At 31.6% G+C, this 60,948-nt stretch overlaps 2 protein-coding genes, 1 long non-coding RNA gene and 2 pseudogenes across 5 annotated transcripts; 2 read left to right on the forward strand and 3 right to left on the reverse strand.

The window, feature by feature from the left end:
• Positions 1 to 1,549: 1,549 nt before the first annotated feature.
• On the reverse strand, positions 1,550 to 8,516 carry LOC143243907 (techylectin-5A-like; annotated as a pseudogene). The gene is made up of 6 exons (XR_013024807.1): positions 8,221 to 8,516; positions 5,787 to 5,970; positions 5,371 to 5,534; positions 4,492 to 4,598; positions 4,043 to 4,207; positions 1,550 to 2,142 (listed from the first exon to the last, which is right to left on the reverse strand). The product of XR_013024807.1 is annotated as a techylectin-5A-like (transcript).
• LOC143243911 (uncharacterized) lies at positions 2,026 to 6,132 on the forward strand. Its single transcript, XR_013024811.1, has 2 exons — positions 2,026 to 2,162; positions 5,378 to 6,132. It is a non-coding gene; the product is annotated as an uncharacterized LOC143243911 (long non-coding RNA).
• Positions 8,517 to 16,801: 8,285 nt separating the features above from the next.
• LOC143243915 (techylectin-5A-like) lies at positions 16,802 to 21,809 on the reverse strand. Its single transcript, XM_076487702.1, has 6 exons — positions 21,652 to 21,809; positions 20,693 to 20,874; positions 19,328 to 19,518; positions 19,115 to 19,220; positions 18,321 to 18,485; positions 16,802 to 17,304 (listed from the first exon to the last, which is right to left on the reverse strand). Exons 2-6 carry the CDS (start codon positions 20,847 to 20,849, stop codon positions 17,054 to 17,056), a joined length of 870 nt encoding a protein of 289 aa, XP_076343817.1. The 5' UTR covers positions 20,850 to 20,874; positions 21,652 to 21,809; the 3' UTR covers positions 16,802 to 17,053.
• A 12,507-nt stretch (positions 21,810 to 34,316) lies between these two features.
• LOC143243919 (techylectin-5A-like) lies at positions 34,317 to 38,915 on the reverse strand. The gene is made up of 6 exons (XM_076487716.1): positions 38,776 to 38,915; positions 37,816 to 37,997; positions 36,839 to 37,029; positions 36,626 to 36,731; positions 35,834 to 35,998; positions 34,317 to 34,817 (listed from the first exon to the last, which is right to left on the reverse strand). The coding sequence occupies exons 2-6, from the start codon at positions 37,970 to 37,972 to the stop codon at positions 34,567 to 34,569; spliced, it is 870 nt and encodes a 289-aa protein (XP_076343831.1). The 5' UTR covers positions 37,973 to 37,997; positions 38,776 to 38,915; the 3' UTR covers positions 34,317 to 34,566.
• Positions 38,916 to 48,417: 9,502 nt separating this feature from the next.
• On the forward strand, positions 48,418 to 60,224 carry LOC143243926 (techylectin-5A-like; annotated as a pseudogene). Its single transcript, XR_013024815.1, has 9 exons — positions 48,418 to 48,482; positions 49,015 to 49,300; positions 53,399 to 53,534; positions 54,355 to 54,422; positions 55,201 to 55,382; positions 56,565 to 56,755; positions 56,863 to 56,969; positions 57,481 to 57,645; positions 59,898 to 60,224. The product of XR_013024815.1 is annotated as a techylectin-5A-like (transcript).
• The last annotated feature ends 724 nt before the right edge of the window (positions 60,225 to 60,948 follow it).

Consider the following 60,948-nt stretch of genomic DNA (forward strand, 5'->3'; position numbering starts at 1 on the left):
GAGATTTACGGTGTCACTTTTAAATTTAGCTAATCTTTAAGACATAAGACTTATTGTGTCGCTTTCAAATTAACCCAGCTCTTAAGATACACCATACTTATTGTACCATTGTCAAATTAGGCTGATCCTTAAGATATATAAGTCTTATTGTATCACTTTTAAAGTAAGATTACCCTTGTAAAATGTAAATTATTGTGTCTCTTTGAAATTAACCTAATCTTTAAAACATATGACTTATCATGTTCCTTTCAACTTGAACTAATATTTAATATATATGTCATATTTTGTCTTTTCTAAATTAAGGTAATCGTTAAGAAATAAGATTTATTACGTCATATTTAAATTAAGATATTTCTTACAAAATATGAATTATGGCATTTTTTTTTAAATTAACAAAATCATTAAAACAAATAAACTTAAATGTTTCACTTACAAATTAAACTAATCTTTGCAAAATATAAGAATTCTTGGGTAACTTTGATGTTAAGCTAATTCTTATAACCTTAAATCATTAATATGTTTTGCGTCACTTTCAAATGTATCTAATCTTTATAAAATATTAGAGTTGTCTTGCGTATTTTAAGTTAAGCTAATGCTTAAGATATACAAAACTTATAGTGCCACTTTCAAATAAAAGTATTGCTCAGAATCTCTAAGATTTATTATGCTCATTTCGAACTAAGTTGATACTTAAAACATATGTAAAAATTACCATATAGTACTATTTTCAAATTAAGTTCATTCTTAATACATATAAGACTTACTAAGTCAGTTTTAAATTAAACTAATCATAGTGAAATTTATATAAAAGGTCGTACCACAAAAATCATCTATAAAAATTACTATTGATTATAAGGAGCTCTAGTGATGAGCCACACATAAACCACAAACATACTTTTATGTCCACTCTGCTTAAGGTCATCAGTTGGGTATCCTGGCAATATTTTCGGTCATTATCCCAAAAATACCTGACACAGTTGAATCTGCTTAGTTAATATAATTTTGGCATATGCCATGTTTATCACTTTGGTTAATGTAGTTATTTATATTTAATAAATTTATTCTTATGTATTAAAGGTAATACTGTAGGGAACTGAAATATACATTGAATTAATTAAATTTAGTACTGTAGATTACATAAACATCTACAAGCTTATGTCTACTTTATCACATGGCAAGTTTTGGCCAGATGTCCAGAGAACAATAGTACATCCTTTATAATTATCGATTGTTTCTTTTCTTCCACAATATTTACCTCAGGGTACTTTAATGCACTCATGATAGTTACGTATTAAAACTGATAATACTTATAGTGGTCTTCTTTGGCTTCAGCTGCGAAAGTGTATTTACAGGTTGACTCGTGGATTTTATGAATCCATAATAACTTGAGAATTCAACTATTATATAGGCCGGGCATGGCCAGGTGGTTAAGGTACTCGACTCGTAATTTATTAGCGACTGTTTTGCCGCTATAAATCAATTGAACATCATGTCGCTTTTACTACGTTTTCACGTGACTTTCCGTTATTCATATAAGTAAGGTCACATCAAAAACATAAAATCTTTATTTGAAACAATGTTAATATTTTAGTATATTTCCATACAGATTAAGTCACTTTTAAACTAGGTCAATTCTTATGACGGCTTTTAATTAAGGAGGACAACAAAACTGTGAACATCAAACCTTTTTTGTTCTATCGAGCTACTGTTCTTCAATACTTAACTGAAATCCGTTCTTTATTTTATCAACATCAGAACTCCCAAGGCTTTAAAGGATTGTCAACACATCTCTTATGACTTAAAGTAAAATTTTCAAGTAAAAGAACTACGGTTGAAAACATAACATAATTGTAGCTTACGTAGGAATGTTACTGTTATTCAAAGGAAACTTAAAGTTCAGAGGTCGAACTTTTATTGACACTGTGTACAGAGAGTAATGATAACCTTTCCATGTCTTCCAGTTCACACCATCGGCGTAGCTTTCGTGTTGTCCGTTCAGGTAAAGTCCATTTAAGTTAGAGAGATGACATTTTCCATACCACCATCCTCCTTTGTGGTTCTCAGCGCAATTACCAGAATAAGTGTCGTGGTCACTGTCCTTGGTGGAGAAGTTTAACCCGTTGTGATTTGTCATACTGTCCCCTGAAGTATCGAGATAAAAAGTTAAGTATGGTTTATCATCAACATAATACATATAACAAATTATGTGTAACATTCCATAAAGAGTTACTATTGGTTACAGGACAATAATCAATTAATACGTTTCCAATAGCTTTTAATGGAACCTCTGAAATATAATTTTCCAAAGAAAAAATACAACTTCAATAATACGTTGTTTGATAGGAACTTTTAGGTAAAGGAGACAAGTAGGTTTGAGGATTTTAACTGACTGAAACTTCCTGTTGACCTAAGTTGTACTGATTTTGTTGACAGTATTTGATGTGGTGATAACATAATAAATAATGAATTATGTGTTACATTGTATAAACAATCACTGTTGGTTACAGGACGATAATTAAATAAAACTTTATCTAAATCTTTTCAATTTGTCTCCGTTTTTAAGTTTTAATAATAATAGTTTGGTATAACGAGTTTAGTATGTTTAGGACAGATTACTTACTGGTAGTTTTTGTTAGTTTTTCTGTTTAATTATTCATTTTATTGTTTATTATAAAACACATATCTTTATCTAACACACGAAAGCATTAATACAATACGAAGTTAGCCACTAGGTGATTTTTATAACTTCCAGTAAATAATTCTATAATCCAGGTACAGTCTAGTTCTTTAAGCAATTCCAGAAACTAGGATCTTGAACTTCTATGGAAAAAGCAGAATATTCCTGACTTGTTGATATAATAAAGATATCACACAAAAATGGCCCCACCTGAAGGCTAAAAATGGAAAGGTTTATTTAAAATTGTAAATGTTCGTTATTTGTTACATTTGTCATGTGATAAAAAAGTAAATTTATAATGAACAAACTGCCATCTATAACCAATTAATGATTAAAGTTTACTCTATTGATGAATAAAGTCCAAGCTGTTTTACCTTTCAGTGATTTACCACACAGACTCCCATCTTAATAATGGTAAGTAATTCACTCCACTGGCTTACCATAGAGACTCCCATCGTAGAATTATAAGTAATTAACTCCACTCACTTACCATAGAGACTCCTGTGTTAGAATGGTAAGTAATTCACTCCACTGCCTTACCATAGAGACTCCCATCGTAGAATGATAAGTAATTCACTCCACTGACTTACCATAGAGTTTTCTGTGTTAGAATGTAAAATAATTCACTCCGCTGACTTACCACAGGGACTCCTGTGTTAGAATGGTAAGTAATTCACTTAATTTATTTATATTAACTGGGGAAAGGTACTTAGGTCTATCATGTAAATAGTACCCGTGAAGTTTGCTTACTAGTTCGTTTTTTTCTCCAATTTGAATGTGGATGAAAGATTTTCGGTTTCGTTTCGAATTTTGCGAGAATATACAGGAGGGTTATCTGCGCTAGCCATCCCTAATATAGCAGTGTAAGACTAGAGAAAAGACAGTTAGTCATCGCCACCCACCCCGAAATCTTGGGCTACTCTGTTACCAACAAATAGTGGAAATGGCCATGACATTATAACATTCCCACGGTTGAAGAGTCGAGCATGTTTTGGTGCGACGGGGAACTGAACCCGCGACTCTCAGACTAGGAGTCGAGTGCCTTAACCACCTTAACCATGATGAAAGTTTAGAAACATCTCTTGTTTGTAGTTTAAGGCAAAGTTATTGATGCTGTTGAGTTAAAATACAGTTTAACTAAATTTATTATTAGTTAACAATATGATATTCTGTATCCGTTTTATGTCTGTACGTAGTTTATAAGACAATAACTTATTCAACGTTTACAAGTCTATATTAACGCTGAAATATGTTATGAGTAGGTGTATGTTGTTAAATAATACAAACAATATATGCCATTCTAAGAATATAATAGTAATAATATATATAAACAATATAATTGATCAGTACTATTATAAACCTCACCTGCATCCCCTGTGTAACCTTTAATATGCAGACGATAGTGCAAGTCTTCATTGTCTATCTTAAACTCCCGATAGAGGGCAAATCGTTTTTCACCTTCTTTATCTCTGAGATCAAACCTGATTGAATAAGTTCCTTGGTTCGTTAAAGAAAAAATCCAGTAATTTCCTAAAAAAACAGGATAATTTCATTAATTTTGCTTGTGGAATGATCATTGGAATAAATAAGTTTGTTAATTAATAAGCATCAACAATAATAACTCTCATAATTATATTCAAAATTAAAATTTGGTGATTCAAATTAACAATATTAATAAAGAATTTCGGGAAAAAGTGAAAATTAATATTTCACTATTTATTTGTGTCATATTATACACAAGTCTTACATCATTAACTTCTATTTAGTTACACACAAGTGGCATCAGTAATTCTTTATAGTACTAACGATCATACCCAGCCAGAAATCTTTCTCGATGTTTCCAAACCCCATTTTATATTCTTGCCATGACTTGTAAAAAATAATCTGTCGGGTTTCCATAATCTCCCCGTTTCTGGATCACCTACGAAGTCAGCAAAAATTATTTATATAAAACTAAATTTAGTGATTTAAAAATAAGGAAAACTTTAAAAATGAAATTTGAACTCTGTTGTAGTTGACTTCTGTTATTAATAATAGAACGACCAGTAGAATCAAAACTTATACCCATTGAACAGTTTAAACTAACAAACGCCAGCAATAATACTTTCAAAGAATATCACGGAACAATAAAGATCATGTAATATTTTTAGTTCCATTTACTGGGTAATTTTGACCAGTAAAGAGAGACTTAACATTTTCTAGATGTTTCTCTGTTTCTAGCTCTACATCTGGACGTTGTAGCACCATACATATACTGTATTAAATAATAATTCGTGTATGCACCTCTACATTCTTTAAATTGGCTAATGAGAGATGGCGCCACATCTGAGAACTCATTTTTTTAAAATACAATCTTCCCTCAAGCTACTAGAAATTCAGGATAACTGTGACAACATAATTTATTTGTCTTCCTTGATATTTCTTTAATTTTTTATTTCCTCCAAAAGATAATGCAGTGGTTTAACTCACAAAAACCTTACATATTTCTTTATTTGGTTTACTAAAGATAAACCTAGCTTTAAAAAAATAAACTGTTCCGACATCACCGTAGGATTATAAATAAAAAAAACAGAAGTTTAAATATCATTTATTAAATAAGGTATAAGTTAAAACCAAATGATATAAACAGTTTAATTTATGATAGTAATATATCTCTAAGATATTCCAACTGTTTATAAAGCTATTCTACTTACTGTCCAGCCTCCTCCATCAGTGTCCATATCACAGAAAACATCGAAGCTTCCTGCAAGCATCCATGACTTAGGCCAGATACGGTACACTCCACTGGTACGGTGTCCATTAAGAAAAATATCTGCACAGTCTGTTGGTCCAGGAGAATTACGAGAACATTCCAGGTCTTTTGAATATCAGCCATACAAAATGAAGTTTGCATAAGTTTACAAAGAATTAATACCACAAAACTATGTGTATAAAATAATTCTAGACACCTACCAACGTAAGAAGAAAGATTTGGTAATTCAAGTATATTTCTGTTATCAAAACGTTGATAGAAATTTTGGATTGTAAAACACTGTAACACAAAGTGTTAATGTCCCAGTATTTACCGGTTTTAAATATTAACAGATAGGTAATGAAAACGCTATCTTACCATCGTTGTGTATTTTCTGTTTAGCTTGTGTAATCAGTAGACTGACTGAATCCAGTACAGTTGATACTGATGTCAGTTGACATCGCTCGAAGTTCGTCTCGATCTGACAACTCTGATGAACCAGAAGAAGAATCATCACTGGTTGGATACTGATCATCATTTGGTTAATTTCAAGTCTCAGCATCTGGGAAATCATGTTATTTACATAATGAAATCAGTTGAAATTTGTCATTTATGAACTCATTTTGTAACAATACTAATAGGTTTGACATACTGATTGTAAATTATTTTTGCAGCGCTATCTGGTGAACAAGTTCACACAATAAAACATGTTTTAAATGATGAATTGTTACCTATAATAATTTTTTTTGGACGAGTTTCCGATTTATTATGTTACGTACTATTATTTCAAATAACCGGCCGTTTTAATTTTAATTTAGAAGTTAATAACTAAAATACTTATATGTATTAAATTTATATTTGCTAACTAGAATGAAACATACAATTTTCTTTCTCAATGAAAATATATATTATTATACAAACAACGACACAATTTATAATAGCGGCTATTACAAATAATGATTTATATACAACAGTTTTACAAATTTATTGTGTCTTATATTCGGCAGAACTGAATATTTTATCGACGATCCTGGTCCACGATAAGCAAACCAACTCTAAGTTGATACTGTCACAGCTCACTTACACTATCTAGCTCGGCTGGTCTCACACCGCTTACAAGCTCGCTTTTTGTCGACGACGATATTCAATGTCTTCGTAAAAGTACTAACGCCCGAAGTTAATTCAATGAAGTTGAACGGTTTGTAATGTTAGAAATCTATAAACGTTCCTGGTCCAATTCTCTACTTTCCAGATTAACAGGCCTTAATCATAATTAAAGCTCCCGAGGCTTATGGCACACTGACTGTAGTTGACTAACCATGATAATTGTCTCCAGGTGCATCGATTTTATACAACATCCAAGCGAGATTCTCGAAGTTTCAACAATGTTCGAACACACGCTAGTGTTTCCGTAAAACAATTATTGTCGATTCCTATTCTCAAGAAGCTTATACAGATTTATAGAACAGGTCAAACTTGCGTAATACACAGCCAACAATATACATCTCATGCAAAAGCGAAAACAAACATGGGTATTGCTATGAAAGTATAACAATAAATCCGTAACAGAATTTATTTGTCTTTAAATTCAAAGAATAAGCTGAAATAGATAAAACAAGTATTATGATTATAATTAGCTGTACCCTTGATACACGCAGGTAAAAAATTATTCAGATACTAGAGAATTGTTTTATTTTAATGATACATTTAAAACAGTTAAGATGTTTGGCTATTGTGTGAATCTACGTCTAATTAACAAATTTACAATGTTATAAGTTCTAGTTTATTCCAAAATCATTCACGAAGATTACATATTAATCTTACACTTCAACTCATTCCAGGAAGGGTTTATTCTAAGCATTTCTACTTCTTTAATAAATGTTGTTCTTGAATTTTATTTTAGAATAAGAACAAATTTATAGCAGAACTTTCAAGCACATATTTATTAACGTCTGATTTACCGCTAATAATCAATTGAACAATCTGTAGATTTAATAAAAACAGCATCCTGGCCCGGCATAACCAGGTGGATTAAGGCACTCGACTCATAATCCGAGAACCTGTCGCAATAAACATGCTCGCCCTTTCAGCTGTGGGGACGTTATAATGCCACGGTCAGTCCCACTATTCGTTGATAAAAGAATAGCCCAAGTTGGCAGTGAGTGTTGAGGGCTGCCTTCCCTCTAGTCTTACACTGCTAACTTAGGGACGGCTAGCACAGATAGCCCTCGAGTAGCTTTGCGCGAAATTCTAAACCAAACCAAACAGCATCCTAACGTTTACTGAGACTAACTAGGAAGAAAATAGAATTTACTTGATATAACATTAATGATACTAGATAAAACGTTTTAAAAATTTACAATGTTTTCGTTTTGATTATTTATTCTTGTTAAACTGAGCTGTTGCTGTACTTTCTTAGTCATAAAACCTGAAAGTTTAAAACTTACTGTTCATCACAGCACTCAGAAGATAAATAACATGGATTAACTCTACAGAAAATTCTGAATAGCAGAATACTAATATTAGTTATCACACTGACAATAGAGATTTAGAGCTAAATAATTTGTGACTAGTTCTATCTTTCAAATACTATATTTGCGATTTTTATCTGAGTTAAGTAAGTATTTCTAATAATACATAAAACAAATTTAAAATACACATTATAAAACCGCTCATGTATGATAAAAGTCGAGTTTGATATGTTACAAAATAAAGGATTTTAGTTAATTTGTTTACAGTTTTTACTTAGGCCTAACTTAAAGCTTTTTGTTAAACTATAACAATCAATATTTTAATTAGTATTTACACTTACCTTTAATAAACACTGTACTAAACAGTAAAGGAAGAACTGACACAACACTGGTGTTTAACTGTAGTTCAATGTTTACATTTAATGTTAACCAACGCCACTTAGAGAATTATGTTTATATTGCGTACAAATACCAGATGACCAGAAGTTTAGTTTAGCTGGAAGTAACTTAAAGCTACGTGTTAGAATATTGTCCTCTATAGCTACTCGTCTTTTTAATAAAAATTCCAGCACTCTTGAATACGAGGTTACGACGTGTATGTCGAACACGTGCGTCCAAGTGTTGAACTGAACTTCAGACAAGATAAACTATGTGGCGCGTCCCAAGGACTAGACTGCCAACGTTCAAGGTCGGACATCTTATGTTTCTCTGGAAGTTTTTACCTAGTCCGGACATGAGTAATAGCTATATGTACTTTTAGTATCAGCAAGTATGGGGAAAATATATAAAAACAGTACGTTATATACTCGTTGAGTTAAAGATATCTACATATTATATGATAACACACTTCTTTAAGTATTTTAGTCATATGTACTTAAATAACTAATGGAAAACAAACAGTTGAACCTTATCAAAAAACAATACACATGTGTAATCAGTATACCAAAAGTCTTACCAGAAGACTACACACATGTGAAATCAGTGTAACAAAAGTGTTATCAGAAGACAGCACACATGTGAAATCAGTATAACAAAAGTGTTATTAGAAGACGACACACATGTGAAATCAGTATAACAAAAGTGTTATCAGAAGACAACACACATTTAAATAAATTGAAACAGTTCATGTACGTATAGAACAAGATGTAAGGTTATATCAATGTTAGTCTTGCTGTTGTTTAACACAACCGTTGTGTTATTTCTGTATATTTAAATAACTTACCTGGTATTTATACATCAAATTAATCTAACCCTAATTAGGTCCTTAATAATAAACAGTTTCATCGTTTTATAAAACATTCCTTACCAACTCCAGGTACATACAAGAAAATTAAAAATCAAAACTAGATGTTAATTGTATCCACTTCATGTCAGAGCTACGTTCAGTAAAACTTTTACATATTGTAGTTGGTTTATATTACTTACCACAAAGATTCTGTTTTGTTTTTTTTTCATAATACTACCATTTTATTAACTGTATATTTCGTATACCTTTCTGTAGTTTGTCTGTTAGAATCATTTACATAATGTTCTTTATTTTACAATAACAAAAAAATAATCTTTAAAAGTTATTACATTCTTCTTCGTTTGGTTTGTTTACTTGGTTAATCCACGTTTTGAATCAGATACCGTCCAGAAACATTGTGAAGTCAATAACCGGAATAGTTGCATCCATCCACTTTCTAGTTTCTTTGGTCAAAGAAATCCTAAAACCCAGAGATAAAGGTTTTCAGAAAGGTTATCTAGAGGTGTTACTGCTTTTTATTATTGACTGTTGTTAGAGTTATTTAAATTAAAGAATCTTATATATTACTTGTGTATTACAAATCTGTCCTAAAATCATCTAGTCCAGAGGATTTCTGTCAGTATTATCATTGGTAACATAATAAAAAGTTATTAAAATAATACAATGTTATTATTGTTACTTGTTGAATGATGGTTCTGTTACATATGAAGAATGTTCAATTGTACAAAATGAGTATTATTGTTCAATAATAGTATTGTTTAATATACGAAATGTATGTTCATGAAAGCTTTTATAGTTCATTATTTAAAGTTCTTTGATGAACATAAAACTAACTAAACTTTCTTTCTTTCCTGTCGCTATGAGGCAAGCGAGATTCATGTTGGTAGTTATACAGGCGTTTGATATTAAATGCAAAGCAACACCAAAGGCAAACTTGGCAAGATAATAAAAAATGATTAGAAGAAACAATACAACGTTATTATGTGAAACTTATGATCATAAACGTTTTTACAGTTTATTTTTTACGTTCTTCGATAAATAGTTTTCACAAAGTATATCTAGAGGTGTTAATACTTTTTTATTATTCACTGTTAACATAACGTAAAGTTTTATAACAACATCTCGGTTCTTCCATCTGGCAAAATAAATTAAAACTATTAATAAATTGATTGCAAAAAAAAAAAAACATTCTTAAAGGTTGTCCTAATCATTAATATACTTAGCAAGACTTTTTTAAAACCCATTTATATCTGCTGCCTCTACAACATCCAACGACAACCCATTACAAAAGCCAACCAACCCGTTAGAAAAATAAAAATGTCTCAGCTGAATGTGACTCCTACCTTGCTAAAATCTATATTTGTGTCCGTTAGTCCTACTGTTCTCACTGTTATGCATTCAAGATGAGGATGAATCAACAGTACCAACACAATCTTAAACATTCCAATTAAATTATTTCTAGTTCTTCTTTTTTCAAGACAAAAACATTTTAAGATGTTTCATCCACTCCTCGAATGACAATCCTTCCTTTCCAGGTACCATTCTAGTAAACATTCTATGAGCCCTTTCCAGCAATCTGATGTCTTTCGTAAAGTAAGGTGACCAAGACTGAACACAGTATTCAAAAAATAACCAAACCAGTGACCTATACAATGAAATTATAATTTCTTTAGACTTTTATTTTTGCAGATGCAGTTTAAAATCCTATCACTTGCAACAGAACAATGCTTGGATTTATTCAGAAACTCATAGTTACTTCTCCTATTGTTTCATTTATGTGTTTCTTTATTTGTCTAACTACATTAGCAATGGATGGAAGTAATCAACATAACTGAAGGAAGTTTAATCCTGGTTGTACAAGATAACAAACAATTTCTAAATTATTCACTGAGATAGAAACTTCTAATAGAACTTTGCTGATTTTTACTTAACAGAACCAGGACTAACTGTCTTCTTGGTAATATATGGTAACCTTGTGCTCAGAGTGTCTGTGTCTGACGGGTTTGAGTAACTAGAGATTGGATAAAAACAATACTGACGATAAACATAATGTTCCTTTTAATAGAATTAGGATTCTGAGGATCTGGTCATACGCTGTGTAAACAAAATTCCCTGTTGGCCAATGTTAAATATAAAGGTTAGACTACAGTGAAATAACATCAACATGGGATCGGTTCTTCCTGTATTATTTAGTACAGTTTAATGAAGGTTGGTGTAAGAAATGTTAAAACATTGAACGTTATAGTTAGAAAATAAAATTTAAAGACAGACTTAAGCAATTACAAAAGAATGGTCCAGATCCTTGAAACTTATTTAATAATTTATTGATACTCATTTAGTATGATAGTGTTTGTATTATTAAAAATATTTACTCAACCGAGAGAAGGAATATAAATATGGTATTTGAAATATAAGATTAGAAACAAATCATTTAAATATTCATTACACAGTTAACTGAAACTTGGTAGAATGATAAAATGCATTAGCAGTGTTCAGATAAAGCCTTTAGTCGAGTGATAACTAATGTTACTAGTGTTAGGATAAACGTGAATATAATTGACAACTATAATCGATATATCAATAAATAAACAAGTATGATTGTACTATATGGTAACGTGTAAGTATTGTTTCAACTACATTTATAACAAAACTTGAGGCCTGCTTGAGGCCACCATACCCCACCAACGAAATTTTAAGCCTAGGTTTAAAGATATTCGTTGAAGTCTCGATATAAGTGAATTTGTTTGTGTATTCTATTATAATTTTATTTTGCTATGTATTAATTTCAAGTCACATTGTATATATTACAATAAAGCCTTCAGAACGGTGTGCATTATATAACATAAATCAAAAGGTGCTGGTTAACAGTTTATTACTTTCATAAACATTTTTATCCATACATAATGATCATATTTCAACACTGTACGTATTGCAACAATTAAACGTTATTGGTAACACAATATAAAATATTGTCACATTGTGGTTACAATATATATTAGAGACATAATTACTGTACTTGTACATTACTGTTATTAACAGAAACGCCACTGCACGGCCGGCTGATTGTGTAATAATTACGTCGTAGTGTTGAAACGTCATTGTAAAAACTGCAAGAATGTGAGCACTATTTTAAAAGATGTTTTCTCATAACAACAACACGGATAAAGTGTTTAGATTGTTCTTTAGTCATACACGGGTAAAGTGTTCAGAATGTGCTTTTTAGTCACACACGGGTAAAGTGTTCAGATTGTACTCTTTAGTCATACACGGGTAAAGTGTTCAGTTTGTGTTCTTTAGTCATACATGGGTAAAGTGTTTAGTTTGTCTTCTTTAGTCATACGTGGGTAAAGTGTTCAGTTTGTGTTCTTTAGTCATAAACGGGTAAAGTATTCAGATTGTGCTCTTTAGTCATACGTGGGTAAAGTGTTCAGTTTGTGTTCGTTAGTCATACACGGGTAAAGTGTTCAGTTTGTGTTCTTTAGTCATACACGAGTAAAGTGTTCAGTTTGTGTTCTTTAGTCATACACGGGTAAAGTGTTCAGTTTGTGTTCTTTAGTCATACATGGGTAAAGTGTTCAGGTTGTGTTCTTTAGTCATACACGGGTAAAGTGTTCAGTTTGTGTTCTTCAGTCATACACGAGTAAAGTGTATGAACAACGTTGTTCGCTTTTCTACATAGAGTTTTCTCTATCCATACCAACCGTTTTTACATATATATATTTTTCTGCAAGTGGGTTTTCTCGTCATCACGGACAAACATTATTATTTCAAAGGATTGCATGGGAAAAATGAAATCTACAAAATGTTAGTTTCTGAAACGAAATAAAATTAAAAGAAATGTAACTTTTTATTTTCATTATTTATATTTTTATTGTCATACACATTTATTTGAAAACCTGAACTTTCTTTCACTTGAGCAGCATCTGACCGTGAATGTATCAGTGAAAAATAAATTAAACATTTTCTTACTGACGTTGATGTACTAGATTTATCATTGGTTATGTCTACAGTTCCAATTTTGAACATAATATCTTGTTATGCTGATCAAACAAGCAGTGATAACAATAGATTATCAGATCTGGAGGATCACAGCCTGTTTTAACAATTCTGAGTTTTCTCAGTGGTGTCTCTGTAGATACACTTAATCCTATCAAGCATGTAGAATGTTGTTATGTAGGAACGTGTTTGAATAACTGAAGGGATGAGTGACTAGAATCAGTGGTTTAATAAGGTTGTTATTGTGTCACTGCCTCTCCCGATGTGCTGAATCTTCAAAATTTTAAAACATATCTTCACTGTTTACTTCAGGAACATCTTCACTGTCAACACCCCATGTTTTTCTCACATCTTCTTTTCGGTTGACTCTGAATGTCTCTTGGAATTCCAGCAACCTCTTTGTCACTTCCACTGCATACAAACCATAGTACTGACATGCTCTATTTTATCTTCCCTATTTATGGTTCACCATCATGACTCTTCATTATTCTGAGCTTCTTGATAGGAATATCTGCACGAGTATCATGAAAGGTTATAAACTGTTTTTTATCCTTTATAATAGTGTGCCATGCATTGTCAACATCTTTGTGTATTTTACTGAACATAAGTTTCCAATCTTTCAGTAGATGTGTTGAAACATTTAGAGTTATTGTAACTGATTGCAAAACTCGAGAGGCTGGTTCTATTACTTCAGAGACTCCAAGGAGTTCATCACGTTTAGAAAATTTGAAAACACTGCCTCCATTGATGTCTGTTCCTACGTTTCTGTATTGCTTGTGTTATTTTTCTTCTAGTCTTTGATAAAACATTGTTTTGCTTATGGCTACTCATGAAGACTAAATGTATTTTGGATATCTGAACAAACGCTGACTAGAATGCTAGGCACAAGATTGAATTTTTTGATTTGACACAACACAATCGTTGCTTGAATAAGTTTGGCCAGGTCCTTAAATTTGCTTCACGTGTTTCAGCCTTTGTAATAGCATTATTCTACAGGGTGTTTGGGAATATATATTGTACACGGATTCAATCTCCTTTCCTATCAAGCCAGAAGCACCACTTTCATTACTGATGATTCATTGGTTTGATTTGGTTTTTGAATTTCGTACAAAGCTACACGAGGGCTATCAGCGCTCGCCGTCCCTAATTTAGCAATGTAAGACTAGAGAGGGAAGGCAGCTAGTCATCATCACCCACCGCCAACTCTTAGGCTACTCTTTTACCATGAATAGTGGGATTAACCATCACATTATAACGTCCCCACGGTTGAAAGGGCGAGCATGTTTGGCGTGACGGGGATGCGAACCCGCGACCCTCAGATTACGGAGCGCACGCCTTAACGCGGTAGGCCATGCCGGGCCCTTGTTTGAAATAACTATTCACCGCTTGCTTAATTTGAAGTTAAAGCAAGATAATTCCAGTCCCTCCCCTGTGGATGGACCTGGGTATCATTACTTAAACCATATAACTATTAGAGAAATTCCTGTCATGAATGGAAGTGATTATACAACTTAGTTTGAAGTAATACATTATTTAAACAAGTGTATTTAAAATTAGGTTTCTTATTATCCTGTGGTGATGGCAGAACAATTCTGGTTTTGACTCCTGGCTTACTTTTGTTGAAACGTTTAAAGTAATACATAACATTTTTGTAAATTATAACACAATTTTTTTCTGTGAAAAATAAAAACATAACAAAATCCAAGAAGGACAAAAAAAGTTATATTATAAGAGTTATACTGAATTTCTCTCCATTTTGTTTTTGTATGAAGACAAACACAGAGCTGTATAATGAGATGTGGGTGCAACACAAAGCTGTATAATGAGATGTGGGTGCAACACAAAGCTGTATAATGAGATGTGGGTGCAACACAAAGCTGTATAATGAGATGTGGGTGCAACTCAAAGCTGTATAATGAGATGTGGGTGCTCTACCCACCAGGGGTATCGAAACTTGATTGTGAACAGTGGGAGTTTGCAGACATACCGCCGAGACATTAGGGACAGAATTTCTAGAACCATAAGGGAAGGTTTTAATAAAAGGAACATTTAAAGAATATTATTTTTATATTTATTGGTTTAAGTTACAAAATAAAGGAAATAAACAGTATTACGTTTCTCTTCGTTAACTATTATTAACCAATAAAAAAAATTCGGAACATAATTTTATTGTTATTGTTCAACGGGATAACAACAAAAATTTGTTTACTAATTTATGTTGTTCAGTAGAACGTATGATATTAATTCTTATTCTATTTATTATTCCATTCTACATTAAAACGTTAAAAATACAAGAAAGTTCAAATCTAATTTTTAAAATGTCTTCTATTTTTAATTAACATCATTTATAGGTTTATAACAAGTTTGTCTACTTTATCTTTTATTTTAACTAATGCTATAATTTAGCTACCCTCTTTGGCTGTCATTGTGATCCATATAGCCAAATGAAACAGTCTTATGGATACTGCTAACTTATCTCCCATATGTATGTTCTCCTGATTTCTGAACTTTTCCTGTTCTAGCAAATTGGAAAATAGATATTTTGTTATTAATTGTAATCAGTGATATAGAATTCAGCTTTCAGGATGGATTTTGTATCTAAGTCTTCTCACTTCACTTCAGTATTGTTTTGTTCAATCCACAAGTTTTATGTATTCTTACACATACTTCAACTTCTTGTTCAGAGACTCATTCTGTGTATGTCTACACTACATAAATATGATATTTATATTCCTGTATACTTCATCTACTCTACACTACAGGGTCTTTGTCTATGTTGATTTTGATAAGTTTCTGTAAGTCTTATTTTTAACCTGTTTGACGCCTTCTGTGTTTAGCTTCTCCAGTTTATTTCGTTTTTATAAAAGCCACATCCTGACCTTGGAGAAATTTTAAGTATTGTAATAATTTCTGGAATGTTCCTTAGCTATCTGAAATAACCTCATAATTATTTACTATATTCTAGTAATATCCAAGTTTATAAACGTCTAGAGTGATGCTTCAACCACGTATTATTTACAGTATTTACATTGACTCATCAGCTCTCTACTGACCCTAGAATCTCTTTACGTTAACCCTCACCCTGTTATCATTGATATTAAACAAAGATTAGGACATTTTTCTTTATCTTCCATTAATATCCAGTTTGTCATGTCGGTATTTACAGGAACAAACTCAATGATACCGCAGTTAACTCCATCTACTTTGGCACCATCATAACCGTACCTTTTCCAAATATAATCCACAGTCCTGTAATTCAAGGCTCAACTTTGTGCCAGTAGGCAGACGACTTGAAATGATCAGCGTGATAAGATGATTTTCTAAATTAAACCTTCTGTTTCTCGTTAACCATTTTATTTCCATAAGAACCATAAGAAAGAAGTTTTCCTGTCTAGGCTACGCATTGGTTACAGTTTTTAATTCATCATTTTCTTTAATTTGGGAATCATCAATCAATGTGTAGCCTTTGTGAACTTCAAGTCACAATAGCCAACATTTTACTGTCATGCCATCGTTCGGACCGTGAGCGACTGTCTTTTCTAAGAGTTTACCCCTGAAGCTGGACCGCGTCATTGGCAATGGTGACAATGCCCAACTTACTTATTTTTTAACTTTTTATGAACAGTTGGTCGTCTTAATTTTGTTTGATATTAAACTACAACCTAGATACCCTACATTCATCTGGTTTATATAAACGATTTTATTTGCTATATATAAATATACAGTTTTCATTGTTCAAACTTTAATTGTTATCTGTGTTATCTCTTAACGGACACAAGTTCAAAACGTCACCTTTCTTTAAGTAGCAATATAACAAGCTTGGCGATTGTTCAACCTTTACCTTTACATCTAAAGAAACAGCTCAACCACGTATTTATTGTTTAAAATGAGAAAATACAATTGGTTATTGTTACTAATATTTTACAGAGGAATTAGTACAGGGGTCGTATCTTCATCTCCACGTCTGGAAGTGAGTATTTCTGTCCTTTCCATGTACTCCATTCCACACCATCAGCATAACTCTCATGTTCACCGTTCAGGTAGAGACCATTGAGGTTGGAACCGTGACAATTATTGTACCACCAAGCTCCTTTAAAGGATTGGGCACAATTCGAATCATCAATATCGTTGTCTTTGTCCTTCGTGGTAAACCTGAACTGGTTGTGGCCACCAAACGAGTCCCCTGAGAATATAAATAATACATCCAGTCTTCTGTGAAATGTACCATGACAATAAATAAACGTATGGTGCGTCCTCCCTGCATTCATACTCTAATCCACATTGTATAAATCACCTTTGTCGACCATACATGCACCCGGTATCTTTACTTTTCATACGGTAACGAAAAATAAAGATTCCAGTGATGTGACATCAATAATATTAATAAAACCAAGACAACAATGTAATTGTACACACAATATATACATTGTATAGAGTTAAGTAACGAAATATGTTACAGTTAACATTACTAAAACAATCTATCTTCAATGCTTCTGTGATAACGATTAAACAATCATTAGATATTTACTCTCAAAATAAACTAAATAATAACACTTTACAGACTTATATTAATCAATAGATTAGTGTTATACTGACTTAGGAGTAATAAACAAGGTATAAAAGTTTGTGACAGTAATACTTAATGTAAAGGAACTTAGAACAACGATATATAACGTACAAAACATATATCAATACATAAGGTGCCAGGCAGTTTAGAACAATGATACATAACAATTAATTAAGATGTTGCTTTATCAATAGCAAAGTTACTTATCAGTCGTTATGATCCATATCTGATACGGACATGATTAATTTGTATAGTTATATCATTAAAAACCTGGTAACGTATATATCTAAATAGTTTTATTTATTTTCATACATTCAACACCAGAGAATTCACCACAAAGATCCCTCCTCTGTCAGTTTTGCTCGATCAGGGAGCGACCTCTAGCTTCACTGTGTAGTTTTTATATCTGAACTTTTGTTTTTATCAAATTAGCGTTCTTTCTCTATCATCACTCAATATACACCAACAAGAAGAACTGGTGGTAATATAATAAATCTTACGGAAAGTTTAATATTAAACATTTTAAACAGTTTGGATAATAAAAATATTTTAACTAATTATTCGTGAAATAATAATTTTAAAGATAATATTAATAAAATAATAAATTAGATTAAAAATTACAAGTTGACTACCTGCATCACCAGAGTAATTACTGACATGTAATCTATACAAGTTGTCTTCGTTTTCTATCCAAAACTCCCGATAGACGGCAAACCTCTTGTTTCCTTCTTTATCCTTTAAATCAAACCTGATTGAGTAATTTCCTTGATTTGTTAGAGCATAGATCCGATCATTTCCTATAAATAAATAATGAAACATTTCTTCTGTACACAAATCATGGACAACATTTCAATCATGTAGGATTACATTAAAATAAACATTAAGCTAACTGCGTTCAAGATAAAACTTTCCCAATTGCAAAAAAAAAAACGTTCACGTCAGACAAACCAAAGCAGCAAGTATTAAAACGATACAATACAAATAAAAAAGTACATTGTTGGAACAGAAAGGTATTGTTACCATCTTTATATAGTGTGTTCAAATTTGATGACACAAACCAGCTTTTATAAACTAAATTTCAGTAGTTTGAATTGATAATAAAAGAAACTTTATTAAAAGTAACAAACGAACAATGTGTAGACAAGTTGTTGTCAATAGATAAGAGTACTTGTATAATGAGAACCTAACCTACCCTGAAGTCCTTCTGTATCTTTAACACTATCTGTTTAAAATCTGTGAACAGAACCTACATATACAGATCATCTGTATCTTAACATCATCTGTTTAAAAAACTGTAAACAAAAAATATCTGTACATATCTTATATTTCTTAAACACTCTTTGTATAAAATCTGTAAACAGAACCCACCTATGCAGACTTTCTGTATCTTCAACATAATCTGTTTAAAACTAACAACAGAACATACCTAACCAGAATTCCTTCTGGATGTCTCCAAATCCAACTTTGTAATTTGTCCAAGGTTTGAAAAAGTAGTCCTTTGGATTTCCATGGTTTCCCCTTCTTTGGATTACCTTAGAAACAGAAAATGTAAAAGTTATAGTTTATTATAATAATTAAACTTACTACATATGTTTTTACATATAACAGTTTTCTGTTATCTGTAACAAATGTTACTTACTGTCCAACCTCCTCCATCAGTATCCATGTCACAGTAAACACGGAAACTTCCAGTAGTCATCCATGATTTTGGCCAAATACGGTATGATCCACTGGTACGGTGCCCATTAAGTAGAACATCAGAACAGTCTCTTGGTCCAGGAGAAGAAGGAGGACATATATGGTCCATTTCTTGATGAATTACATGTTTATCTACAATAGAAATATATAAGCTTTACATTATTAAACTGAGTTTCAACATATATAAATATGTGAACTGAGAATTTGTTAGTTGATTTATTATCAAGAGATAGTAATAAACATGGATTTGGTATTTGTCAAAACTTCAAAGGATAGTGTGATGTCGTGTGTAGTTCTTTTATTTGTTTATTAAAATATTCTTACAGTTGATTTGTATATCATTATGTATAGTTTAATAGGAAATTTATGTTGTTTTTATAAATTTGTGTTTAAATGTACACAACACGGTTAATATAGTTGGTATTGTACGGTTGGTACAATAGATATATATTACAAACATAATGGAAAACAGTTTAATTGTTGTATATTTCAAAGTTAAATGTCATATAGAATTTTCTTCTAAAATAACTAATTGTATAGACACCTCTGTTTCTCCCTGTATATATTTAAACACACAAAATAAAATTAAAATATATATATCTATCTGTCTATACTTTATCTTTTAATAGTTTTAAACCAGTTTATTTCATTTTAGCCAATAAATGCAAATTAATCTAAGTAAAATTTTCATAAATTTAAAATAATAACATTTCATTTGAAACAGCAAATAAGAATTTTGTTTGTCTGATAAGACGGGCCCCCCAGAAGCACAGATATAAACCTTGTTTCGATAACTCTGGTGGGTAGAGCACATAAATGCTCATTGTGCAACTGTGTGCTTAATTACAAGCGAAGCAACTAATAAAGCAAGAAGAAGAACAAAAAACATTTAGTCTTATCCTAACTAAAGCCATCATCACACACACGAACTCAGGATATGCTGAACACAGTTTCGATATTCGTTGTGAGTACAAGACAGAGAGACACTTTTGTAGCTTTGGGCTTAACTACAAAGAAAGATGCAAGTTAACTAAGTACTTTATAAATAAACCATATTATTCATTGTAATACACAATACAATTGTTCAATAGTTAAAGTGAAAAGCAATACAAACTTTTAACAATATAACATTTTTCATATTTGACTATACCATCACACAACAACACCAATAATAACGTTAATGATTTGGACAAGATAATTCCTGTAAAGAAATTGTTCTACACAAGATGATAAAAACTGAATTGTTAGGCTGAATCCTAAATTAATTAATAAAAATGGTTTACATTAACTTTCTCATAACTTTTACCTCTATTTTTAAGGTTTTCTTTTGCCAGAGAAACCAAGACGTCAAGGGACTCAACTATTCCGGTTATTGACGTATCTTCACATTCTTTCTGGATGGTCTCTGATCCCAAACTTGGACCAACCCAGAAAACAAACCAAATAAAGGCGAATATCATCATTTCCTAAGACTTATTTTTCTCCTTACTGCAATATAAATAACATTGTAATAATTTGTTTCTGTCGAATAAAAATATTTTATGAAATATAAAAGAGAATTTGTGAACGAACCGACTGAAAAATAAAAACAACATAACTCTTATTATGATGTGATAAAAAGCTTCAGTATATAAAAGTTTTTTTAAGAGTAACTCGGATATGAAGTAGATACAAACAACCTTTAATTATATTTTTAATATTTCTTTCTGAAATTATTTTTTGTGTAGGAAAGTTTAATAACAATATAACAATATTTATTATTAAGAGTCTAGTTAAGAATAGTTCCGGTAAGTTAATGTATAAAAATAAACAACATTTGTTAAAGTATGGAGAACTGAAACAACCTTACTTTTGTATTTATACTGAAACAATAACAGGATTAACATTAACACCAACCAGGAACTTCTTGTTTTACAGATACGAACAACACCAGTTTTTATTTACCCTAATCAATAGAGTTATATAATGTAGAAGTGTCTCATTCATTGTTTCTATGGAACATTACTTAAACATGTAATCTTAACTCTGACCTTTACTTAAACCACAGGTCTTCTAATAAAATACTTTGTTTCTAACACTAAATGTTCCAGTTTTCAAACATCAACATAATTTGATTTAGTTACAATGTGAAACTGATTCAAGAAAGTCAACATTTAATTATTTATAGTTTTATTCACACAACAAAATAAATTAAAAAATAAGATAACCAAGCGATATACACTAATAAGTATTATTAATGAATAGTTACAAAAAAATGTAACTTACCTTTCAAAACGTTTTTCTCTTGGTCTTCACACTGTTAATAATGCGTCTGTTTCGTTTCAGTCTATGATCTAACAGAGTAACTTGTTATATAACCAAGGTCGTATGAATGTTGGTTATTTACTTTTGGTTTTATATTCCCAAGCTAATCACGTGATTATATTTCTATATAATAAGAAGAGCAGAGTCACGTGATCGTACTCCACATCTGTTAATAATATTATCCAGACAAGAAAATAAATCATAAAGACCTGAACTTTAAAATAATAATGTTCAGAGACAAACAGATGTACTTTGTGAGCACCAAGTTGTACAACCTTATTTAAAGAACTTATGTTTCGTGTTTTGTAACCTTATTTATTCTCTGTTAGATTTTTTAGGCAGAGCATTCATGATGAAACTTTGTAGAATGGACGGCAAGAAGACGAAAGACGGAAGACTTTCGGAAACGTCGTCCTCTATACTTGTGTCTCCACAACAAGCAGTTGCCGTCCATTCTATAAAGTTTTAAGGTTACGTAACTTTGTTTAAAACATAAAATTCAAATCAACCACAAATAAAATAAATATTTTGAAACATTTTGGAATTAATTTATTTCATCAAACCCTTTAACCACGTCTCTTCCAACTAGATTCTACATAACTTCTTAAGATTACAATTATTCAAAACAACCCATATAGTTGAGTTCCAAAATGGGTAATTGTTTCCTTTCTATAGCGTCCTTTCAGTGTTTAAATGTTTTACATACTTGAGTTTTGAGATGTATATTCAGTTTCATGTCAGTTTTGTACTTGTATGTTTTTTTTTTAAATAATTATTCTAAAATCGTAAAATAATATAATTATTAAACTTATAAGGCTGGTCAATATCTTATAATGTGAATAAAATGATGAATATTAATAGCATAAAGAAGAAATAAGTAAAGTTAACATGTTTGTGAACAGGATGTGAATGATTGTAATGATCGTCACTGTGGCTAATTTCGCCATCCTAGTTTTTTAATCAGTTTCAGGAGAATGGTAATATATAGTTTTGTAATCAGTTTCAGGAGAATGGTAATATATAGTTTTTAATCAGTTTCAGGAGAATGGTAATATATAGTTTTTTAATCAGTTTCAGGAGAATGGTAATATATAGTTTTTAATCAGTTTCAGGAGAATGGTAATATATAGTTTTTTAATCAGTTTCAGGAGAATGGTAATATATAGTTTTTTAATCAGTTTCAGGAGAATGGTAATATATAGTTTATAAAACAAAGTACTTTATTAGAATAATTGTGCCTTAAAAATGTTCGAGTTGATTTGTTGGATTTTTTCTTTCTATTCTAGTAAAACTGTACGTAATACACTTCTACATCATATAACTCTGCTAAACAATGTAACTAAATCTTGTAGTCCACGTAGTGTACAACAAGAAGATCCAAGTATATATCAATGTTAATCCTGTTATTGTTTCCTCCTATATAAGTCAGGCAGCTTGTGTTATTTCTGTATATTTAAATGACTTACATTTGTTTTTTAGATCAAATTAATCTAACCCTAATTAGGTCCTTAATAAGAAACAGTTTCATCGTTTTATAAAACATTCCTTACCAACTCCAGGTACATAAAAGAAAATTAAAAATCAAAACTAGATGTTAATTGTATCCACTTCATGTCAGAGCTACGTTCAGTAAAACTTTTACATATTGTAGTTGGTTTATATTACTTACCACAAAGATTCTGTTTTGTTTTTTTCATAATACTACCATTTTATTAACTGTATATTTCGTATACTTTTCTGTAGTTTGTCTGTTAGAATCATTTACATAATGTTCTTTATTCTACAATAACAAAAAATAAGCTTTAAAAGTTATTACATTCATCTTTATTTGGTTTGTTTACTTGGTTAATCCACGTTTTGGATCAGAGACCGTCCAGAAATACTGTGAAGAGACGTCAATAACCGGAATAGTTGCATCCATCGACTTTCTAGTTTCTCTGGCCAAAGAAATCCTAAAACTCAGAGATAAAGGTTCTCAGAAAGTTTATCTAGAGGTGTTACTGCTTTTTATTATTGACTGTTGTTAGAGTTATTTAAATTAAAGAACCTTATACATTACTTGTGTATTACAAATCTGTTCTGAAAATCACCTAGTCCAGAGGTTTTCTGTCAGTATAATCATTGGTAACATGATAAAATATTATTAAAATAATACAATGTTATTATTGTTACTTGTTGAATGATGGTTCTATTACATATGAAGATATATTATTGTATAACTGCGGCATACCATATGTTCCCGACATCTGCGAAAAAATAACCAACATTTGGGAAAAATGCTTATAACAAAATCCAACATTCCAATAAACCCAAATTTATTCAAAACGTAGGTGCAAAACTAAAGTCCATACTATGTAAAAATTATACTGACAAACACAACGCCAATATAATTTATAAAATGCAATGCAACAACTTTCACGACTTTATATTGGAGAAACAAGCAGAAAATGGAAACGAGGTTTAAAAAATACAAAAGAAAACACCTTCATACGTTTTTGAACATTGCAAATAAATAAACACAACATAACCACAGAAAACTCCCAGACACTATGTAGGGAAACAAATATAAACAAACGCAAAATCAAAGAAGCCCTACTTATACAGCAACTAAAACCTAAATTAAGCCTGTATAAAAGAACACCTTTATACCTATACTAATTAATAACCTAACATCCAACTGCAACGTCCCCTACGATCCCATACCTGTTTATACTCTCGTCCCTAAGACATGTGTTCGACAACGGTCACTTGCAAACTCTCTTTGTCAACCTGAAGATGACCTAGGAAAGTCGAAACGTTCTTCTTTGCTTATCAATAAAAGTTTTAATATCCATACCAGCAGTTCTAAGATACATATTTATTTCAAGTGGATTTCTCGTCATCAAGAAGTTACTTTAAAAAGTCTTAAAGGATATCTGACTCTGACTTCAGGACTCTGTCAGATATCTGACAGCACAAGACTTTTTAAAGTAACTTCTTGATGACGAGAAATCTATATATATATATATATATATATAAAATGACCAATCTGAGAAGAAAAAATGAAACTAAACCTTTTGGTGCAAATAATTTCGAAATCCAAAAATAAATAACTTGTGACGTTTCTGTTTAATTGAAGCTTCAAGAAAAGTAACATGTAACCTTACGATTAACTAGTTGAAAGTTACTTCAACGGTTTTGAGCAGTGTGGTATTAAAATATACACATATATCAAAGCCTTAATTCTGGAAAATAGCTATAATACAAATTCTAAAACAAACATTGCTTCATTAAATGCTTTTGATGATCATAAACTTATTTTGATGGAAGCCTGTAAGTTTTCCATATGTTATAATACGGCTTCAAAACCACACTTCCCAAAATTAGTAAAGATTTTGAGTTATTTTATCCTAGTTAAAATAGTCTTCTTAACAGTAACATCAACTGGGGCGATTTACAAAGTCGAAATAAATTAGCAAATTATTTATTATTGGTACCAGAAAAAAACACACATTCTGTATTTGTTATAAGGATATATTCATAATGAGTGAGACATTCCAAAATCGTTGTAAATATTCTCCCAAAAATGTAAGTAAAACTTTAAGTGAAATAATAAACTATTTCGTTGCGTTCTTTTCTTTTTGAGTAACGTAAACTCAGCCGCATTAATTCTTACTCTGTCGTTTATCTGAGTAAATAACTTAGATGTATGTAATGTGCATACCTGAGAAATGAATAACTTGGCAGTATAAGTATATGAATATTATTGTTTAATATACGTAATTTATGTTCATGAAAGTTGTTATAGTTCATTATTTAAAGTTCGTTTGATAAACATAAAACTAACTAAACTTTCTTTCTTTCCTATTGCTATGAGGCAAGCGAGATTCATGTTGGTAGTTGTACAGGCGTTTGATATTAAACGCAAAGCTACACCAAAGGCAAACTTGTTTTGCCTACTACGACTTTGAAACACGGTTGATAGTGGTATAATTCTACATACTCATACCACTGTACAACTGGGGGAGGGGATTCAAGTTGGAAACGAAACGTAAGTATTGTACATTCATGAAATTAATGTTAAGTTCTAATTCATGTAGATGTGTCAGAACACAATAGAATATTGTAAAATATTAGTATGATAAGAGTTAAAATAATAACAAGTAAACAAAATATATAGTCTACAGTTTAAAATACTGGGAAAAATATGTGACAATAGTTGTTTTAACGTAACATCTATAACAATAAATAAATTGGTTTCATTGTTCTAAGTAATGTTTTCGGATAATACCAGCTATATCAACCGTGTACTGTACTAACTATATAATAACTTGTAATGCGTATGTAGGTATCTATCAATTTATATGAATTTTACGAAGTTTAGTGTTCGTTCAGATCATCCCATACGTAATGTCCGAAATTTTAATACAGAAACTGTATCATCATTTTTGTCTTTGTAGAAGGCTTTAATGATTAAAATATGCAGTAGGACGTGTATAAAAATGTTTAGACAAATAAAAGAAACTAACCAAAAACCTCTTTTTTCAGATAATTAATCAAATAAACCCTTATGAAGATGGTTGTGTCTGAAGAGCACAGCAGGCAAATAATGCTTTTCAAAAAGGCAACAGTGCAGCAGAAACTACAAGAAACATTCAAGGTGTGTATGGTGTGAAGTCTCCCAATGAAAGAAAGTGTCAAAGGTGGTTTCAGAAGTACAGATCAGGTGACTACAGCTTAAGTGATGCACCACAATTCAGGTCGTCCTGTTAAGTTTAATGATGACTTGCTGCTGGCTGCACTTGATGAAGATTGTGCGGCAACAGTTGAAGAACTAGCATAGAAACTTAATTCAACCCATTCAACAGTTTACCGTCTTTTGCGAGAGTTTGGAAAGGTGTCAAAACTTGGAAAATGGGTCCCCATGATTTGACAGAATCCAACTTTAGAACAAGAGTGGAAATATACACTTCTCTTCGCTCTCGTGAACATAACTCACTTTTTTGGACAGATTAATGACTGGAGATAAAAAAATAGATATTTTATAAAAAAAAATGTTAAGTGCTGCAAACAATGGCTCAGTGCAGGTAAACTAGCTAAAGCACAGTCCAAAATGGACCCTAAGAAAGTCTTGTTAAGCATTTGGTGGAATATTGTCGTGAACCACTTTGAATTGACTGCCATTCAATGTAACAATTACTTCAAATTTGTATTGTCAACAGTTGGAGCACTTGAATGTTGCACTGAAAGCAAAAAGGCCTGCTATCACTCGCAAAGATATTGTGTTACATCAGGATAATGCACGGCCCCATCCAGCAAGGATTACATCTGCAAAGACTGAAGAGCTAGATGTTACATTAGGATAATGCACGGCCCCATCCAGCAAGGATTACATCTGCAAAAATTAAAGATAAACTTCCACATCTTCCATATTCTCTGGACCATGTCCCATCTGATTATCATTTATTCCGAAGTTTACATAACTACCTTGATGGAAAAGAGCCTGGAACACATGAATGTATCAAAACTACCCTCTCTACATTATTTTTCTCCAAACCACAAGAATTTTATATAAGTGGAATTCAGAAGCTTGTGAATCATTGGCATGAAGTAATTAATGATAATGGTACATACGTTATTGATTAAATAACATTAAAAACACTTGAAATTCTTTCTCTTTTTCTGAATCTAAAATCGGACATTACTTAAAGGATGGCCTGATATTTAAAATGTTATATATTTATATTAATTTACGTAGTGAGTATTAGTAAACAAACACTACAACACTAAAAAGTACGTTACCTCTGTCAGTGATTTGCAGTTTTAACCAATTACCAAATGTATGGACAGTATCTGTAAATAACATTCAAAGAAGACAACAATTTCTTTATCTATTTAAATATATATGTGTCGAACCTAAGGTAAAGGTTGTGGTGGATACTGCCTATCATCTAAAATTGTAGGTTATCAAGCGCACGAATCAACAATATACACGTGTACGGAAACACCAGTGTATCGTTCATATTGTTGCATAAACTGAATTTTCTAAAACTTCTCCTCTTGCCTATAAACATAACAACGAGACGAGCGAAGGAACAGTATATATTAGTGGTTTGCTGCAAACCTCGGAATACAAAACTGCTATTGATATAACGATTTTTAATTGGGAACTTCAAATACTTCACTAGAAACATTTGTACATTTCTAGCATTACAAACCATTTAACTTCAGTGAATTCACACAGGTTGTTAGTAATTTTACGATAGCATTATATAACTTCCGCGGTGGGAAACGCAACGTATGGTTAGTCCACAACGTCGGACACAGAGTTAGCTCGCTCCCTGTTGAAAGTATCAAAGACAAGGCCTGGCTTGGCCAAGCGCGTAAGGCGTGGGATTCGTAATCCGAGGGTCGCGGGTTCGCGCCCGTGTCGCGCTAAACATGTTCGCCCTCCCAGCCGTGGAGACGTTATAAAGTGACGGTCAATCCCACTATTCGTTGGTAAAAAAGAGTAGCCCAACAGTTGGCGGTGGGTGGTGATGACTAGCTGCCTTCCCTCTAGTCTTACACTGCTAAATTAGGGACGGCTAGCACAGATAGCCCTCGAGTGGCTATGTGCAAAATTCTAAAAAACAAACAAACAATCAAAGACAAAAGAAACGTTTCGAGGCCGAAAATGCTCCATTGAGGCCGAAAAAGAAGTTAAGTTGAAAGAATTAGAAATTACATTCGAATAAGGTAAAATAACTTTGAACTTAATTCAACATACTGAGTTACCACTATTAAATGAAAATGGAGTTGATAAATATTTTCAGAAGGTTGTCCTAACTATGGAATGACCCATCAAAAAATTGTCGTTATTATTAGAAAGTGTTTTAACTAGTAAAGCACAAGAATCTTATGCCTGCTCTCTTTCAAGAAGTTTGTACAACTTACCATAGGGTTAAAGTATCTATTCTCTAAGCATACAAGTTAGTACCAGAAATTTATTGCCAAAAGTTTCGAGAATATTATAAGTAAGATAATCACACTTATGTGGAATTTGTCCACAAAAAGGATGTTTATTTTGGATTAATGTTGTAATTCTTTGCATATTGGTAACAGCTTCGACAAACTAATACAATTATCTCTGATTGAGGAACTTTGCATGTGAGGACCTCAAAGGCTACTTGAAAGAAAAGAAAGTCGAACCATTACAGGAAGCAGCTGTTCTTTCAGATGATTACATATGAACATATAAAACCACTTTCCATAAAAGGAAGTTTCAGTAATAGCAGTAAAAAACCTGTACTTGTTCAATCCATTAAAATTAATGTTCTTTTAAAAAGTCCAGCTCCACTAGTCCCAAATCTACCGACAGTCATGATAAAACTTCATCAAAACCATCATGCCTTGTCTTCCATTTCTGTAAATTGAATCCTAGTCATGTTATATCAGATTGTTGGTGTTTGAAAAAATGAAAAAACAAAGAGTCAACACCCAGTATGTCCATATATGGGCACTGTTTCACCAGATCACCAATGTTGTTGGATCGGCCACTGATATAAAGACTCATGTAGTGTGGGAGGAGTTTAAACCTTGTATGTCTGTTGGTTCTGTGTCTTTGACAAATGACACTGCTAATCCTATATCCATTCGTATTCTAAGTGATCTGGGGCTAATCAGCCATTGTTATAATAAAGTATATTCTCTTTAGATTCGAGTTCTGCCACTGGTGAGTGTGTTATTGCTCAGGTTAATGAGAATGGCTTTGTTAATGGTTCTCTTCATAATATTTGTTTGGAATCAGACTTAGTTTCGGAGTCTGTTGTAGTTGGAATAAAACCTACACTGCCAGTTAATGCGTATCATTACTGTTGATAAGCGATTTGTCTGAAGTAAGGTTGTTGCCACATCCAAAATGGTTAACGAGCTGATTACTCTAACATATAAGAATGATGTTATTGTTGAGAAGAATTCCAGTGTATTTCCCTCATGTGCTGTGACTCGAGTTTAGGCTTAGAAATAAGGCCCAAAACAAATGATAAACACGTATTTAGAGGCAAACATTATAGATTTTTTTTCTCAAGGATTTTTTTTTTATCTAAGGCGGTATTGTGAATAATTGTCCAATTGAAAATTCCTTGGTGAGTTACAATGTTGGGATCTGGTTTGCCCGGTGAAGTTCCATTTACTTAAAGTAAACTGACTGTTGATCAGAATCCATTCACTGTTGAAGTATTTTCTCTCAAAAGATGAACTGGAAAAAGTTTCAAATGGTTATTTTTTTTCAAAAATTGTGTCCTTATGAAGAAATGGAGACCACCATATGTACCTTATGAAGAAATGGAGACCACCATATGTACCTTATGAAGAAATGGAGACCACTATATGTACCAATTACAGAGAACAAGGCTACAGTTTGTCAAATCGATTTTACCAAAGCATATCATTATGAAATATTAAAAGTTGCCATGAACTCTCTAAGACAACAAGATATGTCAAAAAGTTAAGAAACATTTCTTTTGGTCAAAAATTAGAGAAATTTTTCCTCAGTTTATGAAACTTGTCATACTTGTCAGTTGAGGCCCGGCATGGCCAGGTGGCTTAAGACGTTCGACTCGTAATTTGAGGTTCGCGGGTTCGCATCCCCGTCGCGCCAAATATGCTCGCCTTTTCAGCCGTGGGGGCGTTATAATGTGACGGTTAATCCCACTATTCGTTGGTAAAAGAGTAGTCCAAGAGTTGGCGGTGGGTGTTGATGACTAGCTGTCTTCCCTCTAGTTTTACACTGCTAAATTAAGGACAGCTAACGCAGATAGCCCACGAGTAGCTTTGCGCGAAATTCAAAAACAAACAAACAAAACTTCTCAGTTGGTAGGAACAACTAACAAGAAAAATCCTATTGATTCTTTAAAGCTATCCGAACTTTCAAAGAACCCTTTATTCATATGATCGTTGATTGTGTTGGGTTATTACCAAAAACTCGATCATATAACCAATATTTGTTGAATATAATGTGCACATCCACTCGGTTTTGTGAAAATATTCTTTTGAGAAACATTCCAAACAATTCCTAAGGCTCTAACTAATTTCTTTACTTTGTTGGCTTACCCAAAAACGAACTATTTCGACCAGGGATCAAATTTTATATGGGGTTGTTTCAACAATTTTTTTATCAGCTCGGTGGTAAACAAATCAAATCTTGTATCATCCAGAATCGCAAGTGTGAATGAAATGTGACGTCATCTATTGAATGTTACCATAAACAAATATCTACCAAAAGATATTAACAATTTGGATACTTCAGATTCATACAGATGTATGTATATTCAAATAGATGTAGTATGTACAACAACCATTTTTTTTAAAACAGAACTATTTTTAAATAATGGTACTCTTCTCACAACAATAACCTGATGAGTTTTATTTGTAATTTACGTGAATTTTTGATTATATCTTCAGTGATAGAATTTTTAAATATATACAAAAATGTAGAGTCCTTAAGAAACCATAATTCTCCAATAAAAGTTAGCACTTTTAATATATAAAACATTATAGTTTATATCAGTAAAATTTATGAAACTTTAAGTTCTGTACAATGTATTATTTTCAAGTAACGAGTTTCACAAGACATGAGGGCGCAGTCCGAACAGGCAACACTTCCAGAGAAAATATTTTGTTTTTTTTTACAGTGAGGTATAAATACCACGATTAGTAAGTTTTAGTTCCAAACAGCCACTCACACGATGACGTTTCTATGAGTTATATTGAAGACCTTAGAATCTGTGTTAATCTGCGAGTAAGTTCCAATTTATTATATAAATGTTGCCTCAAATTGTTTTAAATATTACTATGATTTAATTAAATTATTTGTTCAAAATCGCTGAAAAACTGAGATCAAAAGAAAGGAAAACTAAGTAAACTTGGAAAATATTTATTGAGGATAAAATATGAGTTTTGAAATTTAGAATAATTTAATTTATAACACTTTATTTGTAATTAACTACAGAAAATGAAATTATTATTTAGAATAAAGCCAATACTAAACGGTTACTAAAACACATAAATCTGTTTAAACTATATTAAAACTATTATTTTACATATTCTAAGACTAACATAATATCATATAAATTAAATATTTCAATAAGGTATAAGAAAGTCTAACCTTACCCTTATGTAGAAGTCTAACATAAGAATAAACTTGAATTTAATATAGATAAAAAGTGTTTCAACCTAAGGCTTGAGATTTACGCTACCATATAAAATAATTTATCCACTCATCAGTTACTGAAGTCGATATAATTTACATTCTAATTATCCTCTAGGCCAGCAGTAAAGTGTGGATTGTCGTTTAATTTATAATTAAACAACCGTATTTTACACCGTATAAGACACTACATCGTGAAAGATGTACCCTAATTTTGGAAAGACAATTCCAAGAAAAAAATATTCTGACTCAGCAACCAACACTCCTTGACTTGTTTTTAATCTACTGAGTAAATACAGTCAAATACATCATATTCATCACAGTTTATCGACAATATTAGTTAAACTGAATGTTTTGTGTTATTGAAAACACTTGTAATTGGTAAGTAATAAGATTATGATCTGTGTGAGAGACCGTTTTGAGTAGACCCTAAGCTAACGTCAACCCATCACTTATGTCTTGGGGATTTTTCAAAGTATTTTAAATAAAAGTTCGTCTTACAAGACGTAAAATACGGCTTAAAGTTCTACGTATATTTGTATAAACTCATTCTATGGTTACTTCATTTACTTATTTGTTTCTTTATTTTTCCAGCTATACTAGAAATGAGTGGAAGTAATTAAAATATCTGAAGGAAGTTTAATCCTTGTGATACAAACAATTTGTAAGTTATTCACTAAGTTGCAAACCTCTCACTCAAACTCCTTGATGTCTACTAAACAGAACCAGGACCAAATTGCTTCTCGGTAATTTATGGTAAACTTCTGTAGTAGCCTCGTGCTCAGAGTGCTGGTGTCAAACGGGGTCAAGTAACGAGAGAGGAAAAATAAACACTGACGCTAAACGTAATGTTTGTTTAGTTACAAAATAAAGGAAATAAACAGTATTACGTTTCTCTTCGTTAACTATTATTAACCAATAAAAAAAATTCGGAACATAATTTTATTGTTATTGTTCAACGGGATAACAACAAAAATTTGTTTACTAATTTATGTTGTTCACTAGAACGTATGATATTAATTCTTATTCTATTTATTATTCCATTCTACATTAAAACGTTAAAAATACAAGAAAGTTCAAATCTAATTTTTAAAATGTCTTCTATTTTTAATTAACATCATTTATAGGTTTATAACAAGTTTGTCTACTTTATCTTTTATTTTAACTAATGCTATAATTTAGCTACCCTCTTTGGCTGTCATTGTGATCCATATAGCCAAATGAAACAGTCTTATGGATACTGCTGACTTATCTCCCATATGTATGTTCTCCTGATTTCTGAACTTTTCCTGTTCTAGCAAATTGGAAAATAGATATTTTATTATTAATTGTAATCAGTGATATAGAATTCAGCTTTCAGGATGGATTTTGTATCAAAGTCTTCTCACTTCACTTCAGTATTGTTTTGTTCAATCCACAAGTTTTATGTATTCTTACACATACTTCAACTTCTTGTTCAGAGACTCATTCTGTGTATGTCTACAATACATAAATATGATATTTATATTCCTGTATACTTCATCTACTCTACACTACAGGGTCTTTGTCTATGTTGATTTTTATAAGTTTCTGTAAGTCTTATTTTTAACCTGTTTGACGCCTTCTGTGTTTAGCTTCTCCAGTTTATTTCGTTTTTATAAAAGCCACATCCTGACCTTGGAGAAATTTTAAGTATTGTAATAATTTCTGGAATGTTCCTTAGCTATCTGAAATAACCTCATAATTATTTACTATATTCTAGTAATATCCAAGTTTATAAACGTCTAGAGTGATGCTTCAACCACGTATTATTTACAGTATTTACATTGACTCCTCAGCTCTCTACTGACCCTAGAATCTCTTTACGTTAACCCTCACCCTGTTATCATTGATATTAAACAAAGATTAGGACATTTTTCTTTATCTTCCATTAATATCCAGTTTGTCATGTCGGTATTTACAGGAACAAACTCAATGATACCGCAGTTAACTCCATCTACTTTGGCACCATCATAACCGTACCTTTTCCAAATATAATCCACAGTCCTGTAATTCAAGGCTCAACTTTGTGCTAGTAGGCAGACGACTTGAAATGATCAGCGTGATAAGATGATTTTCTAAATTAAACCTTCTGTTTCTCGTTAGCCATTTTATTTCCATAAGAACCATAAGAAAGAAGTTTTCCTGTCTAGGCTACGCATTGGTTACAGTTTTTAATTCATCATTTTCTTTAATTTCGGAATCATCAATCAATGTGTAGCCTTTGTGAACTTCAAGTCACAATAGCCAACATTTTACTGTCATGCCATCGTTCGGACCGTGAGCGACTGTCTTTTCTAAGAGTTTACCCCTGAAGCTGGACCGCGTCATTGGCAATGGTGACAATGCCCAACTTACTTATTTTTTAACTTTTTATGAACAGTTGGTCGTCTTAATTTTGTTTGATATTAAACTACAACCTAGATACCCTACATTCATCTGGTTTATATAAACGATTTTATTTCATATATATAAATATACAGTTTTCATTGTTCAAACTTTAATTGTTATCTGTGTTATCTCTTAACGGACACAAGTTCAAAACGTCACCTTTCTTTAAGTAGCAATATAACAAGCTTGGCGATTGTTCAACCTTTACCTTTACATCTAAAGAAACAGCTCAACCACGTATTTATTGTTTAAAATGAGAAAATACAATTGGTTATTGTTACTAATATTTTACAGAGGAATTAGTACAGGGGTCGTATCTTCATCTCCACGTCTGGAAGTGAGTATTTCTGTCCTTTCCATGTACTCCATTCCACACCATCAGCATAACTCTCATGTTCACCGTTCAGGTAGAGACCATTGAGGTTGGAACCGTGACAATTATTGTACCACCAAGCTCCTTTAAAGGATTGGGCACAATTCGAATCATCAATATCGTTGTCTTTGTCCTTCGTGGTAAACCTGAACTGGTTGTGGCCACCAAACGAGTCCCCTGGAAATATAAATAATACATTCAGTCTTTTGTGAAATGTACCATGACAATAAATAAACGTATGGTGCGTCCTCCCTGCATTCATACTCTAATCCACATTGTATAAATCACCTTTGTCGACCATACATGCACCCGGTATCTTTACTTTTCATACGGTAACGAAAAAATAAAGATTCCAGTGATGTGACATCAATAATATTAATAAAACCAAGACAACAATGTAATTGTACACACAATATATACATTGTATAGAGTTAAGTAACGAAATATGTTACAGTTAACATTACTAAAACAATCTATCTTCAATGCTTCTGTGATAACGATTAAACAATCATTAGATATTTACTCTCAAAATAAACTAAATAATAACACTTTACAGACTTATATTAATCAATAGATTAGTGTTATACTGACTTAGGAGTAATAAACAAGGTATAAAAGTTTGTGACAGTAATACTTAATGTAAAGGAACTTAGAACAACGATATATAACGTACAAAACATATATCAATACATAAGGTGCCAGGCAGTTTAGAACAATGATACATAACAATTAATTAAGATGTTGCTTTATCAATAGCAAAGTTACTTATCAGTCGTTATGATCCATATCTGATACGGACATGATTAATTTGTATAGTTATATCATTAAAACCTGGTAACGTATATATCTAAATAGTTTTATTTATTTTCATACATTCAACACCAGAGAATTCACCACAAAGATCCCTCCTCTGTCAGTTTTGCTCGATCAGGGAGCGACCTCTAGCTTCACTGTGTAGTTTTTATATCTGAACTTTTGTTTTTATCAAATTAGCGTTCTTTCTCTATCATCACTCAATATACACCAACAAGAAGAACTGGTGGTAATATAATAAATCTTACGGAAAGTTTAATATTAAACATTTTAAACAGTTTGGATAATAAAAATATTTTAACTAATTATTCGTGAAATAATAATTTTAAAGATAATATTAATAAAATAATAAATTAGATTAAAAATTACAAGTTGACTACCTGCATCACCAGAGTAATTACTGACATGTAATCTATACAAGTTGTCTTCGTTTTCTATCCAAAACTCCCGATAGACGGCAAACCTCTTGTTTCCTTCTTTATCCTTTAAATCAAACCTGATTGAGTAATTTCCTTGATTTGTTAGAGCATAGATCCGATCATTTCCTATAAATAAATAATGAAACATTTCTTCTGTACACAAATCATGGACAACATTTCAATCATGTAGGATTACATTAAAATAAACATTAAGCTAACTGCGTTCAAGATAAAACTTTCCCAATTGCAAAAAAAAAACGTTCACGTCAGACAAACCAAAGCAGCAAGTATTCAAACGATACAATACAAATAAAAAAGTACATTGTTGGAACAGAAAGGTATTGCTACCATCTTTATATAGTGTGTTCAAATTTGATGACACAAACCAGCTTTTATAAACTAAATTTCAGTAGTTTGAATTGATAATAAAAGAAACTTTATTAAAAGTAACAAACGAACAATGTGTAGACAAGTTGTTGTCAATAGATAAGAGTACTTGTATAATGAGAACCTAACCTACCCTGAAGTCCTTCTGTATCTTTAACACTATCTGTTTAAAATCTGTGAACAGAACCTACATATACAGATCATCTGTATCTTAACATCATCTGTTTAAAAACTGTAAACAAAAACTATCTGTACATACCTTATATTTCTTAAACACTCTTTGTATAAAATCTGTAAACAGAACCCACCTATACAGACTTTCTGTATCTTCAACATAATCTGTTTAAAACTAACAACAGAACATACCTAACCAGAATTCCTTCTGGATGTCTCCAAATCCAACTTTGTAATTTGTCCAAGGTTTGAAAAAGTAGTCCTTTGGATTTCCATGGTTTCCCCTTCTTTGGATTACCTTAGAAACAGAAAATGTAAAATTTATAGTTTATTATAATAATTAAACTTACTACATATGTTTTTACATATAACAGTTTTCTGTTATCTGTAACAAATGTTACTTACTGTCCAACCTCCTCCATCAGTATCCATGTCACAGTAAACACGGAAACTTCCAGTAGTCATCCATGATTTTGGCCAAATACGGTATGATCCACTGGTACGGTGCCCATTAAGTAGAACATCAGAACAGTCTCTTGGTCCAGGAGAAGAAGGAGGACATATATGGTCCATTTCTTGATGAATTACATGTTTATCTACAATAGAAATATATAAGCTTTACATTATTAAACTGAGTTTCAACATATATAAATATGTGGACTGAGAATTTGTTAGTTGATTTATTATCAAGAGATAGTGATAAACAAGGATTCAATATTTGTCAAAACTTCAAAGAATAGTGTGATGTCGTGTGTAGTTCTTTTATTTGTTTATTAAAATATTCTTACAGTTGATTTGTATATCATTATGTATAGTTTAATAGGAAATTTATGTTGTTTTTATAAATTTGTGTTTAAATGTTTCGATAACTCTGGTGGGTAGAGCACATAAATGCTCATTGTGCAACTGTGTGCTTAATTACAAGCGAAGCAACTAATAAAGCAAGAAGAAGAACAAAAAACATTTAGTCTTATCCTAACTAAAGCCATCATCACACACACGAACTCAGGATATGCTGAACACAGTTTCGATATTCGTTGTGAGTACAAGACAGAGAGACACTTTTGTAGCTTTGGGCTTAACTACAAAGAAAGATGCAAGTTAACTATGTACTTTATAAATAAACCATATTATTCATTGTAATACACAATACAATTGTTCAATAGTTAAAGTGAAAAGCAATACAAACTTTTAACAATATAACATTTTTCATATTTGACTATACCATCACACAACAACACCAATAATAACGTTAATGATTTGGACAAGATAATTCCTGTAAAGAAATTGTTCTACACAAGATGATAAAAACTGAATTGTTAGGCTGAATCCTAAATTAATTAATAAAAAATGGTTTACATTAACTTTCTCATAACTTTTACCTCTATTTTTAAGGTTTTCTTTTGCCAGAGAAACCAAGACGTCAAGGGACTCAACTATTCCGGTTATTGACGTATCTTCACATTCTTTCTGGATGGTCTCTGATCCCAAACTTGGACCAACCCAGAAAACAAACCAAATAAAGGCGAATATCATCATTTCCTAAGACTTATTTTTCTCCTTACTGCAATATAAATAACATTGTAATAATTTGTTTCTGTCAAATAAAAATATTTTATGAAATATAAAAAGAGAATTTGTGAACGAACCGACTGAAAAATAAAAACAACATAACTCTTATTATGATGTGATAAAAAGCTTCAGTATATAAAAGTTTTTTTAAGAGTAACTCGGATATGAAGTAGATACAAACAACCTTTAATTATATTTTTAATATTTCTTTCTGAAATTATTTTTTGTGTAGGAAAGTTTAATAACAATATAACAATATTTATTATTAAGAGTCTAGTTAAGAATAGTTCCGGTAAGTTAATGTATAAAAATAAACAACATTTGTTAAAGTATGGAGAACTGAAACAACCTTACTTTTGTATTTATACTGAAACAATAACAGGATTAACATTAACACCAACCAGGAACTTCTTGTTTTACAGATACGAACAACACCAGTTTTTATTTACCCTAATCAATAGAGTTATATAATGTAGAAGTGTCTCATTCATTGTTTCTATGGAACATTACTTAAACATGTAATCTTAACTCTGACCTTTACTTAAACCACAGGTCTTCTAATAAAATACTTTGTTTCTAACACTAAATGTTCCAGTTTTCAAACATCAACATAATTTGATTTAGTTACAATGTGAAACTGATTCAAGAAAGTCAACATTTAATTATTTATAGTTTTATTCACACAACAAAATAAATTAAAAAATAAGATAACCAAGCGATATACACTAATAAGTATTATTAATGAATAGTTACAAAAAAATGTAACTTACCTTTCAAAACGTTTTTCTCTTGGTCTTCACACTGTTAATAATGCGTCTGTTTCGTTTCAGTCTATGATCTAACAGAGTAACTTGTTATATAACCAAGGTCGTATGAATGTTGGTTATTTACTTTTGGTTTTATATTCCCAAGCTAATCACGTGATTATATTTCTATATAATAAGAAGAGCAGAGTCACGTGATCGTACTCCACATCTGTTAATAATATTATCCAGACAAGAAAATAAATCATAAAGACCTGAACTTTAGAATAATAATGTTCAGAGACAAACAGATGTACTTTGTGAGCACCAAGTTGTACAACCTTATTTAAAGAATTTATGTTGCGTGTTTTGTAACCTTATTTATTCTCTGTTAGATTTTTTAGGCAGAGCATTCATGATGAAACTTTGTAGAATGGACGGCAAGAAGACGAAAGACGGAAGACTTTCGGAAACGTCGTCCTCTATACTTGTGTATCCACAACAAGCAGTTGCCGTCCATTCTATAAAGTTTTAAGGTTACGTAACTTTGTTTAAAACATAAAATTCAAATCAACCACAAATAAAATAAATATTTTGAAACATTTTGGAATTAATTTATTTCATCAAACCCTTTAACCACGTCTCTTCCAACTAGATTCTACATAACTTCTTAAGATTACAATTATTCAAAACAACCCATATAGTTGAGTTCCAAAATGGGTAATTGTTTCCTTTCTATAGCGTCCTTTCAGTGTTTAAATGTTTTACATACTTGAGTTTTGAGATGTATATTCAGTTTCATGTCAGTTTTGTACTTGTATGTTTTTTTTTTAAATAATTATTCTAAAATCGTAAAACAATATAATTATTAAACTTATAAGGCTGGTCAATATCTTATAATGTGAATAAAATGATGAATATTAATAGCATAAAGAAGAAATAAGTAAAGTTAACATGTTTGTGAACAGGATGTGAATGATTGTAATGATCGTCACTGTGGCTAATTTCGCCATCCTAGTTTTTTAATCAGTTTCAGGAGAATGGTAATATATAGTTTTGTAATCAGTTTCAGGAGAATGGTAATATATAGTTTTTTAATCAGTTTCAGGAGAATGGTAATATATAGTTTTTAATCAGTCAGTTTCAGGAGAATGGTAATATATAGTTTTTAATCAGTTTCAGGAGAATGGTAATATATAGTTTTTTAATCAGTTTCAGGAGAATGGTAATATATAGTTTATAAAACAAAGTACTTTATTAGAATAATTGTGCCTTAAAAATGTTCGAGTTGATTTGTTGGATTTTTTCTTTCTATTCTAGTAAAACTGTACGTAATACACTTCTACATCATATAACTCTGCTAAACAATGTAACTAAATCTTGTAGTCCACGTAGTGTACAACAAGAAGATCCAAGTATATATCAATGTTAATCCTGTTATTGTTTCCTCCTATATAGGTCAGGCAGCTTGTGTTGTTTCTGTATATTTAAATGACTTACATTTGTTTTTAGATCAAATTAATCTAACCTAATTAGGTCCTTAATAAGAAACAGTTTCATCGTTTTATAAAACATTCCTTACCAACTCCAGGTACATAAAAGAAAATTAAAATCAAAACTAGATGTTAATTGTATCCACTTCATGTCAGAGCTACGTTCAGTAAAACTTTTACATATTGTAGTTGGTTTATATTACTTACCACAAAGATTCTGTTTTGTTTTTTTTCATAATACTACCATTTTATTAACTGTATATTTCGTATACTTTTCTGTAGTTTGTCTGTTAGAATCATTTACATAATGTTCTTTATTCTACAATAACAAAAAATAAGCTTTAAAAGTTATTACATTCATCTTTATTTGGTTTGTTTACTTGGTTAATCCACGTTTTGGATCAGAGACCGTCCAGAAATACTTGAAGAGACGTCAATAACCGGAATAGTTGCATCCATCGACTTTCTAGTTTCTCTGGCCAAAGAAATCCTAAAACTCAGAGATAAAGGTTCTCAGAAAGTTTATCTAGAGGTGTTACTGCTTTTTATTATTGACTGTTGTTAGAGTTATTTAAATTAAAGAACCTTATACATTACTTGTGTATTACAAATCTGTTCTGAAAATCACCTAGTCCAGAGGTTTTCTGTCAGTATAATCATTGGTAACATGATAAAATATTATTAAAATAATACAATGTTATTATTGTTACTTGTTGAATGATGGTTCTATTACATATGAAGATATATTATTGTATAACTGCGGCATACCATATGTTCCCGACATCTGCGAAAAAATAACCAACATTTGGGAAAAATGCTTATAACAAAATCCAACATTCCAATAAACCCAAATTTATTCAAAACGTAGGTGCAAAACTAAAGTCCATACTATGTAAAAATTATACTGACAAACACAACGCCAATATAATTTATAAAATGCAATGCAACAACTTTCACGACTTTTATATTGGAGAAACAAGCAGAAAAATGGAAACGAGGTTTAAAAAATACAAAAGAAAACACCTTCATACGTTTTTGAACATTGCAAATAAATAAACACAACATAACCACAGAAAACTCCCAGACACTATGTAGGGAAACAAATATAAACAAACGCAAAATCAAAGAAGCCCTACTTATACAGCAACTAAAACCTAAATTAAGCCTGTATAAAAGAACACCTTTATACCTATACTAATTAATAACCTAACATCCAACTGCAACGTCCCCTACGATCCCATACCTGTTTATACTCTCGTCCCTAAGACATGTGTTCGACAACGGTCACTTGCAAACTCTCTTTGTCAACCTGAAGATGACCTAGGAAAGTCGAAACGTTCTTCTTTGCTTATCAATAAAAGTTTTAATATCCATACCAGCCGTTCTAAGATACATATTTATTTTAAGTGGATTTCTCGTCATCAAGAAGTTACTTTAAAAAGTCTTAAAGGATATCTGACTCTGACTTCAGGACTCTGTCAGATATCTGACAGCACAAGACTTTTAAAGTAACTTCTTGAAGACGAGAAATCTATATATATATATATATATCAATAAAAATGACCAATCTGAGAAGAAAAAATGAAACTAAACCTTTTGGTGCAAATAATTTCGAAATCCAAAAATAAATAACTTGTGATGTTTCTGTTTAATTGAAGCTTCAAGAAAAGTAACATGTAACCTCACGATTAACTAGTTGAAAGTTACTTCAACGGTTTTGAGCAGTGTGGTATTAAAATATACACATATATCAAAGCCTTAATTCTGGAAAATAGCTATAATACAAATTCTAAAACAAACATTGCTTCATTAAATGCTTTTGATGATCATAAACTTATTTTGATGGTAGCCTGTAAGTTTTCCATATGTTATAATACGGCTTCAAAACCACACTTCCCAAAATTGGTAAAGATTTTGAGTTATTTTTATCCTAGTTAAAATAGTCTTCTTAACAGTAACATCAACTGGGGCGATTTACAAAGTCGAAATAAATTAGCAAATTATTTATTATTGGTACCAGAAAAAAACACACATTCTGTATTTGTTATAAGGATATATTCATAATGAGTGAGACATTCCAAAATCGTTGTAAATATTCTCCCAAAAATGTAAGTAAAACTTTAAGTGAAATAATAAACTATTTCGTTGCGTTCTTTTCTTTTTGAGTAACGTAAACTCAGCCGCATTAATTCTTACTCTGTCGTTTATCTGAGTAAATAACTTAGATGTATGTAATGTGCATACCTGAGAAATGAATAACTTGGCAGTATAAGTATATGAATATTATTGTTTAATATACGTAATTTATGTTCATGAAAGTTGTTATAGTTCATTATTTAAAGTTCGTTTGATAAACATAAAACTAACTAAACTTTCTTTCTTTCCTATTGCTATGAGGCAAGCGAGATTCATGTTGGTAGTTGTACAGGCGATTGATATTAAACGCAAAGCTACACCAAAGGCAAACTTGTTTTGCCTACTACGACTTTTGAAACACGGTTGATAGTGGTATAATTCTACATACTCATACCACTGTACAACTGGGGGAGGGGATTCAAGTTGGAAACGAAACGTAAGTATTGTACATTCATGAAATTAATGTTAAGTTCTAATTCATGTAGATGTGTCAGAACACAATAGAATATTGTAAAATATTAGTATGATAAGAGTTAAAATAATAACAAGTAAACAAAATATATAGTCTACAGTTTAAAATACTGGGAAAAATATGTGACAATAGTTGTTTTAACGTAACATCTATAACAATAAATAAATTGGTTTCATTGTTCTAAGTAATGTTTTCGGATAATACCAGCTATATCAACCGTGTACTGTACTAACTATATAATAACTTGTAATGCGTATGTAGGTATCTATCAATTTATATGAATTTTACGAAGTTTAGTGTTCGTTCAGATCATCCCATACGTAATGTCCGAAATTTTAATACAGAAACTGTATCATCATTTTTGTCTTTGTAGAAGGCTTTAATGATTAAAATATGTAGTAGGACGTGTATAAAAATGTTCAGACAAATAAAAGAAACTAACCAAAAACCTCTTTTTTCAGATCATTAATCAAATAAACCCTTATGAAGATGGTTGTGTCTGAAGAGCACAGCAGGCAAATAATGCTTTTTAAAAAGGCAACAGTGCAGCAGAAACTACAAGAAACATTCAAGGTGTGTATGGTGTGGAGCCTCGCAATGAAAGAAAGTGTCAAAGGTGGTTTCAGAAGCTCGTATCAGGTGACTACAGCTTAAGTGATGCACCACAATTCAGGTCGTCCTGTTAAGTTTAATGATGACTTGCTGCTGGCTGCACTTGATGAAGATTGTGTGGAAACAGTTGAAGAACTAGCATAGAAACTTAATTCAACCCATTCAACAGTTTACCGTCTTTTGCGAGAGCTTGGAAAGGTGTCAAAACTTGGAAAATGGGTCCCCATGATTTGACAGAATCAAACCTTAGAACAAGAGTGGAAATATACACTTCTCTTCTCTCTCGTGAACATAACTCACTTTTTTGGACAGATTAATGACTGGAGATAAAAAATAGATATTTTATAAAAAAAATGTTAAGTGCTGCAAACAATGGCTCAGTGCAGGTAAACTAGCTAAAGCACAGTCCAAAATGGACCCTAAGAAAGTCTTGTTAAGCATTTGGTGGAATATTGTTGTCGTGAACCACTTTGAATTGACTGCCATTCAATGTAACAATTACTTCAAATTTGTATTGTCAACAGTTGGAGCACTTGAATGTTGCACTGAAAGCAAAAAAGGCCTGCTATCACTCGCAAAGATATTGTGTTACATCAGGATAATGCACGGCCCCATCCAGCAAGGATTACATCTGCAAAGACTGAAGAGCTAGATGTTACATTAGGATAATGCACGGCCCCATCCAGCAAGGATTACATCTGCAAAGATTAAAGATAAACTTCCACATCTTCCATATTCTCTGGACCATGTCCCATCTGATTATCATTTATTCCGAAGTTTACATAACTACCTTGATGGAAAAGAGCTTGGAACACATGAAGGTATCAAAACTACCCTCTCTACATTCTTTTTTTCCAAACCACAAGAATTTTATAGAAGTGGCATTCAGAAGCTTGTGAATCATTGGCATGAAGTAATTAATAATAATGTAACATACATTATTGATTAAATAACATTAAAAACACTTGAAATTCTTTCTCTTTTCTGAACCTAAAATCGGACATTACTTAAGGGATGGCCTGATATTTAAAATGTTATATATTTATATTAATTTACGTAGTGATTATTAGTAAACAAACACTACAACACTAAAAAGTACGTTACCTCTGTCAGTGATTTGCAGTTTTAACCAATTACCAAATGTATGGACAGTATCTGTAAATAACATTCAAATAAAACAACAATTTCTTTATCTATTTAAATATATATGTGTCGAACCTAAGGTAAAGGTTGTGGTGGATACTGCCTATCATCTAAAATTGTAGGTTATCAAGCGCACGAATCAACAATATACACGTGTACGGAAACACCAGTGTATCGTTCATATTGTTGCATAAACTGAATTTTCTAAAACTTCTCCTCTTGCCTATAAACATAACAACGAGACGAGCGAAGGAACAGTATATATTAGTGGTTTGCTGCAAACCTCGGAATACAAAACTGCTATTGATTTGGGAACTTCAAATACTTCACTAGAAACATTTGTACATTTCTAACATTACAAACCATTTAACTTCAGTGAATTCACACAGGTTGTTAGTAATTTTACGATAGCATTATATAACTTCCGCGGTGGGAAACGCAACGTATGGTTAGTCCACAACGTCGGACACAGAGTTAGCTCGCTCCCTGTTAAAGGTATCAAAGACAAGGCCTGGCATGGCCAAGCGCGTAAGGCGTGGACTCGTAATCCGAGGGTCGCGGGTTCGCGCCCGTGTCGCGCTAAACATGCTCGCCCTCCCAGCCGTGGAGACGTTATAAAGTGACGGTCAATCCCACTATTCGTTGGTAAAAGAGTAGCCCAACAGTTGGCGGTGGGTGGTGATGACTAGCTGCCTTCCCTCTAGTCTTACACTGCTAAATTAGGGACGGCTAGCACAGATAGCCCTCGAGTAGCTTTGTGCGAAATTCTAAAAAACAAACAAACAATCAAAGACAAAAGAAACGTTTCGAGGCCGAAAATGCTCCATTGAGGCCGAAAAAGAAGTTAAGTTGAAAGAATTAGAAATTACATTCGAATAAGGTAAAATAACTTTGAACTTAATTCAACATACTGAGTTACCACTATTAAATGAAAATGGAGTTGATAAATATTTTCAGAAGGTTGTCCTAACTATGGAATGACCCATCAAAAAATTGTCGTTATTATTAGAAAGTGTTTTAACTAGTAAAGCACAAGAATCTTATGCCTGCTCTCTTTCAAGAAGTTTGTACAACTTACCATAGGGTTAAAGTATCTATTCTCTAAGCATACAAGTTAGTACCAGAAATTTATTGCCAAAAGTTTCGAGAATATTATAAGTAAGATAATCACACTTATGTGGAATTTGTCCACAAAAATGATGTTTATTTTGGATTAATGTTGTAATTCTTTGCATATTGGTAACAGCTTCCACAAACTAAGACAATTATCTCTGATTGAGGAACTTTGCATGTGAGGACCTCAAAGGCTACTTGAAAGAAAAGAAAGTCGAACCATTACAGGAAGCAGCTGTTCTTTCAGATGATTACATATGAACATATAAAACCACTTTCCATAAAAGGAAGTTTCAGTAATAGCAGTAAAAAACCTGTACTTGTTCAATCCATTAAAATTAATGTTCTTTTAAAAAGTCCAGCTCCACTAGTCCCAAATCTACCGACAGTCATGATAAAACTTCATCAAAACCATCATGGCTTGTCTCCATTTCTGTAAATAGAATCCTAGTCATGTTATATCAGATTGTTTGTGTTTGAAAAAATGAAAAAACAAAGAGTCAACACCCAGTATGTCCATATATGGGCACTGTTTCACCAGATCACCAATGTTGTTGGATCGGCCACTGATATAAAGACTCGTGTAGTGTGGGAGGAGTTTAAACCTTGTATGTCTGTTGGTTCTGTGTCTTTGACAAATGACACTGCTAATCCTATATCCATTCGTATTCTAAGTGATCTGGGGCATTGTTATAATAAAGTATATTCTCTTTAGATTCGAGTTCTGCCACTGGTGAGTGTGTTATTGCTCAGGTTAATGAGAATGGCTTTGTTAATGTTTCTCTTCATAATATTTGTTTGGAATCAGACTTAGTTTCGGAGTCTGTTGTAGTTGGAATAAAACCTACACTGCCAGTTAATGCGTATCATTACTGTTGATAAGCGATTTGTCTGAAGTAAGGTTGTTGCTACATCCAAAATGGTTAACGAGCTGATTACTCTAACATATAAGAATGATGTTATTGTTGAGAAGAATTCCAGTGTATTTCTCTCATGTGCTGTGACTCGAGTTTAGGCTTAGAAATAAGGCCCAAAACAAATGATAAACACGTATTTAGAGGCAAACATTATAGATTTTTTTTCTCAAGGATTTTTTTTTATCTAAGCCGATATTGTGAATAATTGTCCAATTGAAAATTCCTTGGTGAGTTACAATGTTGGGATCTGGTTTGCCCGGTGAAGTTCCATTTGCTTAAAGTAAACTGACTGTTGATCAGAATCCATTCACTGTTGAAGTATTTTCTCTCAAAAGATGAACTGGAAAAAGTTTCAAATGGTTATTTTTTTTCAAAAATTGTGTCCTTATGAAGAAATGGAGACCACCATATGTGTCTTATGAAGAAATGGAAACCACTATATGTACCAATCACAGAGAACAAGGCTACAGTTTGTCAAATCGATTTTACCAAAGCATATCATTATGAAATATTAAAAGTTGCCACGAACTCTCTAAGACAACAAGTAATGTGAAAAAGTTAAGAAACATTTCTTTTGGTCAAAAATTAGAGAAATTTTTTCTCTGTTTATGAAACTTGTCATACTTGTCAGTTGAGGCCCGGCATGGCCAGGTGGCTTAAGACATTCGACTCGTAATTTGAGGTTCGCGGGTTCGCATCCCCGTCGCGCCAAATATGCTCGCCTTTTCAGCCGTGGGGGCGTTATAATGTGACGGTTAATCCCACTATTCGTTGGTAAAAGAGTAGTCCAAGAGTTGGCGGTGGGTGTTGATGACTAGTTGTCTTCCCTCTAGTTTTACACTGCTAAATTAAGGAGAGCTAACGCAGATAGCCCACGAGTAGCTTTGCGCGAAATTCAAAACAAACAAACAAAACTTCTCAGTTGGTAGGAACAACTAACAAGAAAAATCCTATTGATTCTTTAAAGCTATCCGAACTTTCAAAGAACCCTTTATTCATATGATCGTTGATTGTGTTGGGTTATTACCAAAAACTCGATCATATAACCAATATTTGTTGAATATAACGTGCACATCCACTCGGTTTTGTGAAAATATTCTTTTGAGAAACATTCCAAACAATTCCTAAGGCTCTAACTAATTTCTTTACTTTGTTGGATTACCGAAAGAAACGTAGTTCGACCAGGGATCAAATTTTATATGGGGTTGTTTCAACAATTTTTTTATCAGCTCGGTGGTAAACAAATCAAATCTTGTATCATCCAGAATCGCAAGTGTGAATGAAATGTGGCGTCATCTATTGAATGTTACCATAAACAAATATCTACCAAAAGATATTAACAATTTGGATACTTCAGATTCATACAGATGTATGTATATTCAAATAGATGTAGTATGTACAACAACCATTTTTTTAAAACAGAACTATTTTTAAATAATGGCACTCTTCTCACAACAATAACCTGATGAGTTTTATTTGTAATTTATGTGAATGTTTGATTATATCTTCAGTGATAGAATTTTTAAATATATACAAAAATGTAGAGTCCTTACGAAACCATAATTCTCCAATAAAAGTTAACATTTTTAATATATAAATCATTATAGTTTATATCAGTAAACTTTATGAAACTTTAAGTTCTGTACAATGTATTATTTTCAAGTAACGAGTTTCACAAGACATGAGGGCGCAGTCCGAACAGGCAACACTTCCAGAGAAAATATTTTGTTTTTTTTTACAATGAGGTATAAATACCACGATTAGTAAGTTTTAGTTCCAAACAGCCACTCACACGATGACGTTTCTATGAGTTATATTGAAGACCTAAGAATCTGTGTTAAGCTGCGAGTAAGTTCCAATTTATTATATAAATGTTGCCTCAAATTGTTTTAAATATTACTATGATTTAATTAAATTATTTGTTCAAAATCGCTGAAAAATTGAGATCAAAAGAAAGGAAAACTAAGTAAACTTGGAAAATATTTATTGAGGATAAGATATGAGTTTGAAATTTAGAATAATTTAATTTATAACACTTCATTTGTAATTAACTACAGAAAATGAAATTATTATTTAGAATAAAGCCAATACTAAACGGTTACTAAAACACATAAATCTGTTTAAACTATATTAAAACTATTATTTTACATATTCTAAAGACTAACATAATATCATATAAATTAAATATTTCAATAAGGTATAAGAAAGTCTAACCTTACCCTTATGTAGAAGTCTAACATAAGAATAAACTTGAATTTAATATAGATAAAAAGTGTTTCAACCTAAGGCTTGAGATTTACGTTACCATATAAAATAATTTATCCACTCATCAGTTACTGAAGTCGATATAATTTACATTCTAATTATCATTATCCTCTAGGCCAGCAGTAAAGTGTGGATTGTCGTTTAATTTATAATTAAACAACCGTATTTTACACCGTATAAGACACTACATCGTGAAAGATGTACCCTAATTTTGGAAAGACAATTCCAAGAAAAAAATATTCTGACGCAGCAACCAACACCTTGATGACTCAGCAACCAACACTCCTTGACTTGTTTTTAATCTACTGAGTAAATACAGTCAAATACATCATATTCATCACAGTTTATCGACAATATTAGTTAAACTGAATGTTTTGTGTTATTGAAAACACTTGTAATTGGTAAGTAATAAGATTATGATCTGTGTGAGAGGCCGTTTTGAGTAGACCCTAAGCTAACGTCTTGCGTCAACCCATCACTTATGTCTTGGGGATTTTTCAATGTATTTTAAAGTAAAAAGTTCGTCTTACAAGACGTAAAATACGGCTTAAAGTTCTACGTATATTATGCCTTTGTATAAACTCATTCTATGGTTACTTCATTTACTTATTTGTTTCTTTATTTTTCCAGCTATACTAGAAATGAGTGGAAGTAATTAAAATATCTGAAGGAAGTTTAATCCTTGTGATACAAACAATTTGTAAGTTATTCACTAAGTTGCAAACCTCTCACTCAAACTCCTTGATGTCTACTAAACAGAACCAGGACCAAATGACTTCTCGGTAATTTATGGTAAACTTCTGTAGTAGCCTCGTGCTCAGAGTGCTGGTGTCAAACGGGGTCAAGTAACCAGAGAGGAAAAATAAACACTGACGCTAAACGTAATGTTTGTTTCAGCAAAATCAGACTTCTGATAATTTGATCATACGTAATGTAAACAAAATTCCCTGTTGGCCAGTGTTAAATATAAAGGTTGAACTACAGTGAAATAACATCAACATGTATCGGTTCTTCCTCTATTGTTTAGTACAGTTTAATAAAGGTTGGTGTAAGAAATGTTAAAACACTGAAAGTTATAGTTTGGAAATAAAATTTAAAGGCAGACTTAAAGAATTATGGAAGAATGGACCAGAATCTTTAAACTTTGTTTAATATTCATTGAGTTAATATGATGATAGAGATGTTTATGAAAAGTTATTATGACTTTTATATGATATTAAAATAATCACTCAACTCAGACAAATAAAATCCAATATTATATTTGAAAGAAGACTAGTTACAAACTATCTAAATATTTTATTACACAATTAACTGAATCTTGGTAGATGATAAATAATGCGAGAAGTTTTCGGTTAAAACAATGGTAATTAATTTCACAGTGTTTGGATAAAGCTTTTTGTAAGTTGATATCTTAGCTTAGTAGTGTTTGGATAAAGCTTTTGGTAGAGTGATAATTAATGTTGTTAAAATAAAGGTGAATGAAATTGATAGCTGTAATCGATATATCAATAAATAAACAAGTATGATTATACAGTGAAGTAACGTGTAAATATTGTTTCAACCACACTACCTTATAACAAAACTAAAGGCCTGCGGGAGGCCAACATACCCCGCCAAGGTAATTGCAAGCTTAGGTTTAAAGATATTCGTGTGCCAGATTTGTAGGAGTTTTGATATAAGTCCATTATAATGTATTCTATTATTATTTTATTTTGATATGTATTAATTTCAAGTGACGTTGTATATATTACAATAAACTCTTAAGGACGGTGTACATTACATAATATAAATCAGTGGGTGTAAGTTAACAATTTTTTTTTAAAATTCATGATAATTTGCTATCCATACATAATGAAATGGTCATAATCCAACACATTTATTGTAACAATTAAACATTGCTAATAATACAATATAAAAGATTGTCACATTATTGTTACAATAGATATTCGTCATAATTACTGAACTTATACATTATTGTTATTAGCAGAAACGCCGCCCTACGGTAGGCTGTTTCTGTAATAATTACTTATCGTTGTATCCATAACTCTTTGTAAAATAACGCTAAGAGTTTGAACATTTTTTTAAAATAAATATTTTATTGTTTTCAAGGAAGTGTTTGCCTTGGAAAAGTTATACGCAACTCATTAAGTCAAAATGTCCAGAACTCAAACTTTCATAAATTTTACTGAACTAAACTCTGATGTTTTGTGTATTAAAAGTGTTACCATTTATTGGCAAATATTACTTTATAAATACCACAAAAACTGTCTGGCTTAATTACCAATGTGAACAATGAAGACTGAGAAAAAGTCTTTTAATCAAAATCCAGAAAGCAACATTTTTCACAAAGGCATTCAACTTGCTTGTAAGTAACATTCAGGATGACTTAACACATGGTAGGGCAATTAACGTGGCATCACTGTTGTCTAAATACAGATGATACTTGGAAATATGTGGCCATGTTGAATCAAAGACATATCATGCTGCAAAAAAAAACAACAACCTCAAGAAACACCTTAAATAACACTTTATAAGATCAGTAACATTTCGTAAGCCTCAATCCATCAGCAGCCCAGAAATGGTTTATAGTGAAGGAAACCATCAATAAAACTATTATGTTTCCAAAGAGAGTAACAGAGGAAGCAAATGAGAAAATAAGGAGCTTCTTAATGACAGTTATAAAGATCTCAATGTATTTCCTGCAGCAACTTTGGTCATCTGCCAAAAAAACATACACACAGTGGGATTTTCTGTCAGTCCAATATTGACAGTAGAGACATTTATCTTAGTAGAGCAGAGTCACTGGCTTCTGAGATATATCAGTTTATATGTCTGGTCATTATTGGAAAACCACTAATGCATGTTGAAACATTTCAACAATACATAGAAGAGTCTTGGCAGTTGCACGAAACACATTATACAGTGTTTGACGTTCTCTCTGTAAAATGTCAAAGTGGATTAGCTATGTCTAGTCACAATTTAGCTAGACAATTTAAGACACTGCCTTGAAAAATGGTTAAAACTGTAAGCCATTGATACATGTAACGTAGTTTATAGTGCTATAGTATTTGTTCAGTAGTAATCATACTTTAAGTTAATAATGCGTATATATATATATATATATATCAGTTATTATATATAGGTGGTATAAAATATACTACGCGGTTGGTACAGCTGGTATTATTCGGAAAATATTACATAGAACAATAAACCCAATTTAATTATTGTTATTGAATTGATGTTATGTTAAAATGACTATTGTAACATTTTTCATCTCTTTAAATATAGATAAACAAGCTATATATTTTAATTATCTACTTGTTATTTTAAGTTATATCATTGTAACAATGTTACAATATCTTATTTTGATTTTAGCTCACACACACAAATTAAAGCTTAACATTAATTTAATAAACTTACAACATTTCCAGCTGGTATTAACAGAAGAAGAATATGAAAAGAAAGAAAACCATCTAGTTAATTTATGTTTAACAAAGAACATAAAATAATAGGCTGTAAAAACGTTCATGAACATAAATTCCATATAATAAGCAACACTATTACTGAACAATAATGCTCACTTTGTAAAACTGAACATCCTTCACAGGTCGCAAAACCATCATTCAACAAGTCACAATAATAACACTATGAAGTTTTATTTTACACATTGTTTTATTATCTTACTAATAATTATACTGACATAAAACCTCTGTACCTTCTGACTATCGTGACAGATTTGTAATACACAAGATAATGTACAAAATTCTTTAACTTAATTAATTCTAACAACAATGAACTAGTCTCTCAGTTTTTAAATCCATCCAAGCCATGTTTTGTTGCTAGTGGTAGGGTAAATAGGATTTTAAACTGCATCTACAAAAATAAAACTCTAAAGAGGTTATAATTTCATTGTATAGGTCACTGGTTAGGCTATTTTTGGAATACTGTGTTTAGTCTTGGTCACCCTACTTTAGGAAAGACATCACGTTGTTGGCAAGGGTTTGGAGAACGTTTACTAGAATGACACTTGGAGTTGAGGGGTTGTCATACGAGAAGTGGATGACATCTCTTAAATTGTTTTATCTTGGAAAAAGAAGAATTAGAAATAATTTAATTGGAATGTTTAATATTGTGTTGAAAGTGTTGATTCATCATCATTTTGAATACATAACAGTGAGAACAGTAGGACTAACGGACACAAATATAGATTTTAACAAGGTAAGAGTCACATTCCGCTGAGACATTTTTATTTTTCTAACGGGTTGGTTAGCCTTTGTAATAGGTTGTCATTGGATGTTGTGAAAGCATTATATCAATGACAAGGGCTGGCTTTAGAAATGTTTTTAAAATTAATTAATTAATATTTTAAATTTAGTTTGGAACATGGAGGATTAAGTCCTATGCTGTCTCAAAACTTTACGTTATGTTAACAATTACTAACAAAGACGTATTAACACCTCTAGATAAACATTCTTATAACTTTTACCTCTGTTTATCAGGTTTTCTTTGGCCAGAGAAACTAGAACGTTGATGGACGCAACAACAGCGGTTATCAATTTCTATTCACACAGTTTCTGGACTGTCTCTAATCCAAAACGTGGACCAAACAAGTAAACAAACCAAATAAAGACGAATGTAATCATTTTTATAGATATTTTACGATTTTAGAATAATTATTTTAAAAAAAGCATACAAGTACAAAACTGACATGAAACTGAATATACATCTCAGAAATCAAGTATGTAAAACATTTAAACACTGAAAGGACGCTATAGAAAGGAAACAATTACCCATTTTGGAACTCAACTATATGGGTTGTTTTCACACGCGTGAATAATTGTAATCTTAGGAAATTATGTAGAATATAGTTTGAAGAGACGTGGTTAAAGGGTTTGATGAAAGAACTTAATTCCAAAATGTTTCAAAATATTTATTTTATTTGTGGTTGATTTGAATTTTATGTTTCAAACAAAGTTACGTAACCTTAAAATATTTTCAGTGAACAGGGTTACAAAGTGAAACTGTATAGAATGGACGGTAACTGCTTGTTGTGGAAACACAAGTATAGAGGACGACGTTTCCGAAAGTCTTCCGTCTTTCGTCTTCTTGTCGTCCATTCTACAAAGTTTCATCATGAATGCTCTGCCTAAACAATCTAACAGAGAATAAATAAGGTTACAAAACACGAAACATAAGTTCTTTAAATAAGGTTGTACAACTTGGTGTTCACAAAGTACATCTGTTTGTCTCTGAACATTATTATTTTAAAGTTCAGGTCTTTATGATTTATTTTCTTGTCTGGATAATATTATTAACAGATGTGGAGTACGATCACGTGACTCTGCTCTTCTTATTATATAGAAATATAATCACGTGATTAGCTTGGGAAGATAAAAACAAAAGTAAATAACCAACATTCATACGACCTTGGTTATATAATAAGTTACTCTGTTAGATCATAGACTGAAACGAAACAGACGCATTATTAACAGTGTGAAGACCAAGAGAAAAACGTTTTGAAAGGTAAGTTACCTTTATTTGTGACTATTCATTAATAATACTTATTAGTGTATATCGTTTGGTTATCTTATTTTTTAATTTATTTTGTTGTGTGAATAAAACTATAAATAATTAAATGTTGACTTTCTTGAATCAGTTTCACATTGTAACTAAATCAAATTATGTTGATGTTTGAAAACTGGAACATTTAGTGTTAGAAACAAAGTATTTTATTAGAAGACCTGTAGTTTAAGTAAAGGTCAGAGTTAAGATTACATGTTTAAGTAATGTTCCATAGAAACAATGAATGAGACACTTCTACATTATATAACTCTATTGATTAGGGTAAATAAAAACTGGTGTTGTTTGTATCTGTAAAACAAGAAGTTCCTGGTTGGTGTTAATGTTAATCCTGTTATTGTTTCAGTATAAATACAAAAGTAAGGTTGTTTCAGTTCTCCATACTTTAACAAATGTTGTTTATTTTTATACATTAACTTACCGGAACTATTCTTAACTAGACTCTTAATAATAAATATTGTTATATTGTTATTAAACTTTCCTACACAAAAAATAATTTCAGAAAGAAATATTAAAAATATAATTAAAGGCTGTTTGTATCTACTTCATATCCGAGTTACTCTTAAAAAAACTTTTATATACTGAAGCTTTTTATCACATCATAATAAGAGTTATGTTGTTTTTATTTTTCAGTCGGTTCGTTCACAAATTCTCTTTTTATATTTCATAAAATATTTTTATTCGACAGAAACAAATTATTACAATGTTATTTATATTGCAGTAAGGAGAAAAATAAGTCTTAGGAAATTATGATATTCGCCTTTATTTAGTTTGTTTTCTGGGTTTGTCCAAGTTTGGGATCAGAGACCATCCAGAAAGAATGTGAAGATACGTCAATAACCGGAATAGTTGCGTCCCTTGACGTCTTGGTTTCTCTGGCAAAAGAAAACCTTAAAAATAGAGGTAAAAGTTATGAGAAAGTTAATGTAAACCATTTTTATTAATTAATTTAGGATTCAGCCTAACAGTTCAGTTTTTATCATCTTGTGTAGAACAATTCCTTTACAGGAATTATCTTGTCCAAATCATTAACGTTATTATTGGTGTTGTTGTGTGATGGTATAGTCAAATATGAAAAATGTTATATTGTTAAAAGTATGTATTGTTTTTCACTTTAACTATTGAACAATTGTATTGTGTATTACAATGAATAATATGGTTTATTTATAAAGTACTTAGTTAACTTGCATCTTTCTTTGTAGTTAAGCCCAAAGCTACAAAAGTGTCTCTCTGTCTTGTACTCACAACGAATATCGAAACTGTGTTCAGCATATCCTGAGTTCGTGTGTGTGATGATGGCTTTAGTTAGGATAAGACTAAATGTTTTTTGTTCTTCTTCTTGCTTTATTAGTTGCTTTGCTTGTAATTAAGCACACAGTTGCACAATGAGCATTTATGTGCTCTACCCACCAGAGTTATCGAAACAAGGTTTATCTCTGTGCTTCTGGGGGGCCCATCTTATCAGACAAACAAAATTTTTATTTGCTGTTTCAAATGAAATGTTATTATTTTAAATTTATGAAAATACTACTTAGATTAATTTGAATTTATTGGCTAAAATGAAATAAACTGGTTTAAAACTATTAAAAATATAAAGTATAGACAGATAGATACAATATATTTTAATTTCATTTTGTGTGTTTAAATATATACATGGAGAAACAGAGGTGTCTATACAATTATTTATTTTAGAAGAAAATTCTATACGACATTTAACTTTGAAATATACAACAATTAAATTGTTTTCCATTATGTTTGTAATATATTTCTATTGTACCAACCGTACAATACCAACTATATCAACCGTTTGGTATACATTTAAACACAAATTTATAAAAACAACATAAATTTCCTATTAAACTATACATAATGATATACAAATCAACCTTAAGAATATTTTTAATAAACAAATAAAAGAACTACACAGGACATCACACTTGTCTATCCTTTGAAGTTTTGACAAATACCAAATCCATGTTTATCACTATCTCTTGATAATAAATCAACTAACAAATTCTCAGTCCACATATTTATATATGTTGAAACTCAGTTTAATAATGTAAAGCTTATATATTTCTATTGTAGATAAACATGTAATTCATCAAGAAATGGACCATATATGTCCTTCTTCCTCTCCTGGACCAACAGACTGTTCTGATGTTCTACTTAATGGGCACCGTACCAGTGGATCATACCGTATTTGGCCAAAATCATGGATGACTACTGGAAGTTTCCGTGTTTACTGTGACATGGATACTGATGGAGGAGGTTGGACAGTAAGTAACGTTTGTTACAGATAACATAAAACTGTTATATGTAAAAACATATGTAGTAAGTTTAATTATTATAATAAACTATAACTTTTACATTTTCTGTTTCTAAGGTAATCCAAAGAAGGGGAAACCATGGAAACCCAAAGGACTACTTTTTTCAAACCTTGGACAAATTACAAAGTAGGATTTGGAGACATCCAGAAGGAATTCTGGTTAGGTATGTTCTGTTGTTCGTTTTAAACATATTATGTTGAAGATACAAAAAGCCTGTATAGGTGGGTTCTGTTTAGAGTTTTAAAAGATATGGTGTTAAAGATACAGAAGGAGTTCAGGGTAGGTTAGGTTCTCATTATCCAAGTACTCTTATCTATTGACAACAACTTGTCTACACATTGTTCGTTTGTAATTTTAATAAAGTTTCTTTTATTATCAATTCAAACTACTGAAATTTAGTTTATAAAAGCTGGTTTGTGTCATCAAATTTGAACACACTATATAAAGATGGTAGCAATACCTTTCTGTTCCAACAATGTACTTTTTATTTGTATTGTATCGTTTGAATACTTGCTGCTTTGGTTTGTCTGACGTGAACGTTTTTTTTTTTGTGCAATTGGGAAAGTTTTATCTTGAACGCAGTTAGCTTAATGTTTATTTTAATGAAACCCTACATGATTGAAATGTTGTCCATGATTTGTGTACAGAAGAAATGTTTCATTATTTATTTATAGGAAATGATCGGATCTATGCTCTAACAAATCAAGGAAATTACTCAATCAGGTTTGATTTAAAGGATAAAGAAGGAAACAAGAGGTTTGCCATCTATCGGGAGTTTTGTATAGAAAACGAAGACAATTTGTATAGATTACATGTCAGTAATTACTCTGGTGATGCAGGTAGTCAACTTCTAATTTTTAATCTAATTTATTATTTTATTAATATTATCTTTAAAATTATTATTTCACGAATAATTAGTTGAAATATTTTTATTATCCAAACTGTTTAAAATGTTTAATATTAAACTTTCCGTAAGATTTATTATATTACCACCACTTCTTCTTGTTGGTGTTTTTTGAGTGCTGATAGAGAAAGAACGCTAATTTGATAAAAACAAAAGTTCAGATATAAAAACTACACAGTGAAGCTAGAGGTCGCTCCCTGATCGAGCAAAACTGACAGAGGAGGGATCTTTGTGGTGAATTCTCTGGTGTTGAATGTATGAAAATAGATAAAACTATTTAGATATGTACGTTACCATGTTTTTAATGACATAATTATACAAATTAATCATGTCCGTATCAGGTATGGATCATAACGACTGATAAGTACCTTTGCTATTGATAAAGCAACATCTTAATTAATTGTTATGTATCATTGTTCTAAACTGCCTGGCACCTTATGTATTGATATATGTTTTGTACGTTATATATCGTTGTTCTAAGTTCCTTTTACATTAAGTATTACTGTCACAAACTTTTATACCTTGTTTATTACTCCTAAGTCAGTATAACACTAATCTGTTGATTAATATAAGTCTGTAAAGTGTTATTATTTAGTTTATTTTGAGAGTAAATATCTAATGATTGTTTAATCGTTATCACAGAAGCATTGAAGATAGATTGTTTTAGTAATGTTAACTGTAACATATTTCGTTACTTAACTCTATACAATTTATATATTTTGTGTACAATTACATTGTTGTCCAGGTTTTATTAATATTATTGATGTCACGTCACTCGAATCTTTGTTACCTAAACTAAGTATTCATACACTATAGTTTGTAAAACAAAAATCACGTCTCAATTAGGCGAGGTATACAGATAGATAATTGATCGAGTGAGTTAAGCACGTTAAGTGTAAATAAAGTACAGTCGGTAAAACGTGACGTTAGCCGGTTTGTGAGTGATAACCGTTAACGGGCAATATTTAAAGTAAGTTTTGTAATTGAAGAGAAATAAGAATAATAATTTGTCTCATCAAAGGGTCTTATAATGTAATTGTTTGATTGGAAATTAAGCACAAAGCTATACAGTGGGCTATCTATGCTCTGCCCATCATGGATATCAAAATCCAGTTTCTATCAGTGCGAGTCCATATACATTCCGTGGTGCCACTGGGGGACTTAAGTGATTGAAACCATCTGTGTAGACTTTGAGGAAAATGAGACAGTTATCTAAGGTTCAGGACTTTGGTAACTTCATTGATAATTTTGATAAGATTAGTGAAAAATAATTAGTCTTCTTAATTAGATTCTAAAATAATTTCATCAGTCTGTATGAACTTTTGACAAAAAACATTAATTATTTAGAGTTATAAATACAACTGAGATATACTCTCGTGCAAAGTTTCTGTAGAGGTTTAACTTGTCACAAATATATATACATATATTATTGTGAAACAGGTGAATTGTGTGTTGTCCGATTATTGTTGAATTTATCGCCAACATGCCAAAGACATTTGTCACTATTCATTTAAACAACCAACGGGTTGAGAACAATTGCAAAACATTTGATTCTCTAGAATAATTTGTACAGGATATTTCTTGTTTTCTCTTGAGACATATTACACTACAATGAAATGACTTCTTACAATTTATTTAAATTCCAGATAGCTTAAAACAACATTAATGGAATTATTTTATGACAGACCAAAGTTAGCCTTTAACATGAAATAATTCATTATTCATCGTCTTCAATGAACCAGTACTAGAGTAACTATACCTCGTCATAACCCTTCACATACATAGTAGAGCTTCGTAAAAAATCTGATGCTGAAATGATAGTAACTAATTAATAAATTAGTACTGAATCCTTTTAAGTATTGGTTTCCATCTTGTAAGCATTTACAAGTACAAATGTTCCTGTTGGTTTGTCATTGACTGTTTTTGCATTTCTTTGTAAAGTAAGGAGGGCAGAGATACAAGATGGTTGGGGTGGACATAGAGGATGTATGCAGGGTGAACATACGGGTATATGTATGTTAGATATTGATGATGTATGAAAAGTAAAGATACCGGGTGCATGTATGGTCGACAAAGGTGATTTATACAATGTGGATTAGAGTATGAATGAAGGGAAAACGCACCATACGTTTATTTATTGTCATGGTACATTTCACAGAAGACTGAATGCATTATTTATATTTCCAGGGGACTCGTTTGGTGGCTACAACCAGTTCAAGTTTACCACAAAGGACAAAGACAACGATATTGATGATTCTAATTGTGCCCAATCCTTTAAAGGAGCTTGGTGGTACAATAAATGTCACGGTTCCAACCTCAATGGTCTCTACCTGAACGGTGAACATGAGAGTTATGCTGATGGTGTGGAATGGAGTACATGGAAAGGACAGAAATAGTCACTTCCAGATGTGGAGATGAAGATACGACCCCTGTACTAATTCCTCTGTAAAATATTAGTAACAATAACCAATTGTATTTTCTCCTTATAAACAATAAATACGTGGTTGAGCTATTTCTTTAGATGTAAAGGTAAAGGTTGAACAATCGCCAAGCTTGTTATATTGCTACTTAAAGAAAGGTGACGTTTTAAACTTGTGTCCGTTAAGAGATAACACAGATAATAATAAGAGTTTAAACAATGAAAACTGTATATTTATATATATACTCTTCAAACAAAGAAACGCAAAAGGCAAAATATGAGACAAATTATTAACAAGTTTATTCAGGGTAGTTCTGTATGACATGTGTGAAACTTTGCACATTCACTGCTGAACACCCAAAGTCTGCAAAGGCGAAGTCCACGCTCACTAGTTGAAGTTTAACGTCACTCAACGTCAATAACGAGTATGCCCCCCGTGAGCATCAATAACTGCTTGGCATCTTCTGCCCATGAAAGCGATGAGATGACGAATCACATCCTGTGGAATGGCTGTCCACTCAGCCTGCAAAGCTGCTGCAAGCTGAGGTAGAGTCTGCGGTTGAGGTTGTTGCCATCTCAGACGTCGGTCCAACTCGTCCCAAAGATGTTCGATGGGGTTTAAATCTGGTGATCTGGAGGGCCAGGGAAGAACGTTGATGTTGTGGTGTCTCAAGAAGACAGTGGTGAGTCGGGCTGTGTGAGGACGGGCGTTGTCATGTTGAAAAACGTCGTTGACGTTCACCTTGATGGGTTGCACATGGGCCTAAGAATTTCGTCGACGTATCGTTGAGCCGTAAGATTCCCTCGAATGTGCAAAAG

Source organism: Tachypleus tridentatus, chromosome 1 (genome assembly GCF_004210375.1).
Source record: "Tachypleus tridentatus isolate NWPU-2018 chromosome 1, ASM421037v1, whole genome shotgun sequence".
Taxonomy (NCBI): Eukaryota; Metazoa; Arthropoda; class Merostomata; order Xiphosura; family Limulidae; genus Tachypleus; species Tachypleus tridentatus.

Bases quoted from the DNA above. Each gene is read 5' to 3' on its own strand.
- LOC143243915 (XM_076487702.1), bottom strand. From the start codon at position 20,849: ATGATGATATTCGCCTTTATTTGGTTTGTTTTCTGGGTTGGTCCAAGT. The intron at 19,519-20,692 runs GTAAAAGTTATG...TTTCTATTGTAG, and splicing joins AGAAAACCTTAAAAATAGAG to ATAAACATGTAATTCATCAA. The intron at 17,305-18,320 runs GTAGTCAACTTG...TTATATTCTCAG, and splicing joins TAATTACTCTGGTGATGCAG to GGGACTCGTTTGGTGGCCAC.
- LOC143243919 (XM_076487716.1), bottom strand. From the start codon at position 37,972: ATGATGATATTCGCCTTTATTTGGTTTGTTTTCTGGGTTGGTCCAAGT. The intron at 37,030-37,815 runs GTAAAAGTTATG...TTTCTATTGTAG, and splicing joins AGAAAACCTTAAAAATAGAG to ATAAACATGTAATTCATCAA. The intron at 34,818-35,833 runs GTAGTCAACTTG...TTATATTTCCAG, and splicing joins TAATTACTCTGGTGATGCAG to GGGACTCGTTTGGTGGCCAC.